This window comes from Trachemys scripta, chromosome 7, assembly GCF_013100865.1.
Source record: "Trachemys scripta elegans isolate TJP31775 chromosome 7, CAS_Tse_1.0, whole genome shotgun sequence".
In the NCBI taxonomy this organism is placed as follows: domain Eukaryota; kingdom Metazoa; phylum Chordata; order Testudines; family Emydidae; genus Trachemys; species Trachemys scripta.
The window spans coordinates 110195370-110267458 of record NC_048304.1 but is presented as its reverse complement, the minus strand read 5'-3'; the positions used below and the strand labels follow the sequence as shown (position 1 = coordinate 110267458).

At 44.1% G+C, this 72089-nt stretch overlaps 1 protein-coding gene across 2 annotated transcripts; it reads right to left on the bottom strand.

Moving 5' to 3' along the window:
• Positions 1–42754: 42754 nt before the first annotated feature.
• RGS10 (regulator of G protein signaling 10) lies at positions 42755–69068 on the bottom strand. Of its 2 annotated transcripts, none has more exons than XM_034776934.1 (5): positions 68412–69068; positions 60221–60339; positions 58641–58727; positions 48087–48230; positions 42755–43392 (listed from the first exon to the last, which is right to left on the bottom strand). In XM_034776934.1, the coding sequence occupies exons 1-5, from the start codon at positions 68458–68460 to the stop codon at positions 43246–43248; spliced, it is 546 nt and encodes a 181-aa protein (XP_034632825.1). In that variant the 5' UTR covers positions 68461–69068; the 3' UTR covers positions 42755–43245. The 2 variants fall into 2 exon arrangements, with proteins under 2 accessions (XP_034632825.1, XP_034632827.1); XM_034776936.1 differs by lacking the exon at positions 68412–69068 and adding an exon at positions 66235–66389.
• Between the last annotated feature and the right edge of the window lie 3021 nt (positions 69069–72089).

The following is a 72089-nucleotide window of genomic DNA, read 5'->3' as shown; positions in this document are numbered from 1 at the left end:
TTGTATGTGCTGAGTGCAATCTCCTTTGATTGCACTTCTTTTAAATACTGGACACTCGTCTAAAAGACTCAACTTTTTGCCTTTACTTTGAAGGTGGAGGATGTAAAAACTTCATTTTGCATTTCCAAGCAATGTAGATAGATCTAAAAATTTCATGAACCATCTTGTATTTCCCATATCTGACTAATGATTAAATTGTAAAACTGCAGAGTTTCATATTAAGACTAGTCTTTTCACCTGCTTTGAAAATTAAAATTCACATTTGGTATTAACACATGCACAGTATTCTTCTGATCTAATTTGAAAAGCGTATCCAGGAGTAAATGTTTTTAAGCACTGCTAATACTGTAGTCTCTGTAAGAGGAACAGACACTTCTAAAGAAATGTTGAAGTTGTCTTTCATAATTCAGTCAACAAATCAGTTTTGTAATAAATTAAAGCAAATGTTCTCAGTTAGAAGAACTAGTGGCTGTTGGCATTGTACACACACAAAAAATCATCCTAGTATCCAAAGGGTTTTTTGTTGTTGTTTTATTACAGGGAGATTCTAACATTGTTTTATGGAACTAGTTTCATTTTGAGGTTGTTACTGAAGATAATGGCTTCTGTGTTCTATGGCTGCTTGAATTCTTCGTACATAATGTCTAATAATGTCACAGTGCTGCTGTATCTAGAGATCAAACCACTGTTTTGTTTTGGTTTTGTTTGGGGATTTTTTTAGAAAAATAAATTCTTTAATTTAAATACATTAAAATTACTCATTCTGATCCATTTTCCCTCTATTTTTTTATTGGACATAAGCCCATATTGCGCCAGATAATGCTTCAGCTGAAGTCCATGGGAGTGTTACCATTGCTTTCAATGGGAGCAGGATCAAGTTCAGACATTGCTGGGATATCTGCTGCCTTTATATGTTTTATTATCATATTTTTCTGTCACATCACCTCTCCAGCCAGTAGGTCTACCATAGGTCAGAATCTTAGGCCTTGTCTACACTGAGGTTATTAGCCATGGGCAGCTGCATCAGGGTGACCATGGAGTACGGATTGAACCATGACTTGCACTAGTTCAACTGACCCCATCGTGTAAACCAGGACTTGAACAAGTGGGGCATGTCTATACTAGAGGTTTGCATTGGTATGGCAAGGCCAGTGTTGCTACCCAGTGACTAACAACTCCTCAGTCGTGCTCGTATTCACAAAGCCTCCAAACAATTACGTGACATGGTCAGCGTGCAACAAGGCAGAATGGCTTAATAAACTGGGCAGGAGACTAGATACAAAGACTTTAAAGAAAGCATCATGACCGTCATCAAGAGCTTTTCTTCACCGCAGTGTTAGCTCAGGGTATCAACACTTGAGTTAACTCCTCTCGAGTAGCTTAAGCATCAGCAGCACTTGAGCACGGGCATCAGGTTAGGGCCAAAACTCAAGCTGTCCCTCCAGCTACACTGCAGTGAAGAAAAGGCTGCCCTCCACATGAATCTCCCTCTGGATGGAACCAGGATTCTTAAATTAGATCAGGAGCCAGGAATTCTTAAATTCCCCTATCAGATCTGCCACTGACTCACTGTGTGGCCATGGACAAGTCATTTAACCTCTCGACCGTGGGTTCACTATATTTGTGAGATGGGCACGATGCTATTCACATATCTCATAGGAATATTGTGAGAATTAATGTGCTTTGGAGCTGCAAAGAGTTGTGTGAGTGCTTATTATTTTATATTATTAAGCACCCTGAAAAGCTGTTACCTTGACAACCTTTGCTGCAAGTGCCTTTTCAAGAGAATTTTCGGGACTTGATTGTACTCTCACTTCTGATTTACTCTTTTGTGAGTGAGAAAAGATTCAGACCCTCTTGTGCTGATTCACCACTACTTTTACACCTTGTGTAGTCAATTGCAACTGTCCCAACTGACTGCAAAGTGGGTGGAACACACTATCAGAATGGTCTGCAATTAATATCAACTTTGCACTGGTGTAACCTACACCAGGTGGAAAAACTGGCCCTTTATCTTCTACTTTTTATTTCACCTCAGAAAGTGTGTATGAGATGTACTGTGGGGAGAATGAGGTCAAATAAAAACTACCAGATGCTCTATGGTACTAAAATCTTTAAAAGGAATAGGATCGTGGAATAGGGCGACCAGACAGCAAGTGTGAAAAATCGGGACGGGGTGGCGGGTAATAGGAGCCTATATAAGAAAAAGACCCAAAAATCAGGACATCTGGTCACCCTATTGTGGAACAAGATCCCACATTAAATTGCATGACTGGCCAAAGATACAAAGGACAGTGGTCGCATTCAAGAATGAAGGGACATTCTGATTTGTGTCATGAAATTTCACACTCTCACAAAGAGAGCTGGCCAAATTTGTTTCCTACTTCCTTTTCATAGGATATGAGGGTTGGAAGGGACCTCAGGAGATCATCTAGTCCAACCCCCTGCTCAAAGCAGGACCAATCTCCAAACAGATGTTTTGCCCTGATCCCTAAATGGCCCCCTCAAGGATTGAACTCACAACCCTGGGTTTAGCAGACCAGTGCCCAAACCACTGAGCTATCCCTCCTGATGCACAATATAAACTCCCAGCAAACACCACTGCTGCAACCTCACAAGTTTAGGGGACCTTAAAATGGGCATGGTAGTTCCCAGAGGAGGGGACAGTGTGGGTGATAAAGAGGATCACAGAGAAAGATTTTATTTAAACTTCATCATGATGTGTTTTATGAGCCCTACAAATCTCTGGCCTTGCTTAAATGTCCATTGATTGGGGAGGGACTGTTTGTAGACAGAAAAATCAAAATACACTTTTCACTGGCATGCACTTCGTGCATCTAAAGTGGAATTTTGCATTCAGCTGCAACTTTACCAGTAAACTTTGCAAACAAGTTGCCACCCAGCAGAGTGAATATTTTTTTTGTATTTTCCAGCTTCTTTTCTTTAAAAAAAAAATTGTAAAAAGGTGTAAAGAAAAACCGAGAGCCTGCTGATGGCAAACAGTGTTTGCACCAAGTACCAGGAAAAAACTCCTCAAGAGCAGTTTATCTAGCAGAGAAAAGTATAACATGCTCCAATGGCCAGACGGTGAAGCTAGATACATTCAGATTGGAAATAAGGCATATGAACAGTGAGAATAAGTAACCATTGAAACAATTTACCAGGGGCGTGGTGGAGTCTCCATCACAGATAAAGTTTTAATCAAGATTGGAAGCTTTTTAAAAAAGGCCCTGCTCTAGGAATGATTTTGGAGAAGTTCTGTGGCCGGGTTGTACAAGAGGTCACACTAGACTAGAGGATCACAGTGGTCCCTGCTGGCCTGGGAGTCTATAAAACTGAGTAAAAGTAGCAGCCTTGTCAAACTGCCAAGCTCAGTAAAATTTAAGGTGCTCATCTGGGTAAATTCAGGTCCTGCAGATTTACATTGGCACTGACCTGCTCACATACATTCAACCAATTGTCCTGCAATTATAAAAAGTTTAGAGGCCATGTGTCATTTGATCGTTTCAGTAAATTCCTTGGGTTGTTTTATGTTTTCCCACTGTTAACCTTTCCTGGAATTTTCCTAATATACCAGGCAAGTTTCTCTCCAGCTACGTATAGACCATTGGCAGAATACCCTCATCACTCACATGATTTAAAAAGAAAGAAATTAAATTAAATTGTAATTGTTAATGCCCAGAAAGAGCTTTGGCAGTGGAAAGTATTACATAAGGCCCAGATCACAAGGGGCTGCCCAGATGGAGTCAGTCACAAGCTTGGGGACTAAATTATTCTGCTTATTTTTTTATAGGTGGCACATGATTAAGTTCAAAATAATGTTTAATGGCCTAAGGGTTTTAACTCATTTTCCCCTCACGAGAATAAGTAGAATAATATTTATTAGTAACATTCACCACTGTACTATGCTTTACCTGACAAACTCGAGAGAGAAATGCTACAAGTCTTAGCTTGGAAGCATTAAATAGGCTATAGATCAGGGGTCTCAAACTCAAATGACCACAAGAGCCACATGAGGACTAGTGCATTGGCCCGAGGGCCGCACCACTGACACTCTCCCTCGCTGGCCCCGGCTCCACCCCTACTCCGCCCCTTCCATGAGGTCCCGCCCCTGCCCCATCTCTTCTCCCCCTCCCTTGAGCGTGCTCCTCCCCCCTCCCTCCTGGAACGTGCTAAGCATTATACAGAGCATACAGATCACTGCTGCTCCTACAACAAGTCATTTCCAAGCGGTTTTAATAAAATATATACACTCAGTAATGCACCTCACTCAAAGGACAAAACATGCACTTAGTTAGATTTACTTCTGTTAACCCCCCCCCCACACACACACACACACTGCACTGGGCTGCACCACCACTCCACCACTGCTCTGCCTCTTCCAGGGGTGGCAGGTTTGTAGAAATTTTGGTGGTGCCCAGATCCTGCCCCCCCAAACTCCACCCCCACCTGCCTAAGGCTCTGGGCTGGAGTTTGGGTGCTGGGTGTAGGCTCCGGGCTGGGGCAGGGGTTGGGGGTGCAGACTCTGGGATGGAGTTTGGGTGCTGGGTGAAGGCTTCGAGCTGGGGCAGGGGGTGGGAGTGCAGGCTCTGGGATGGAGTTTGGGTGCTGGGTGTAGGCTCCGGGCTGGGGCAGGGGTTGGGGGTGCAGACTGTGGGATGGAGTTTGGGTGCTGGGTGAAGGCTCCGGGCTCTGGGCTGGGGCAGGGGATGGGCGTGCAGGCTCTGGGATGGAGTTTGGGGTTAGGAGGGGGTGCAGAGGTGAGGCCAGGGACCCGGCCTCAAACATTGGGGAGCAGTGAGCAGGAAACTTAGCTGCCACATAAAATAATTCGAGGGGGGGGGGGGGGGGGGGTTGGGTGGGGCCGGGAAAAACTGGGGGGGGGGGGGCGCACGGGGAGCTTAGCGGGCCGCAGGGAAGAGCTCAGCGGGCCGCATGCGGCCTCCGGACCGCGTGTTTGAGACCCCTGCTATAGATGGTAAAGTAAGCATGCAGAATTGCTCCAATCCTCAAAATAACAGTGCTTCCTTGCAAATTATGGGGTTTTTTTAAAACTTTTTTTAGTCTTTTGACCTTTGCAGAATTTCTGCTTTTTAATTCAAGCAAAACACTAGGAAACTACATTTCAAATTCAAGAGAAGTAGTGGTATTCAGTGCCTGCTGCAAAGGTATGCTAGTGTTCAGCTCACTCGGCGAATCATTCAGTGAAAGAAATGGCCAATAAATTTAGAACAAAGAAAAGGAAACATATCTTCACACTATATGTAGTCACTGGTGCAGGTGGCCCTTTAAATACTGGATTTAAGAAGGAGACGGGCAAATAGTTTCCCCGTGTGTAAAATGGGGATGATGATACTGCACCCCTTTGTAAAGCACTCTGAGAGCTACTGATGAAGAGCACAATAAAGACCTGCGTATTATAGACAGGGCTGGTAGTACTGTATGCTATTAAGGTTGCCTGACACACCCCATATATAAGTCTGAAAATAGTGTCTAAACTTGGCCAATCGTTAACCTTTCAGGCTGAAGTTTGCCATGCCAGATGCTGGCAGAGTAGGAGTGCTGTGGAGTCCCTTCGCCAACCCCAGCTGGGCATGATATCATATTATCTCAGGGCTTCCAGTAGTCCATAACCCGTTCTCAGAGTCTTCATGCCCCTTTAATAGTGACTAGTAAAGGAACCCATGCCCAGCCACTACATTGGGTTCCAGTCCAGAGATCCTCGGAGATGTTACCAAGATTCGCTTCACTAGATGCCTTATTGATACCTCTCTGGACTTCTTCCTATGCAGCCCTTCCCTGGGCTATCACCTCACCCAGCAAGAGCCCATTTGTTCCTTACAAGGCTTGTCGCTACCACAAGAGTGATTGCAGAACCACCTCCTTTTGCTTCAAATGTCCTCTGTTTGTAACACCACCAAGCCCCTTCCCAGCCCAGTTGCATCATTACTTGGGCCTGATCCTCCCAGCAGGTGCAGCCAGGTATGCTAATTGAGCTCCCTAATGCCTGTTACCCCCTTTGCTCATCGGTGAAGGGTAGAAACCACATCACATGCTGGGAAATTTCAGTCCAAAATGGTTCAGTTGTTTCTGAGACTGAGGCTAGGGCAAAATAATGTAATTGGTCCCATGTTAAAAAATTCTGGGGACTTTTTCTTTGAACAGGTCTAGTCCCTCTATGCTTTGGCACAGGGACTTGAAATTTGGTGGGGGGGCAGGCTTTGTGTCAGGCATGTGCTCTTTGCTTCTCCCATGAAAATCCACCTAAAATTTGCCAAGTTATACACTTTTGAATAATCATAGTTGGCACATTAGCAGCAGAGCCTTCTTTGCTTTTAATAGCTAAAATTATCAGTATCCATCCACATGGAGCATATTCCAGCCATCATCACTCCTAAAGCTGACCAGGCTGCAAATGTACCATCCTCACAGAGTGACTGAGCACGTGCCCACTCAAGACAATGGGTGCAAAGCTTTCCCTGTCATGGCTGGTCTAGAGCCCTATGCTAGCATCCACGGTGCATGGAGGAGGAGGAGATCTCAGTCAAATGCAGAAGGGAGACGAGCCAGACAAAGGGAAGGAAAAGGAGTAGACTTGGAAAAAAGGAGACTGATGAGACTCGGACTTCAGGGGTGGGAAAGGGGGGAAAGAAGCTGTAACCTTCTGTGCAAGGAGACTTTGAGCTTGAGGGGAGGCTGGGACTGCTTGGCAAAGAAACTGGGAGTGGGAAGTAGGCGGGGGTTAGGGGACTATTTGGGCAAGGATACTAGGAGCCAGTAAAGGGAAAGGAGTGGAAGTCACTTGACAATGAGGGGGGACAGTGAAATCAAACAAGGAGCCAGGGGAAACTGGGGACTGGCTGGACCACGGTGAGGGAGAGGGGCCTTGGAGTCAACCTGGACGTGGGGTGCAAGGGCCAAAGTGAGACCGGCTGAGTAAAGAGATTTGGACAAGAAACCAGGGAGCGGTTGAGGGAGACTGAGGTTAGATGAGAAGCCTGCAAGGGAGACCAGGACTGGACACTAGTGGTTGGGGAGGGGAAATTTAGATAGAAGAAGGAGTTGGGTGGGAAGAACTGGGACTGGTTGGCCAAAGAGACTGGAGACAAGGACTTGGCGTGGAACTGGGATTGGTTGGGCAACAAGCCTGTGACTGGGCAGGACGAGGAAGTCGGAGGAGCCTTGAAATGGGATAGTAAGCATGGAGGGGAAGCTTAGCACTGACTGGGCAGCGCTTCTCCCAGCTTTGCAATGGGATGAGGTGAGACTTTCGGGCTACTGCCCCTCCACAAGCCTGAGCTGTAGGGGAAGAATAGCCTCTGGTTGTCCCCATGCTGCGCTGGCAGGAGGAAGGTGACTAACCTCCTGCACCATCCCTTACCCCCTCTGACCTCAGTCAGCCTCAGCAGCAGTGTGAGGGAGCAGAGCAGCCGCAGATGGATCACCAAGGCCCAGTGCCTGGAGAGCAACAGGACTGGGGCAGCAACTCGACAGACGGGCATGTGGCTGGGAGCGGGGAAGCCTAGACTGGGGCAGGGGTCACTGGGCTATGAAAGGTGGGCTTCAGTGGGGAGTGCGGGGTGGGGCAGGCTTCACTGGAGTATGAAGAGTGGGATTCATTGGGGGATATGAGGGGGGTGGGCTTGGGGCAGAGGCAGGGCAGGAATCATCAGGGGTGCAGGGGAGGGGGCAGGATTACTGTTTGGTGCAGCAGAATTAAGCAGTGCTTTTGGGGGGTCAGGGTTGATGGAGGGAGAAGGCGAGAGAGAGATGGGAGCGTGATAAAGAGAGAAGAAATTGCTCCTTCCTCCTCCCCCACAATCTCTCTCACCTAGAACTCTCTCACCATTTCCCACTCCAGCTTCTCTTTCTGCTTCTAGACTGCCCCCTGTCTTTTCACCAGGCCAATTTCCCTCCTTTTTCTCCCCCATGTTATAATATGAAAACCATCAGCAAATGCTCATATTCCAGTTGATGTAAATACATGCACACTTCTGTGCAGGGGTTTTGTCAGAAGATGTAGGCTAGGCTAACTACTGATCTTTTCTCAAAGGTAAATTTTCATTTTGGTCCTGTCGTTATTTAATTCCACCAGCTCCACTTACTTGTAAATTCACTACAACATTCAAGAGATAAAGGCAAACAGAGAAACACTGAACCAAATCAAAATTGTAGTAAGAAATTTATTGCCAGAGTCACCAAAATCAGAAATACTTATTGTAGGTCTGCAATAATTACTTTGCTTTGGATGTGATACTTGTTCAGTGCATCATAGAAAAAGTTATTGAAGTTTTGCATAACCAAAAAATTTGACTGTTGCTGGTTTTATACAGTTAAGTGACTAATATAAACAATATGCTACAGTAACGGGGCTCAGCCCAATTTGCTGAGGCCTGCGGCCAGGGACAGCGCTGGGGCAGGTCCCTGCAGCCTGATGGCCTTGTGGGGAGCAAGAGACAGGAGGAAAGGGCCCACCAGCTGGGCACTGGGCATGGGTTGGCCAGGCCTCTCCTCAGGGTTTCCCTAGGAAGCCTGAACCCCCTGGATTCCCTCCCCCACTTTCTCCTTTAGTGACAAGGGAGCACACTGGGAAGGGCAGGCCTGGTGGAGCTGCACCCTGCTGGATGCAGTGACCCTGCCCTGCCCTGCCCCTACTGGGCCCCATCCATGGGCAGCAATATGGCAGTCGCTCTATCCAGCCCCCTTTGGCGCAGGCCTGGGCCTCAACCCTGTGCTCCTCCTTGGGAGCTGGGCCACGACCTCCTGGGCCAGCAGGGAGTGGTGCAGGAGACCCACTCTCTGCTCCCTGGCGCCAGGGACCCTCCCAAGTTTGGTTAGCTCTGGGGAGCTGTCCAAGTGGGGCTGGTGCTAATAGACCCAGCAGGACATGGCCCTCTTGCCAGCACTCTCCCAGGTCCATGTAGAGGATGTGGACAGCCCCGTAGCCTGGGACACTGGATCCCTGGCCCCCCAGATGGGGCGTGAGTCTGACTTGTGCATGGTTGGCCTGAGGGTCCCTGGCTCCCTCCGCCAAGGTACTCTGGTTACCAAGGGGGCATCACTGGGGGGGGGGGGAGGGAGGCAGAAGCAGCCCCGGTGCATGGGGCTGGGCCTGGCAGACTCCTCACTCTGGCTCATTGGCTCTTGTGGGAGCCCACCACAGTGTAACATTACATCCACATCCACACACAGGTGGGACCCTCCCACTGCTCCCTTCCTGGTCCTGGCACTGCCTAATGTGGGGCCTGGCCTGCTGAGCGGGACTGATAGATCGGGGAAAGGGGGGGTGCTGAGCCCCTTTTAGTCCTAGCCAGCTGCCGCCAGTAACGACATACAGGATCGAGCAAAAACACAATACAGTATAACACTTTTATCTACAAACAAACATATTCAAGGTACTGATTGGTACAAGAAAGCTACATTGATCAGAGTAGTGATGAACAATAGTAATTCTTTTCGCTTTTCACTGTTGCAGTAGTAGTTGCTATCAGCTCCAATGTCACTTCCTCCGCACAAACATTTCTAGTGGAGCATTAATATTCATAGTCAAAATATCCAAGTAGTCACTCTTGTCGAAATCCAGGACATTCTGGGTTTCCCCCTGGTCCTCACACTCTATCACTGGTTCATTGGCTTGATTTGCCAAATTGCAGGATTCTTCAATCTCCTTCATGTGACTGGTCAGTATTACCGCACTGCAGCTACTTCTGCGCCTTAATCCCCTGTTGATGATGTTGGGTTGCTCATTCTCATCAGGATATCCTTTTGCCAGTCTATTAGACCTCTTAGTTTCATAGTTCCTGAGCTCCACGAGCCTCTCATTGAAGTACTCTTGCAACGTCTTGTCATAGGAACTGCTGCTGGTTTTGCGGTGACCTTTGATGAAGTAGTTTCCCGAGGAGTTGCCCATGCTGTGGACCTGGAAGCTGTTTTGGCCCAAGGATTTTATATTGGTAGGGTTTTCAACCCTTAGCACTGGGCTATTTCTCTTTCTTAGATCCTGGAAAGCCATGCTGAAGTCCGAAGTTCTAGAATAGCTCCTTGATAACTATTGAAAACATGGGCAAATAAAATCTGAATTAAAACCTGCCTTTTGTTCAGTTTCATGCCAGTAAAAGCAATACGCATTTCAAAATGTCAGCAACATAAATACTTGGGAACAGTCTTTTTGTGGCAGGGTCTATGGCTTCATATTTCTACAACAACTGGCACAATGGGGCCGTGATTCTGACTGGGACCTCTGGATGCTATTGAAATACAAATATGAAATAATATAGCACAGGTGGGCCTCATCCAAACTACTCTGAGGACTCCAAAGTTGCAAGGATGCTTGGATCTGGGGTTTTGGTTCAGCCTACAACAGAAATGGTGGTTTCCCTAAAGATCGGGGTTGTTCGGCTCTAGGCTTTTTGGTCAGGTCCACACCTAGAACATGTCTATTTGTCTGAAGTTCGGAGTACTGAGTATCTGCGCCTCCCACTGATTGTGATTTAGATGCACAATTCCCCTTTAATAGGATTTGAGCATCTAAATCTCCTAAGTGAGATTGGAAATCACAGTCATTGGCTTCCTTTGAAAAGCAGGCCACTACGGATCAAAAGCTATTTATATCTAGGTACACCTGTTCTACATGAATCCTTTAAATATCACATTGTAGAATGGGAAAGGGTGAAGGGATTCTGAATAGAATTGGGGTATCTGTAATACTTTTACTTAGTCATTGTCATCCTCTTCCCTCCCCTATCTCTCTAACAGTTGGTTGACTATTTGTAAGTTAGATATTTTATAAAGTAGTACAAGATATGAAAAGAATCACAAAAGATGCTTTAGTTTTGTCAATGATTCTTTATCCATCAATGATATTCATTACATCCATTCCTAATTTTTTTATATATTTTTTTTACCCTTTTCCTTCTTGTACCAATCTAGCTCCAACAGTTTTATCTTGTTCACATGTCCATAGCTTATAGCTGCTGCAGTTTTCCATGACTGCAGTAAAATGGATGCCTCGTCTAATAACTTTTTTTTATTATTTTTCACAAAGTACCTTAGCTATGAATTGAGGTTTATTATAACAAGAATTATGGTTTGCACGTTGCAATTTAATTACATGATCCAAAACTACCATGCTAATTATTATTATCTTATATAGCCTCATAGTTGTGCATGGAGCTTTTTCTTCCTTCCCTATCATAGGTATTTCTAAGATGCCTATCACCTTGGTAACTAAACAATTTGCTATCTGAGCTGCTGAATAGACAAACAAAGGGCCTGATCCAACCCCCGTTGACTTTAGTGGGAGTCTTTCTATTGATTTAGAGGGAACTGGATTAGGGCCAAAGAGTATTAGCTGAGATTTCACCAACGTTTAATGTGTCATTTACTTATTTATTGTATTGTGGGTTCCCAAAGTTACTGCTCTGCAATTGCTAACTTCCTGCCATCAGCCCCAAGACATCCTAGCATGCACCAGCCCAGCATAGAGCACTAGCTCCTTTAATTGATCAAATTAGCATTTGGTTGAGCTTTTTCTGGTAAATATCTTTGCCGTTTGGCTTGAACAGAGAACTTTATTTTTCTTCAGTTTCTTTATTGAGTTTTGCTTTTGTGATGGAATGAACCCTGCATTCATACCCATGCACTATTGTAATAATCTTTGTACAAAACATGCCTCGTAAGGTATCATTTGAAAAATAATAACTTGCTGGTCATAATGTCATAGTAAAATGTACGTAGCAACATTATATGTAAAGTTATGAATTCCACCCCACCCGGATGATGTGGGTGACACATGTTCAAACTAATGTAGCCCCATTTAGGCAAAACTGGTCAAGCAGCTGGTAACCAAAGGACAAGTTGACACATCTAGCTAGGTGTCATCAAAGCTGATGGGCCATCACCGATCAAATGGCCACTCTTTGTCAAGAAAGGGGGACAGAAACAAACAGATCTGCATCTCAGCAAGCAACATCATAAAACCTCTCCTGCACCAGACTCCATGCCTCTTTGCTCTCAGCTGCAAAGAACTTTATCTAGGGATCACTCTCAGAAAAATGAGCGAGGAGTACTTGTGGCACCTTAGAGACTAACAGATTTATTTGGGTATAAGCTTTCGTGAGCTAAAACCCACTTCATCGCAACTAGAAAACCCCCCAAGTTCTCTCTCCTTTTCCATTTCTCTTTTCCACCCAAGAAGCCAAAAGAAACAGTATATGGGCTTTGGAAGCAGACCGTGGCCTGAGATTTTGGTCAGCAATGTATTGAAAACCGGTGGTAAAAACTTCACCTTGAACCAACTCTAGTTCATTAAGTTTAGAAAGTGTTTTATCTTTATTTTTCTTGTAACCAGTTCTGATTGTAATGCCTCATTACTTGTACTCNGCAAAAAAGTTAGAGCCGGCCCTGTCTAGGGGGAAATACTTGCAGTCTATGCAAGTCAGACAGTTTTTGACAGCTAATAATTCATCATTTTTTTTCTGGAAGAGGGCAATCAAAATAATGATGCCTGCATGAATCACATTAGGTTGCAAATGAGAATGTTTAAAAGCACATGACATCTTTCCCCCTCATTCTCACTTTTTAAAAATGGCTAACTGGAGTATGTGATGTCGGGGGGAAACCTTGCAGGTTCAGCACTTCCATATCAAGATTCATCCCAGATCACAATATAATATCAACTCCCCAGGATGTGCAAAAGCAATTGTAATAGAACCATAGCTGGCTTCTTAACAATAGTTACTGCATATTGCAAAAAGACTTGTTGCATACAGACCTTAGTGTCCTGGAAGCCCGGGTACTCTGGAATACTGGGTAAGGTGCACATGCTGATACTATTAGACCGTCTCCGTGCCATCATCCTTCGAGAGCGGCTCCTGGACAGATGGAATTGTCCTGGATCGGTTGGCTTTTCACTGAAATGTAATACTCGACAGTCTTTAACTGGACAAGATCTCAGGCATGTTCTTGAGTCAGACAGCTCCATTTCAGCTTAGACGTGGTTTGTATTCTGAAATAAATTATTTCCCTACCTTTCACCTAACTCGTAATCATTTAAAAGCACTGATAAGTCCCTGACAAGCTGTAATGCTGAGCGCCAGTGAATGGCTAAAGTGAAGTAGTAGAGCATTCGCTGGACTGAACTTAGAGGTCACAGACAAGCAGTGTCTTTGGTGCTCTCTGAGCTTTGAAACCCACCCCAGCCGAAGATGCTGTATTTATCAGCTGAAAGCTGTCCATGGTAGGTCAGTAAAGCCAAGCCACCAATGCAGGAGGGGTTTAGCTGTTGGGGAATTTGCAGGGATTATGAAAGCTCTGCCTTCTGGCATTAAAGTCCCCTTGCTGTCACATCATATAACCTAATGTGGCTGCCGACGTGAGAGCAATTAGAGGGACTCAACAGACAGCACGCGCAAGGAGGGTGCTGATGCACTTGCATGACATCAGTGCAGACAGATCGCTGCCTTTTGGACTCTTTACCTCCAGATTAGCAAAACATTAAGAGCTTTTGTTAAGAGAGATAATGCGAGAATGTGAGTCCTATTAACCAAGAGGTCAAGAAGTACAGTATAAATAGTTGTAATGTAAAGTTCCTCCCATGAAATCAAGGGCCATTGGGGCTCCTCATTAAGGGTAGACGTAGGTCCTAGAATTCTGATCTGAATCCAAACTTCCCCATTGTTTGTGGGGCTGGATCACTGTGTGTGCATGGAGGGAAAGAGTGCCAATAAATTAGCATTATTACGCTAGTAGCTAGAGCCCTCAAGCAAGATGGAGGCCCGTTAAGCCAGGCACTGTCCATACTCATAGTAAGCGATAGTCCTTTCCCTGAAGAACTTACAATCTTAATAGACAAAAAGCAGGAGGGGAAACAGATCTGGGGTTTCGGTGTGATTAAACCCCCAACAAGTTTGCATGTTAATAGCCTCCTGTGGAACTGTGCCTATATACGTGTGTGTGTGTGTGTGTGTGTGTGTGTGTGTGTGTGTGTGTGTGTGCGCGCATGTTCGACTCAAGGTATTGATATTGCTCTATAATAAACCCACTGAAAGACCTTCTTTCTCCCATGGCACAGGCGCTAGTTGAGTTTGGTAACTAGAGGCACAGCGGTCTCCTTGGAGAGCCCTGAACAATGAAATTCAATCTCACTGTCGGTCAGAGCCCATGACGGACCTTCCAGTCTCCTCTGAACACTTGTGGCCAGCACCTCAATGTCAAAAGTCAGTGAAGTGACACCATTTTACACCAGCTAAGGTTCTAGCTCTCGGGTTTTTGCTTTGGGGGAATGTGATTATCTAGCTACCTCAGGTTGGGTGTGTATTTAGGTTTGGTATTTTAAATAAGTTCATGTACTTAAGGCTTGTCAGAAATGTGCATTTAATATAGAGAAAAATTATGGGATAGGGCCTCAGCTGGGGTAAATCAGCACGGTCTGGTTTACTCCAGCTGAGGGGCTGGCTCTGTATCTTTGTATGAGGCACACAGGAAATCATTGGCAAAGACTATATGAATTAACAATTTACATTTACAGAAGTCGGGGGGTACATCTACACTGTGATTAAAAAGACCAGCAGCACTGAGTCGCAGAGCGTGTGCTTACTCGGGTTCCCAGGGCTTGGGTTCTGGGGCTAAAAACTGCAGATAGACGTTCGGGCTCGGGTTGGAGCCTGGGATCGGAGACCCGCCCCCCTTGTGGGGTGTCAAAGTGGGGCTCCAGCCCAAGCCTGAACAGCTACATTGCAATTGTATAGCCCTGCAGCCCGAGCCTGAGTCAGCTGACCTGGGCCAGCCGCGGCCAGGCAAGGGGTCTTTTATCACTGTGCCGACGTCCCCAGGATGTTCAAAGATATAATATAATCATGACTCATCTCTGGTGCATACCTAGTATTCTGTATTATTGCTGTGCGCTACGTGGTGGGCCTTCATATCTAAATACACTGTGGCCTAATTAGAATTACAGTCGGAACCTTAAGAGTGCATTAATGAAGGCCTCCTCGCACTGAATTTCTTGGACTACTAGCCTTGCAAAAGCCTCTCCTAGTTCAACTCAGTTACGAAACGTTTCCTTCTTTTTCTCCTCGCCTCCCTATGTATAAAGCTTACTCTAAGCTTTGTATTTATACATTTTCAGAGCCTATGTAATTCTCTGACTACGTTCCAGCCAGAGCAGGATTGACCATATCTATGTGGGTGGGCAGGAGGCTTCGTGCTGGGTCACAACAGACACATCTGAATTGCGTCAGCCAGTAGGGACAAGTCGAGTGAAATCTCTTTTGTGACAGAAGGTGCTTTACACAGCAAAGGCGAAGAAAAGGGCAGCAGCAGGAGCTACTTTCACATGTGACACGGGAAGTTGTTATTTCTCCACCGTAAAGCAGGAGATTGTGGTACTAATGATACTGCTCACAGTTGTCATCTGTTTCACAGGAGTAATTAATTGCTATACAAAATAGCAGTAGTTGACAGAGATGCTTTATGAGTGGTGTCCTATTGTAAGCCTAGAGGCTTCAAAGGTGCCTCCACAAATCTAGCAGTTACTGTAGACATAGAAAAGAGATTTCAACCTGCAGCCTGAAAGCCTCTTATTAGCAAAATTCATTCCCCATCCTCCACCAAAAGCATTTGCCTGGCTGTTAGTGAGACACCAGCGGCTTTTCTCTGTAATTGCTCACTGTACTTAATGAATATGATAGAGCCACACACACTGTGTCACTCGCATGGGGCTTTAAAAAAATTACAAGTTCCCCTTTTAATCTGAGGTTCTGATTCTGCTCCCTGTAGATTAAAACCCGAGCCCATACTGACTGGTCTCCTTTCATCTCATGCTCTTTCCTGTACCATATCATTACTGCATACAGAGAGGCCAATGTACGTCTCTCTACAGTAGCCCTCAATCCTATTTAATATGAAGTTTTCTATTATTCTTTTAGCGTCAGGTGAAAAGAAACATGGATTTCTGCAATGTGTAGGCCTCATTAGTTACTTTACTTATATTTCAACTTCTGCACTTTATTAACAAGAAAGTTTTCTTTTTCCAAATAGAGCACCATGGTCTTATTTCCTTACTTGTATGAGTTGCACTTAATTGTCAATAGCCCTACTACCATGAACGAGGCAAGCAAGATTTGACCTGTCTCCTTATTTTTGCCTTTTAAACGCCAGTAAAAAGCAATATAAACAAATAAACAAAACATTTCAGGCTCCCATCTCTTTAAAAGTCTGTGTTACCTCTGCTATCCTTCTGATCAATAAGAACTGGATAAATTCATGTTGGAGCTTTTTGACATCACCACTTAGTCAGAGAGAAGGATTGTAATAACAGGGATTATAATTAATAATAGATCATACTCTGCGCTAGAGCAGTAATTTATTTATTTTTTATGGAATCACTGGATGTCAAATACATTAATAAAAATGTTTCAATACCAAACCTGAAACAGGTAAACCATGTCACATCATTTGTATAAAAGATAAGATTATTGATGAGAAAAGCAAACTCAAAGCAATATTGATTTAACAGCCCATTGCACAGTATAGCTGTGATAAACATTTACTGGTTAGATATTTTCATACAGTATTATGAAGGTACCATTTCATTTTTAAAATGCCAGCAGGGTTAAGCTATCAAGACTAATTATTTTAGTCTAGTAGTGCAATAAACCAGGAAAATCTGATTCTTTTATCATTTACACCATAACTCCCATGACTTCAGCAGAATTATTCCTGATTTACACCAGTGTAGGTGTGAGCAGAATCAGGCTCTCAGGGCACAGCAGACAGCCCATTTTTGACATGGAGGCAGATTCGTGTACAAGTCAAATCCAGTTCAGGTGTTTGTCACATCGCTAAGTAGCATGTGCTTAGTTTATACCGCATTTTTCATCTTCAAAGCACTGAAAACAAAGGGCCAGATTAACTCCCACACATGCAGGGGGTTGTAATTTGTTAGCTGCACCAGCCAGCTCTAGGTCTGGAAAAGCAGGGATTGAAGGCACTTTACCCAGCTTCTGGCACACTTTCTGCCATTTGGCTTCCACCATCAGCAACCCAGAGGTGACTTTCTTTCTCAGGTGCTTTCCCATCCACCATTACCACAATATCTGAGTACCTCAGCACAACCTCTAATGTATTTATCTTCCCAATAGGCCTGCAAAGTAAGGGCTATTATCCTCATTTTACAGAGGGAGAACTAAGGCTCAGAGAGACTAAGTGACTTGCCCAAGGTCACACAGGAAGTCTGTGGCCGAAGAGAGACTTGAGCTGAGTTTCCTAGGACCCTGGATAGCTTCCTAACCACTGGACCACCCTACCACTCATCTAGCCCATTAGGTAACGTTTGCAACTCTCCTATTTTGAAGATCGGGAAACTGGTGTCCAGAACTGGCAAATGACTTGCCTAAAACCCACAGGGGTCTATGGCAGAACCAGCATGAGAACGTAGAGAGGAGTTCCTGGATGCCAGGTTTGCTATCACACCTCTAGAATGTACCACGCTGAGCAGAATAAGGCATCTCTCCCTTTACAGGCTGAATGCACCTGGGCTAGGAACTAGATTCAGAGCAGACCTACATCAAATACAGGTCAATATTTATGCAGTTTTCACACAAAATCAGCAAAACGTGGCCATCCTAGTCAATGTGGCATCACTGGTGTTCACCACCCTATTGTAGATGCAATGAACCATGCCGCCAGGGCACGGGGGACAGGAAATGGTGCAAGTCTAAAAAAGGGGCATAAATGAGCAATTTGTATCTAAAGCTGGATCAGCATTTAAAAAACATATTTCACAAAGACAGCACACAGCACTCAGCTCCTAGTGTACAGAGAGGGCCTCATGTCGTCCAAGGGCAAGTGTTCCCAATAGTCGCGGGGGTAACAATGACTGCCTACAAAGAGATTCCCATACTATTCTGCCAGCATGGAAGATAGGGGGACTTGGAAATGAAGCATGACCAATTTCATATGTTGAATTCTGGGGCAACAGGGCCTGGGGAGGAGAGGGAAGTCTGAGGGCAACCCCTTTCCGCCTTCCCCAACCTTTTATTCCTGTCTTTGGGTTTCCCGTTGCACTTGTTTTTCTGTTTCTAGCTGTTGGATTGTAAGAGTGAGCAGAGCCTGCATCTTGTCCTTTTGCATCTTGTGCAGCACCAAGCACCTCCCTTGTGCTTAACAAAGCACAGTATAGTAATAATTTGGGCCCTGATGTGTGGATCTGAGATGCTTCAATGCACCTTTTGTCTGTACAGCCAACATTAATGCAGCCAGTATCCTGACATGACATTGTCCTTGGCAGCACCAGAGGGATGAGCTTCCTGTAAGACTGAACTGTTCCTGCATGCTTTCTCCAGTGTATTAGGCTGAAACCATCAGTCACCACCACTATCTGCTTAGCCTGGATGTTTGTTTCTCAAACCAGATGTTGCAATGCTGGGGTGAATTAATTCATCAGGAGCCTATAATGGCAGAACCTAGTCTTGGGGAGCATAGAGAATGGTAAGGCAGTACTGAAGCAAGGAAATCCAAATAGTTCCCAATGTCAGGCACAATGTGACATTGAGAAAACCTTGTATATCAGGCTATCCTGCTGTTCCTAGACATTTGTGTTACAGTGCTGGGAAAGTAGGGGTCTTTTGGGGGTGTTTTAAATTCTTTAAGTTAATTTAGTGGTTGTGAAAGATGCTGAACTGACAGCGTGGGAGAGTCAAGTCTATGTAACAGGCGAGGACACAACACTCAACAGCACACAACATTCAACACCTGGCTTAGATCTCTGCTCCTCTTTGCATGTCACAGAGCAGGGAGGACAAGGTTGTTGCCATATCATTCACTTTGCCATACCTGAATGTGGGCTGTGTAGTGTGACAAAAACCCAGAATAAGGGGCAGCAAAATATTTTTCATGCAGCAGTGTTAAAGACTATGGGCTTCCTTCCTTAACATCTTTCTGTAATCTTCATTTCATGATTCTGTACGTCAAATGTAAATCATTTCCAACAACAAAAGCAAAGGGACAACAGGGAGTGTGGAACACAGGGAGTTTGGGGCCCAAAATGTCTCTTAAAATGAAGGACAGTTGTGTGTTGCCAATCCCCAAAGGTTTCAAAAATCATGTCAGGTCCTAAAACATCTTGAGATTTTAAAATGAATATATTTTGGTGTTGTAGCCCTTATGGTTCATATTTTCCTGCTTCTCTCCGCAACCATGAGGACCAGCAATATACTTTTTTTTTTAATGAAAGCTGAGAGTCTCACCTAATCCTGTGAATCCTGGACTTGGGGCTTTAAGAAAAAACACCAAATACTGCTAGACTTGCAATGAAATCATGAGCGTTATCAATACTGTTGTTGCTCTGCAGCGAATTTGTGAGCACAAGTTAACTTAACAAGTGGGCACAAGCAACATGACTGAGTGGTACTAAGTGTCGAGCACCTTCCTTGTCAGTTCTCTTACTTTCAAAATAACAGTGGTAGGTGCCTCTGGGGAAAAAATTAGAGACAGACTAGCTAGAAAAGAGGCTAGGGTTTGATGTGGGCAGACAAAGTGCAAGTCTGAGGAAATAGCAGCTTAATTGCAATCATCATCATGACAATGAAATGCACAGCTATGCCTCTTCCTCTGGCCTTATTTCTGTTACTAGGCAGGAGTAATCTATAGGCTGGGTAATGGCACTCATTAATGCCAAGTCACAGTCCCCTGTGGTCCCCTCACTATTTCATACTTTGCCCTTCAGACTGAACCCTTCTTCCCTGCCTAGGATCAAGCCCGTGATCAATGTGACAGAAGCTTTTCAAGCCTATAGTGAAGGCCCTTTATATCTCTGAGCATTTGAGTGCTTCTCTCTTTTTCATGTCCAGAAGAAATAGCCCTGTAGAGGTAAGGAGCCCAAACCAGTACTCCAGTTAGGGCTTTGCCATATCCTTGTACAATGGTATAGTATTTTCCTTTAGCTCACTTGTGGCTAGGAAACTGACACCGCTTCTGTTTGCTGCAGAACAGTGGAACATGCCTTGAGACAAAGGTGCCCTGGCCTCAGTAGTGCTGAAGGATGTCCTGCTGTTTCCTTTTGTCATTGCACCTTGAAAGGAATCTGTTATTGAGGGGGAAGGGAAGTGTACTGAGAGGGCAAGATAAAGCTTGAGAAGAAGTATATGTCCTTTGGCTTTTTTTAGGCCAAAATGTTCAAACTTGGATGCTTCAGGTTAGGCCTCTACATCCACCTAAATAGGTGGCCTGATTTTCAGTGATTTGGAGCTGCCACAGGTGTCAATGATTTCGGTGGGCGGTTCAGGGGGAGAGGCTGCCCATCACCTGGGAAAATCAGGCTGCTTGTATTTTTAAGCTAGCTCATGCTGAACCCAGGTGATGCTGGTGGAAAGAGGAAATGCTCTGAAGAACTGTATAAGACATCCCTACTTTCTATCAAACGCATACAGCCTGCATTCAGAAGTGATAAAAAGCCTTGGGGGTCCTGTTTGATCCTTCACTAAGCTTGGCTGACCGGGTAGCATCAGTATCTAAAAATACCTTGTTTTACCTCCAGCTTGCTAGGAAGTGTTGTCCTTTCCTCCCTGATGAGGACTGAGGCACACTGATCCATTGCCTCTGGACTGGATTTCTGTAAGTTGCTGTATCTGAATCTGATGCACAGGCTCCACCTGGTACAGAATGTGGCTGCCTGCCTTCTCCATGACTTAGGCCACCCTGAGCACACCAAGTCTGCGCTCAAGTCTCTCTTCCGGCTCCAGTCAGCTGCTGATGCCCGTTTAAACCCTTGGTCCTAATTTTCAAAGCAATTAACAGATCAAGCCTCAGCTACATCAAGGACCGAATTTCAAGCTATGAACCCCCATGACAGCTGCGCCCCCCGGGACAGTGCAGAGCGCAAAGCTCGGGTGACGCATGGGAGAGGTGGGCACAAAGCATTCGCTGTCGAGGGGTTCTGACTATGGCACAAACTCCCAGAGGAGAGCGGGCAAAGCCAGAGGCTGATCATCTGTAGGAAACGCTGCAAAACCTCTCTCTCTTTGGAAAAGCCTGTCCATGCTCAGACACTGGTACCCCCTGCTACCCAATAAACCCCAACTAACCAAAAAGGGGGGGAGGGGAAATTAATAAAATATAAACATCAAAACCAAACAACTTACCCTGAACAGTTTTTGCCCTGAAAAGGGAGAAATCCCAGATACTCCAAGAAGCCTACTGGGGCCTCTGCTATTGCTACATGGAAGGAGATCAAACACCTTGGTGACAGGCGGCCATATAAAACCCTTCGCTTGGACAGATAGCTTTTTAAGTTGGATGTTTTCTTCTTTCCAAGGAGAAGTGAGATATTGATTTAGAATCTTTAACAACAAGCAGTGGGAAAACCATAATCGGGCTTTGAATGCTATATCACGGAGCTAAGCTCCAGTCGTTTGGGAGTGCAGGAAGAGTGACAAAGTATCAAGAACTGGCTGAGCTTTTCTCTGACACAGCTGTTACTGTCACAGCTTGCTTGGCCATGAAAGGAAGCAAGGCTCCCCCCTCACTTCCCTGCTGGGCCTTGCTTTGGCTGCAACAGGATGATGAAGTGCTACTCACCTGAAAACTTCCCTTGCAAGCAAGTGGCCACACCGGTGAAGAGAGGCTGGGAGTAATAAGACCCATGGGTCCAGTTCCCCCGTCCCCCTTACCAGCCACAGTAACGGAACAGGAACTCAAAGTGGTGCCGTAATTTATTTCCTATCCAAAGCAATGAGGGAAGCATGGGAGGAATTGTGACTCTGAGTCAAAAGTCATCCTCTGGTCTGCTCCTGGTCCAGTGTAGCTTTGTGCTGCCCCTCATTCAGGGCAGATTGTGAGGTTTTAATCAGTGGGATCTGTGTCTAAACTTGCCAAAAGTCTGGGGCAGTTTTGCTTCATTCCTCTCTCCAGTGGAATTGTCCTTTCTCCTGTGCATGAGATGTGCGCTTTTAGGGAAAGGGATTTACTTTTTCACACACACACACACACACACACACACACACACACACACACACACACTCCCCAGCATCTCACTTTGCAATCAAACCTTTAATCTCCGACTCTTTTTCACCTCATACCAACTGTCATGCATCGCTTCGCCTTTATTAGACTGCTAATAGTCTTATGGGGAGAAACAGATGGCACTTATTTGCCAATGTCGAGAACACATCTCACGTGGCATGTTTACTATTGGATTTCCACCGCAGAGTCTGAGCCCAGATGGTTATACCTCTGTTGTAATCACCTGCTTAAAAACTGAAGCAAACATTCACTGATCACGATGAGCCTCACTATCACTTATATTTCTCAGTGTTTGTGTGTTTCAAAAAGCTCGTATACTGGAGGACAGGAAAGGGATTAGAGACGCTTACAGTCCAGTAAGTGATGTATTCGTCTAGGATGTTAAATAAAGCACAGCAAGGAAGAGGAACGTGGGGTGGGAACCACAAAGGGACTTAGGCATTGCAATGCTGAGCGTCACGGCGCCTAACATTTTTAGGATCCTAGAAAATCATAGGAACAACACTGCAATCCCCAAAGCCTGAGTTTGGTGCTCAGGCTCCCTATACAACACATGGGGAGAAATAGGTACCTAAGATTCTGATTCACAAAAGCCAGCACTCTTGATGGGGCGCTGCCTAAACTAGCCAACGAGAGATGTCGGGGGGGGGGGGGGGAGGAGGCTAAGCCACCCACCACACAGTTAGGTGTCTGCCTTGCTCCCTACAAAACAGGGGAGAGTGAGTCCCCCACCTTATAACTTTCAGCTAAAGTTCAATTCTCCCCTTGCTGCCAGAGGGGGAGAAAGTATTTGAACAGGGCCCCACCCCCACCTCTCAGGAGCATGCTCAAACCACTGAGCTAGGGACATTCTGGTGTGGGGCTCCCTCAAGCCTCTCCTGGGGAAGCTGTTCCAAGGTGGAAACATCACTAAATAGTCATTGGGCAAGAGAGAGAGAGAGAATAGGAATGACTCTGTAGTCCAGTGGCTAAAGCACCTCCTGAGAGGCAGGATATCCCCACCCTCCACACACCCACCCACAGGCAGAGAAGGGGGAATTGAAGCTGCATCTCCTACATCCCAGATAAGTGCGCTAACCAATGAGCCAAAAGTTATAAGGCAGAAATCACTACCATCACCACTTCCTCCTTCTTCAGCCACATTTTGAATGTCACCCGATCTGGAGGGCATGCGCAGAGGTCACCTTCAGCAGTGGGTCCCACCCGCAAGATAAGCATCCAGATGCCTGTCTTGTCCCAGGTTGTGAATCATTCTGGGGCTTAGGGCAGGGAGATAAGCAGCGAAGCCTGATTCCTAGAGGCAGAAATTTAGGCATAGAGGGAACTTTTACCCTGACATCTTAGAAGCCGAGTGAGTTTAGGTACCTACAGCTGGAGTTTTGTGGCTCGCAGAGGAGCCATAATTGGGATTTAGGTGCCTAGGTACTTTCGTGGATCCCACCCTTAATCTCTGCTTTCCTGGAAAAGGAGCTATACCACAGGAGCACTAGCATTACAAGGGGAAAAGAAATGCATCTCTTGGTACAGATAGTACTTGCCTTTGCTGCCTTTAAAAACAGGACCCATAGCAGGTTTATACTTTTATATGGAATTTCTTTACACTAGGAGAAGCATCTTCAAGCCACAGTCCTCTGTACTCAAAGGTGCTGTGAGTGATACAATCCCTGTAGCGATACAGGTGACATTTTCACCATGGTGAGACTGTTTGTCTCTAGTCTATGAATATTAGTTATTAATACATCTATAGAACCTGCCCTCTGAGCATGTCAAATGAGGAGGTGAGTAGGTTTAGCTGGGCCCTAGCTATCCTGGGATCCCACAGCTGTGACATTTGCCACAGAATCCGCCCTTTGTGCCAGAATGATGTTCGGATTTGTTTTTTGTTTTTTAATGTATGTTTTTAGGCCTCCTGACTGGGAAGAGGCCCCTGAAAAACATGACGCGAGCGTGCGCTGACATGTGTTTCATCTTTTCTATTCTGCATAAAATTACCCCTTGCTGACAACAGGTGCAGCTGGACTGTGGCTTCTGCAATGGTGCTGAACATGGGTTGTCCTTATCTGTGTTTGCTGCTAACCTGCGTTCAGAACTAGTTCAGCTGCACCTGTCCATAGCAGCGGGTGTTTTGCTGCTGGCCCCTGACTCAGCAGGCAAATGGCACTGAAAGGTACAAATGGCCCCGTTCACTCAAGTGGGTTTTAACTCTGAAAACGAAAAGGTGACAATTTAAATGTCAATGCTTTGACTGCTGATCAGTTTAACAGAAGCAGCCAGGTAATATGCTTATCCCACAATCCCAAGTTGCCTCCCACCCATCGCCAGCTGCCCCCAACTCTTCCAACAACTTCTAGGATGAAGTTAGGTGTTGGAAACTCTGTGGCATATTAAAAATGAAAATGTAGAGACCGAGTCAAATTAAATTCATTTTCTCTCAAAATAGCTAACATGGGGCTACTGTACTGACTGTAGGATTCATGTCTATATTTAATTAAATTACATTAATTAAAACCTCTAGGAGCTAATTGAAATGAAGCCACCACAGCATTTCCCTCCTGTTCCACCAGAGTAATTGCAGCATAGAGCTGCAAAGTGACTTTCCCACAACGATACAAGAAGCAGTAGCAGAGTCAAGTCCCCTGACTTCCAATCCCTGGCACTCACCCATAGACTATGCTGCGTCCCAGGGACAAATGAAGCTGACGGTAACATCGAAAAGCAATGATGACAAACTTATCAGCCCTTCAGAGAGCAGCTGTCAGCCGTATACAATCAAGGTGGGGGCAGGGGGGAAAACAGTGTATATATAAACTGAGCCAAGTGAACTATAAAAGGGACAAGCAAAATCTACTTGCAAGTATCTATGTATTCTTAGCTGTATTTTTTCTCTTGAAACCAGAAACCCGTGATCACACAGCTCTTTGGTTTTTCTCCTCTCACATCAGTTCTGTTGCTCTCTCTGCCTTTTCTTTTGGTGTCACCTAGTTCCCTTCTCACCTGTTGCCCTGCACCTGTTCCCCTGGTGATAGGATCTCTTCTCCCCTGCTAGGTGAGACATTCTCTTCCCACTTGCAGTTCTGCTGCTCCTGGCTCCTCCCCTGCTGGTCCTTGCAGGTGGCCCTTTTTTCCTCTCCTGTTATGCAGTAACAGCCCCTAGTGGACGCAGAGGGACTGGCTGCTCCTTCCTTGTTTCCAGCTGCTTTTGCAAGCATCCAGGCTTTTCTTTGCACTGAGGAGCCCAGACGCCTGTAGAAGTAGTTCCCAGTAAAAAGGAGGCAACACCATGGGGCTGGCCAGCTCCCCGTGGCCACAACTTGTGAACTGCTGCTTGAGTGACTTTTACCAGAAGTTGCTTGTAGAAAGGGGAAACTAATGGAACCACGTGTGGATTCTTGGTTATCTCCATGATAATAGACTGTTCTCTCCTCCAACACCCAGGCCCACTGACAGGAGAGGGGAGCAAAGGAGGCAATTGCCCAGGGGCCCTGGTGATTTAAAAGGGCCCGGGGGCCCCCGGACGCTGCCACCATCACCGGCAGCGTAGCAGGGCTAAGGCAGGCTTCCTGCCTACCCTTGCTCTGCGCCACTCCTGGGAGTGGCCGACATGTGGCATGCAGCCCCTGGGGAGGGGGTCTTCGCATGCTGGCCCCACCCCAAGCACCAACTCCGCAGCTCCCATTGGCCAGCAACTGCGGCCAATGGGTCCTCCACCTAGGAGCTGCTGCCAGAGGGGTGTGCTGGTTGCTTTTGGGAGCTGCCCGAGGTAAGCACCACACCCCCCACACACACCTTCCTGCATCCCCCCCCCCCCGCCCCCCCCCTGGAGTCGCCCCCCACCCTCCCCCCCGGAGCCCCCCCCCCCCCCCTGCATCCAAACGCCCTCCCAGAGCCCACACCCCGCACCCCCTCCCGCATCCAAACTCCCACCCAGAGCCCACACCCTGCACCCTTCCACCCAAACTCCCTCCCAGAGCCCGCACCCCGATCCCCTCCCACATCCAAACTCCCACCCAGAGCCTGAACCCCGCACCCCCTCCTGCATCCAAACTCCCACCCAGAGCCCGCACCCTGCACTCCCTCCACCCAAACTCCCTCCCAGAGCCTGATCCCTTACCCCCCACACCCAAACTCCCTCCCAGAGCTGCACCCTGCCAGCACAGGCACAGAACCCCCCAAATGTCAGGCAGACCGTGTCTGCGTGGGCTCAGCTTGTGTGTGCGTGGGGGCCCACTGACTGTTCTGCCCTGGGGCCCGGAATTGCTGTCAGCAGGCCTGCCAATGCCAAGCCCAGTGGGTGCCTGCGATTCCAATGATCTTCACACCACAGTGATGGTTCAGTCCCCAGACCTATTTTTCCCTAGATAGAAACCAACACACGGTGATCTACAGTATCAAAGCAGTTTTTGAAAGACCCCCTCAATGATGGCACCTTTATGAGTGCTACTGAAAATCTCATTGGCAGAGATACCGGAGCAAGAGAGGATTAGCAGAGAGGTAAAGCCCAAGTTCTTGTTCCCTGGGACGTTGTTCTCTGAATTCAGAACAATTCCATCACTGGCCTTATAGAACTAGATCTAGTAGCCTCACAATCATCCTGAAAGGCCATTAAAAAAGTTTGCTTCCTCCAGCTGGTGTGGCTCAGAAGAGGTAGGAGGAAAGGCAACCGAATTGTTAGCTCTCTCCCTTTTCATGATGGGTGCAGTCCTCCATGACTACTGCAGGCAAATTCCTATTGTCTTCAATGCCACCAGTAGTACTGAGCATGCTGAGTTGAAGTTTGTAAGGGAGCTCCCATTGAAGTCAAGTGGCTTTACAGGGCCGCACATCTCTACTGTGAAGCCTGTGAGGCTGTGTTAGTAGCATTTTAACACAGAGGAGCCATCAAAAATAGTCTGTTTTAGCACCTCGCTCCAGGGACGTGGGTACAATTTTTATAGTGGAGGTAGGGTGACCAGATGACCAAGATGAAATATCGGGATGGGGTGGGGGGTGGGGTGTGGAGGAGGGGGGGGAAAAAAGCCGGCGGTGGAGCCCTCCGTCCCGCCGCCAGGTGGCACAGCCCCATCTCCACCCGACTCTATGGTGGCCGCAACAGCTGAGCGCGCCCCAGCCCGGAGCTGCTGGACTGGAGCAGTTCACAGGGTGAGTGCTGGGGGCCATCCCCTCCCTCCAGGCTTGCGCTGCCATACACCTGATCAGCGCAAGCCTGGGAGGGAGGAGGAATGCGGCGTGCTTGGGGAAGAGGCGGGGCCAGGGCGGGGATTTGGGGAGGGATCCAATGGGGAAGGAGTGGGCGGGGCTGGGAGTGGAGGGGGGCAAGAGCCCCTCCGGGCTCTGCCTGTGCGCTGGAGCAGAGGGCAAAATTGCTTGTTTGTCCAGTGTCCCGACCGAACACCGGTCGGGACTCAGGACAAACAAGCAAATATTGGGACAGTCCCGATAAAATTGGGATGTCTGGTCACGCTAAGTGGAGGTGCTGAGAGCCATTGAACTGAACTGTAAACCCTGTATATAATGGAAACCACTTCAAGCCAGGGGGTGCAGCAGCATCCCCACCACCCCTAGTTCCAGCACCTCTGCCTCGCTTTTCCTCCAGGCAGGCAGTCATCCACCATACTCTCCACTGCACTAGGCATCTGCTTTCTTGTTTTGCCCCATCCAGCCATGCCCTGGTTCCCACAGTCAGTTCCCAGGGAACAGCTGGAGGTGGGGAGCAAGTGACATGCTTCTCTGCTTCTGGTGGCAATGGAGCTACTAAATTCATACCGTTCTGCTCCTGTCCTGACCAACAGCCTGCGTAGCCCCCCCTCACCACAGGACAGCCAGAGGCAGGGGTGGCCACTGGCTGGAGACTCAGTTAGTTCTATTTCGCACTGCTAGCCAATGGTTCCTTCTGGACTCTTTGGTCCCCAAGCACTGCGGCATTGCAGGCACTAATTTATGATCACTGGGCCCAGTTTTCAGAGGTACTGAGTGAGCACTTGCCATGCCCATTAACTTCAGCTGGAGTCATGGGTGTCCAGCACGTCTGAAACATCAGGCCTCTGGTGTCTATGACAAAAATGCATGGCAGACCTACAAAACAGAATTAATGGGTGACCTGCAGTATGGCTCTGCTTCTGGTTGTACAGGGGGTTTTCTGGTCAGGTGGTTCAGGAATCTTGTGGGACTGAACGTGATGGATAGTGCACTGGGATTTCAGGACACTCCAAATGAGAGGCAAAGTAAGTAATACATCTGTGACAGAGCGCTGGGCAACACCAGCTGAGCCAGCACTCTGGTTACTGCAGCTCCAATTCAACACTGCAGAACAGACCTGGTTAAGAAGAGCTGTGCCTAATTGGTGAATGGAGGCGAATTGGAAGGCTAAGTAAGCCATTAGGCAGAGAATATTAAAAGGCACAGGAAGGAGGTTGGGGGAGGAAGTAGGGGAAGAGCGAGCAAGCAAGCAAACTAGCTAGCTCGCTCGATTGCTCTTCTCTGTTTGCCTCAGGCGCTGAGAGCTCCCCAAGACTATAGGAGTCAGGCTGTATTGGTAGCAACCAACATTGTAAATAAACTGCATTGGGTGTTCTACCAACATAAAGGTCTCTGAGCTGTTTGTGAACTTGAGCAGAGGTAGGAGCAAGTGGGCCCTGCCACAACATCATAGAATAAATAGCACGTTTATTACATGAGGTCTATATGAAGGATATGTATCTCTGAATATATGTGTAAGTTGATAGATAACAAAGATCATCTGCTGCCTTATACAAATATGTAGCACTGCTCATAAGTTTGTAGGTTTGATCCAGCTGTTATGCACTGCAACTGGCTTGCTGAGCGCCAGTCTGAACAGGTCTGAGCCACTAAAATGCTCTGACCCTTCCCCTGGCTGAGCTGCTAACATCAGATGCTAGCAAATGAGCTACTCTCTGATACTAGACATGGCATCAATGTTGGGGCAGATGCTGGCAATGAGACTGCATGATGGGTGCACAAGGTCAAGCGGCTCTCACATGATGTTTATCCCTCCCTCCCCTTTGAATTGCACAGTACACTGTCCTATCTGGATAATTGTTCCCAGGGCGTGTGTTAGTTATCTAATGCTGGAAACACTCCTAGCCCCTAATGTTAGTTATTAGTAGAGCTTCTTGCGTCTAATGCTAGTTACCTAACGTTGGGCTCTGGACGTGTTACCAGCCACAGTTTATTATTATTTATTATTTTGACTAGAGTATCATCTAAAGGCCCCAGCTAAGGCTAACTCATTTGTGGTAGGCACTGTGCAAAAGTATTGTCTGAGGCAGTGCCTGACTTAAAAAGCTTACCATTGAAAGCCACAATACAGACAAGGGAAGAACAATTATCCCCGTTTTACAGAGGAGGAAGTGAAGCACATTAAATGACTTGTCCAAGGTCACAAAGAGAGTTTGTAGCAGGAATTCAAGCCAGGTCTTCCTCTAGGCAGGCAGGCAGGCAGTCATCCACCATTCTGCCCAGGAATTGAAACTTAGCGCAGTGCCTTAATCAGGACGCCACCCTGCTACGAGTAGCATGTAGGGCTAGCCGTGATCCAGCTGACACCAGGCTATGCAATTTTGAGTGCAGGGAAGGATAACTAACGTGATATTTGACTCGACATGTGTGCCTACGATGTAGTCCCCTTGAAATAAATCCAGGACTGCCCTGAAAAAAAAAAATCCAAGAACTTTCAGCTGCTAAAAAATGCACTTACAATTCTCAGCGTGAATTTAATACACAACTAATAGCCAAACAGCTCTATATCACACTCTGCATCGAATATTGACTAAGAACACGTCAAGGCAACAGAAGTTGCAGAGAGCCAAATATAGTCAAGTACCCCCTTTTTCCAAGGTCAGTTGACAGCACATCACGAATAGTACTGCAAATCTTTGCTGACTGTACGGGGCTAGAGTGCCACCTGCTGACTGCAGTGCCGCCTCTGCTAAAGTATGGCATTGATAGCTTTGAGAGATGCAATCCAAATTCTTGTTTGTGTATTATCATTACCTAGTGCCTGGCCCCTACCAAGACCAAGACCCTGTTGTGCTAGGCACTGTATAAACACATAGTAACAGACAGACCCACCTGGGAAAAGGTCCAGTATTAGACAAGAGAGATAAAGGGGAAAAGAATCCCGGAGTGGTGAAATTATTTGCCCCTGGTTACGTGGCAGATCAGTGGAAGAGACCAGGACATAATTCAGGTCTCCTGACCCCAGTCCAGTTGGTTACATCTGTTGGACCATGCTGCCATCCTATGTATGCTTGGGGTATTGGGGTTTTTAGATCTATATAATAGCATAAGTCTATTATTTTATTTGTATGGCAGTAACTGCCTAGGAGCCCAAGTTGTGGACCAGGACCCCGTTCTGCTCAGCATGGTACAAACACAAAACAAAAAGACAGCCCCTGCCCTAAAAGGTTACAGTCTAAGACAAGAGACAGCAGGTAAGTATGTGTAAAAGTCTGAGCTGATAGTGAAGCTCTTTGTGCTAAATGTATTTATAGGAGCTTGGAGGAGGATTTCGTAAAAATGGCCAAACTAGTTCATGTTTGTCAGGGAAGTAAAAGAGCCAAGGAAATGGTTCCAATTGCACTTTAGAGAGCACCTGAAACTCCTGGCTGTCCAGCTCCCAGCAAATCCTCACCTCAGTCCTTTGCTAACTTTTGCTACTGGCTAGCTGCCTTTCCAATCAAATGCCCTCAGGGCGATGCAGGGAGCAACTTGGAGGCAAGAGCACTTGCATAAGAAAAAGGAACCAAGATAACACCTCAGTGTTACCAAGTGCTGCTATAGCCTGCGGGTGAGAACTGGGGAGGCTCGGGGAGGGGAGCAGGAGCCTGAACTTGTGAGGCAGGATCAGGAGACTCATCCCTCTGAGGTGCTGAGTAATAGAACAGGAGGAAAACAAAGCAGATGGAGGAAAAACTAGACGAGGTGCCAAGAGACTGCCACGAATAAACCTTTTCTGTGCTGGAGGTTGAATCAGAGGCAGTGATTAAGGCTTGTGCAAAACTACTTCATTTTGCTTAACAGGAATCTCACAATCCATCTGGCATCTTTAACAAAAATGGTACCTGTGCTTCCCCTACCCATGGCCCTGCATCTCCTTTTAAACCTTTCATCTGCCCAAGCCCAGCATTTTATCATCAGTCCTCATGCAACAGAAACTGCATAAGATCCAAGATAGAGTAAATTCATTTAGCCCAGTTAAATGAATAAACTTTACCGCCTGCCTTGGACATTACTGGTGACTAATGGCTTTTTCAACACTCCTTCCTTGACTAGCGGACCAGCCGGAAACCAATATCTATTGCTATTACCCATCCTAAACGCCCTCTATTAATGCAGTTTGTGCTGTAGTATAAAACTACAAGTTTTGCTTATGAGAGCTCAGTCTCACACACACAGCTGCTCTACCCTAGACACTGGCCAGGCATGTTGCTATTTGCATTACAGTGATGTCTACAGGTGCCAGCAAAGATTGGGGCCACATTTTATTAAGTGTTATACAGGGCTGGCTCTGGCTTTTTTGCTGCCCCAAGCAAAAAAATAAAAAAAATAAAAACAACAATTGGGGCGGCCAGAACGGCAAAGCAAAAAACAAACAAACCTGCGGCGCGGCTGGAGCAGCAAAGAAGGAAAAAAAAAAAAACCCTGCAGCGCGGCCGGAGCCAGGGGGCAGGAGGGCCCCGGCTAGCAGAGGGGGGGGGAGGGAGCAGGGGGGAGAGAGAGAAGCGGGGGCGGCCAAGGCTTCAGCGGGGCGCTCGCCACGCGGCCCCGACCACTGCGCCGCCTGCCGGGAGGGTTCCGCGCCGCTCCGGTTGGCGGGGAGGGAAGGACGCGGGCTGCCCTGCCGGGCTTGCTACAGACCTGGCACCGGCTAGGGCAGACAGACTGAGCAGCCTGCTCCTATCCTCCGCGCCGTCGCCCCCTACAGGGTGGCCAGATCGGCAAACAAACAAAAAAACAAAAAATAAAGCGGCCATGCTGCCCTAGGATTGAGTGGAATGCCGCCGCATAGAATCTGCCACCCCAAGCACGAGCTTGCTTGGCTGGTGCCTGGAGCCAGGCCTGGGGTTATACAAACAAATACTGATAGACAGCCCCTGCCTTGAAGAGCTCACAGTCTAAATAGACATGACAGACCAGGCTGGCAGGAAGTATTATTATCCCCATTTTACAGATGAGGAATTGAGGCACAAAGATACTAAGTCTGGTATTTCCAAAGAGATGTAAAGGAGTTTGACATCCAACTCCCATTTAATATCATTAAGATTTGGGTACTTAGTTTCCTTAAGCTCTGAAACTTCCAGCCCAAGTGACTTGCCAAAGGTCACACAGTAAATTGGCAGAGCCAAAAATAGAACTCAATTCTCCTGAGTGCTAGACTTAAACCCAAGATCATCCTTCGTCTCACGTGTTAGATATTCCACTCCATACTGAAAAGATTAGACATTCAAACTAGTGTTTAACCTAAGTAGAGAAGTTTTATTTAGTTACTTATCAGTTAAAAATCGGATGGTACTTGTAAAATGTAGTTTCACTTGTCTTTTTGACTAGACTTTTTAGGTGTGAAGATTTTCTCCTACAGGTCACTTTCGGACAGTTTAACCAAATCCCACTCATAATCTCAGTTGCATGACGGGATTTCTTATGATGGCGGGGGGTGGGGCAGGGCCCCATAGACCTGGACTCACTTCTAGTTTATATCTGATGTTCTGAAAGCTCATGCTTCAGGATTTCAGTCAGCCACCTGCAGGGCTCAGGAAGAGATTCCCCTCCTCCTACCCCACTGTATTCTGAGATGGGGTTTTTTCCCCCTCTCCTTCTTCGGAAGCATAAGCAAAGGCCAGAGCTGAAGACTGAGCAGTGCACCAACATTGAGTGGGCTCTGAGGTGGCACTGAGCATTCTCTCTCCCGGGTGCTTGGCTGGCTGGTTCTTCCTCAGGGTCTAACAGTTTGCCATATGTGGGGTCAGAAAGGAATTTTCCCCCAATTTCAGATTGGCAGTGACCTTGGGGGCTTTTTACCTTCTTCTGCAGCATGTGGGTATAGGTCACTTGCCAGGATTATCTGGATATTTCTCACTTAATCATTCCCCTGTCATCGGACGTTGGTGCACCTCAGACCTTCCTATTCTCTGCCTGTGGCACATAATGGTCTAGTCTCCTGTAGGCTGTGACACTTCAGTCTAATTTCAGTTGCTGGGTTTAGTGTGGGGATGCTGGGTGGTGGTGGAGGCCTGTGATACACAGGAAGTCAGACTAGATGTTCTGGTGAACCCTTCTGGCTTTAAAGTCTATGAGTCTACTCCAGCTTTTTAATCTCCTTTCAGTGGCTGCTTTCAGCCTTGAACTTTGTTGCAGTTATCAATAGGTTAAGCAGGATTCACTGAAGAAACAGCAGCAAGGAAATCCAATACTCCACTGATTTCATCTGTCAGCCCTAGGGACCTGTACGAAGGACATTAAAAAGTGAGTGATTTGTTACTTTCTTTCATTGCCTGTCAACCAGGTTGGATTGTCAAAGGAGCTGAAGGGAGTTAGGCACCCAGCTCCCATTGAATTTGGATGAGATGAGGGCACCTACATTCCTTAGAACCAGATTTTCAAAGATGTTTAGGCACCTATAGATACAGATAGGCACCTCGTGTGATTTTTGAAAAGCACTGCAGTGCCTAACTCCCACCAAAGTTAATGGAGTTAGGAACCTAAGGGCTTTTGAAAATCTTACTAGGAGCCTATCTGAAACATTAGGCTCCTAAATACCTTTGAAAATCTGTTCCTTAGACACCTCTGAAAATCCCAGCTTCAGTGTAATGATGGAAGTTGTATACCTGGGCCCTGGAAATTCAAACCCATTGCATCATGAAAAGGGATTCTCGAGCCACTGAAATCAGGGGCGGCTCCGGGCACCAGCACAGCAAGCGCGTGCCTGGAGCGGCAAGCTGCGGGGGGCAGCATGCCAGCCGCCATGAGGGCGGCAGGCAGGCAACCTCCGGCGGCACGCCTGTGGGAGGTCTGCCGGTCCCACGGCTTCGGCGGCAATTCGGCGGCAGGTACGCTGAAGCGCGGGACCAGCAGATCACTTGCAGAAATGCCGCCAAATCCGCATGACCAGTGGACCGCCCGCAGGCATGCCGCCGAAGGCCGCCTGACTGCCGTGCTTGGGGCCGCAAAAAACATAGAGTCGCCCCTGACTGGAATGTAAATCTGGATTCTTTTGTTTCCATAGGGCAATGGCTGGTAGAAGTGTTAATGTAATAAAACTGAAAAACACAACAACTGAAAAAAGCCCATTAACCACTCAAAAATCAAATTAAAATCCAGGCAGTTGTTTATGGGACTAAATATAGTACTCACCTCAGTAGAGAAGGTATTTAGAATCCATTCATAGTGAAATTAGTAATGGCAGTGTTTATCAGTGTGCAGATCAGTTTTCTGCATGCATGATTCGCAGCAGGATAACTGACATGCAAGCTAAGGGAAAATGTATCTCTGCTGTAATTCCATCAAAGTCAACACAGTTATGCCAGGAGTAAATTCAACCTTCAGTCTCCAACCGCCCTAGAAAATAAAAAATAAGCACAAGCAAAGGCCTCTCTTGTTCAGAGAAACTCTCTTCTCAGAGGCAAGTCACTTTATCAGTCCCCAGCGTCTGTTCCGTCCTCATTCCCTTAATGTTCCAGAGAAGCTCACCAAGACAAATAATGAATCACACATACTCTGTAAAACCTCCCTTGTTGTTGAAACTGTGACTAGTGTCTTCCGCTCTGTGGAACAGACAGTGTTCCTCTTGTGTTGTGATGTGAAAGCTGGAGATTGACCAGAAGCCTGTTTAATGGTGCCTCTATCTCCAAGAGGTGGGCTCAGCCAGGAGGCAGCCTGGTGCCCTCCCTCTGTTTCAGTGTGTCTCTCAGGGATGACTAAGGTTCAGCATGGCTCCCTTTGATGGAACATGGTCTCAGTGAGGCAAGGAAGGAAGGAGTTACTACTAGGGAAAAAAATTGGCCCTGAAATTATGGGGAAGGGGGACACCAAGTCCTCAGGCTTGATCACACCTTATCCTCCTCTCATGTCTTTGAAGAGCACAGAAAAGCAGCCTTCTAAATATAGCATTTTTTCATGACTCTACTGCTCATGAATGGTATCTTCTTGACAGCCCTGGAGACCAAAGTCCTCTCGCCACAGAACAGGAACAGCATGGGATCCAGCAGTACACATACCTCTCAACCATCTGGCAGCACCTCACTCATTCTAATCACAAAGTTCCCTGTGATCCACATGTATGTGGTATCCCAGCACTTTGACTGAGGAAAATTATTTACCTCCAAATTGCACTCATATAACGAGTGTACTGAGTTGTTTACACTAAAGGAATGAAGCCCACAGCATTAGTCTCTTACCTGAATCAGTTTTGAGCCTCCTCACTGTGTGTCTCTGTCACACATTGCAATCGGTTCCCAGGCCTTGGCAAGTTGTGAGGTATAGTGGTGCAAGCCTCCTCCATGCGGCCTTGCTGACATGCGTCAAGCCTGGCTTGGGCAGGCCAGCTCTAGGATTAGGTGCAGTCTCCATGCCTATTCAGTCCTTGGCCTCAGAGCTAAGAATGAGAGCCATGGTCCCTACTGGGCTGAGGACACTAGCTAGAAAGCGTCTCTTATTTTATTTTAAAGCTCCCCTTTGCAATGAGGCTTCAGTTCCCGAATCACCTGCATCATCAGCCAAAGCCACCAACAATGCCCAGTTGAGTAGCGGCTTTTACATTGAAGTCACAGATACCAGTGGAATCCCACCAATTTTTATTTCACTCGTGACATTTGAACTCAGATCTGCAGGAAGTACAAGACCAACTTTTTGAGTCACATACCCCACTGCAATAGCTGTCTCAGTACCGTGTGATGGATCTTGAAACTTTTTATATATAGGCTGATTTTTTCCACTCCCTACCCCATGAAGCAGTGCAAAGGCAATTGAGTGCTTAACAGTATAACACTTTAAAGAAACTCTATTGTTGGCAGGGTTCAGCTGTGGTCATTCACTCAGAATCCCCTTCCCTGGCTTTCCACTTCTGCATGATGGGATGCAAGTATGCCACAGGCATCCCTGTTCTAGAACGTTGAGACTTTAAAAAAGCTCACCACTTCCAATTTCCATTTTTCCAGCTATTTGCTTCCCTTCCGAGCTGGAAAAAAAGACTGATTTAGTCATAAGCATCTCTCCTCTCACAGAATAGCATTCCTCGCCTTCACATTAAAGGGATTTTTAGCAATCCAGAGCAGAGTCAAAATAACAAACACAAACAATAAAAAATTATGGCATACTCAGTAGTTTCTGTGACTCGTGTGTATGGCCTAGTGAGATCTTGGTTCATTGCCTAATCTTGGACTCAGAGAAAGACATCTTTAAGTTTAAAGCATTATTGGCCCAACTACAAAGGATAAACTTTCCCTTAAGCATTTGCCCAGGGCCTAACGCTGACTCCAAAAATAACAAAACTCCCTGAGGTTGGAAACTTCAGTTCAGAGGGATTTTGTTCGTGTTTTTGTAAATGATACACAAATATTCATCCAAGTGAATGGAAAATGCTTAAAAGGTTTAAACATGATGTAGTGAACAAGACCAACACTAAGATGGAACTAATTTACTTAATTCTTTGCAGTGCTGCTGTCATTTCCAGGCAGTTCTTTGCTGAGACTTCACTGATAATTTATTACTAACTTGGGAGCTGGAATTCTATGAAAGCACAGATCACAGACAGTTCATTGATTTCTCTCTAGTAGAATAGGAAGTGGGAAGGGGGATGGGGAAGAGAAAGAAAGGAAGAAAGAAACATACAATTCATGCTTCTTCAGTTTCAGGGGTGAAAGAATTGCACTTCCTTTCAGAGTGAGACAGCTGCTGATTGCCTTCATAGGTAAAAAGTGACTTTAGAGATAAGAATGTAGGATTTGCCATTTTTGATCAGACCAGTGGTCTAGCTAGTCCAGTATGCTGTTTTTTGACAGTGGTCAGTAACGAAATGTTTCAGAGAAGGGCGCAAGAAATGCTGTAGTGGACCATTATGGAATGACTTGCCCATGGGGGAAGTTTCTTCCTAACCCTGTCACTAAATGGATTGTTCATACTTTGAGGCATAAGGGTTTATCCTGCTGAACTCTTGGTCTCAATGCTATCTTGTGGCAATGAGTTCCACAGTTAATGTATGCTGTGTACAAACCATTTCCTTTTGCACTTTTAAATATGCTGCTTTTCGATTCCATTTAATGTCCCCTTGTTTGTGTATTATGTGAGAGGGGAAATAGGAGCACCCAATTTCCCTTCTCAGTTACCCCATTTATTATCTTGCATACCTCGATAGCATTTCAGAAATACACAAAACTAATTCTTCGAATTTTGCTGACCAAAAATAGCTGGTATATGTAACACTGACCATTGTCTGTTGATTGTCTAAACACAGTATCCATACCTTGCAAAAAGTAAAAGTTCAAAGCATAGAAAGTGAACAGTGAAAAACCTTGTTCATCAGAATTTCCCTACATTCCATGAATTGCATAGCACACTCCTACAGTCTATAGGCTGGTAATTCACTCCAGCCGCACCCATACTGAAAAGTGGGGATTACATTTGCTATTGTAGAAACATATTTAGACTGTGGTCTTAACGCTGGGTCACACGTGCAGAGTGATTGGTACAGTTCTGCAAGTAATGCTGGAGTAAATGACCATCCTAATGCTGCAGGAAGTTTATTCCAGAAATGAACAGGTGCCTTTTTTTAAAATAAAGGGGCATCTGATCTTATGACATTCCATTTACACCTTAACGTATAGAGCATCAGGATCATTCATATTCATTAGAGAAGAGCAGAAGTTTTGTGGCCCTGGTACATCCCTGTTGGTCACATACATTTCCATAATAGAGTCTCTTTGAAATGGATTCAATTCAGGACACATTACTGGGTAATACTTCCCTATTTCTAACCAACATGGAGTTACATTTCTCAGCTAGATTTTTGTAACACAAAATTCTGATTATCATGATTAGACAGCCAATTAAAAAAGCTTCCGGAGACCAGATTGGATCACAAACATGCAGATAGCTATATTTTTGCTCTTAATTATTTTACATCCCAAACAGGGAAAGCAATGGAAAAGTGCAGCTAGGAGAAATAAGTATTTAACAGCATTTAATGGGTTAATTTTATAATGTGTATAATTTTTGTGGTTAACAGAAATCAGCATGCCAGTCACTCTTTACTTTAGGAAATGTACTGTTATTCATAGATAATGTCAAATATAAACACACACAAACACAGGCAAGGAGAGAACAACAGTGGAAAAACAAATGCCAATCCAAGTCTAGCCTTAGACTTGGGTTGGCATTTGTTCTATAGTATTCGATGTGGGTCTAAATTATACACGTTAGCCTGTCAGCTTCAAAAAAGAGTTTTTATTTCAGTTTTCATGTATTAGGAGATACACTGGAAATAGCAAAGTACAGAAAAATGTCAACCCAATGTACATTTTATTATTATTATTATTATCCATTACCTTTCAATAATGAACTGAGCAGCCTTATTGTACCTGGACAAGGTGAATTCTAACTAAGCAATAAATATATTGATATTTCCACCACCTTTAAGAAACAAACAAAACACAGCTATGATCTCTCTTCATTTGCTGCCTTACTATATAACCTTATCAATATTTCCCAAAAGTTATCTATTTGATTCTTTCAGCAGCCAGTAGAGGGTGGTGTTAAATTTGGCAATGATTTCCTTTCCCAGAGGCCAAACAAACCCTGCAATATACCTCTCTTTATTTCTTCCCTCATACCCTAAAGGGCATGAGATTTGAGCTAATCTGCAACTTCTAGCTTTGACATGGCAACTGCTCATCTGCTAGGTCAGCTAAAACAAAAGTATTATCTACTATTGATTTAAAGCAAGGGTGGGCAAACTTTTTGGCCTGAAGGCTACATCGGGTTTCGTAAATTGTATGGTGGGCTGGTTAGGGGAGGGGGTCGTGGCCTGGCCCCTACCCCCCATCGCCCCCCTCCCCCCCCGGACTCCTGCCCCATCCAACCCCTCTGTTCCCTGACGGCCTCCCCGGGACCCCTGCCCTATCCACACAACCCGCTCCCTGTCCCCTGACCGCCCCCAGACTCTCGCCGGCCCATCCAACCTCTCCTCTCATTCCTGATGCCCCCCCCCCGGGGCCCCTGCCCCCATTCAACCCCCTGTCCCCACCCCGACTGCCCTGACCCCTATCCACACCCCCACCCCCTACCACCACCCCAAACTTCCCTGCCCTCTATCCAACCCCTCCGCCCCCTTAACGCACTGCCTGGAGCACCAGTGGCTGGCAGCGCTACAGCCGTACTGCCCGGCTGGAGCCAGCCACGCCGCTGCCGCCACCATGCAGCTCAGAGCACGGGGTCAGGCCGGGCTCTGCAGCTGCGCTGCCCCAGGAGCTCACAGCCCCGCCGTCCACAGCATTGCGCCGGTGACGGAGCGAGCGAGCTGAGGCTGGGGGGGAGGAGGGACAGCAGGGGAGGGGCCAGGGGCTAGGCTCCCGGGCCAGGAGCTTGGGGCCCGTCAGGACGGTCCCATGGGCCGGATGTGGCCCACAGGCCGTAGTTTGCCCACCTCTGATTTAAAGGCTCTTAGACTTTATCTTAATAAAATAGTTATAGTTTCTATGCTGCAGCAATGAAAATTCCTGAACCTGCTGTCAAGACATTGCATTAATTATTAGTAGTATTACTGTAGCACAGAGGCATCCCAGTTATGGACAAGATCCCATCATGCTAGTTGCTTTACAAGCACATAAACAAAATGATCCCTGCCTCTCACCCCCAATTCCCCAGTTTAATGTGGTAGCCAGGTACTGTGTTTGAAACAAAAGGATGCAGGAGGAATGCAGTGGAATCAAGGAAAGGAACAGAGACAAAGAAGGTGAAGTGCCTCGTGGGGTTCATCAGTGACCCCTACTGCTATTTAATGAAAAGTATTCACTACCTCTGAAGGGAGTCCCAATCTAGCTATCTGCAAATCTAAAATGTCCCCATCACAGTAGTATCTAGGCACCAGTCCTCCTCCATCACAGAAATGTTGGTGATGGGAAAGTGAGAGGACACAGGCTCCGAAGGCCTGAATCTAGAAAATGGGCAGAGGGGCACATCTTACACTGCAGCATCCTCCTACCCAACTGGTATTTAAAACATCAAACAAGTATCAACACACAGCTCTTGCTTATTTGTAAATGAGTCTCATATTAGTGCAGAAACATATGTGAGGGTAGCCACTGGGGGGTTTGGAAAGAGTTAGCTCTTATGATTCCCATGTATTTCAGACTATGTCACTTAGAGAATTGGGATGGAGATGTGAAGCTTGCAGTCACTGTTTGAATTAAGGTTTTATGCAAATGGAAAATTTACATTGTTTTAGATCCATGCAATTTGTATCAGCCTCTTACTGTATAGAAGGGATCTGTACATGTTACAAAATTAATATGGTAAGGGATATGCAGCACTAACCCAATGTTTTGCATGTTTGTTGTCTATTATTACTTATCTGTCTTGTCTTTCAGACTGCAAGCTCTTGGGGCAGGGACTGTGTACCACTTAGCATGATGGGAGGGGTTCCCCCCAACCTGGGACCTTTTAGCACTACTCTAATGTAAATAATAATAATAACGAGAATTATAAACCAAAGTCTAAACTCTAAATGTTGGCAGATTTCATCTTTCCTGAGTTCCAGGGGCTTGGTTTGGGCCCATCACTCAAAAGATTTGATAGGCAAACATTTGGACAAAAGCTAAATTTCATCTAATGCCACCCTTCCTCTAAAAGATTAAGAATAAAATGCACTTTCTAATCATGAACATGCTGAATCTGGCCAACGCTTTCAGGATGGGAAGCCCAGCTCATTCCATCCAAGTTTAAAAAATATTTTTGCATAAACTGAAAAGTTTAAGTAAGTCCTGTCAAACAAAAATAAATTGATATATATGACCTTAAAGTAGATTATGGGTGACATCTTGGCTCTTTGGGGGTAGGATGTAGTGGTTACATAACCAAAATTATTTTAATTAGAAGATCTAGTATGATAACAACTGGCTGCAGAGGGGGATTATAACTACTCACTCAGTCCCCAATGCAGCCAAGCATTTAAGCATGTGCTTAAGTACATTCTTATTCAACAAAGCATTTAAATACGTGCTTTACTTTCAGCATGTGCCCACGTCCCACTGAAAACTGATGAATCATGGTCCTAAACCTTTGGTTCTGCCATTTACTCCTTTGTAAATATGATGGGAAAATGTACTCAGTGCATCTGACCTACAGCTCAGAAAGTGCAAATTGAAAGACTTGCCCTCCTACTCAATTCCCTAAAAACTAACAAATCTCTTTATCCCTTGATCAGTTTTCAGAACTCCCACTATCATTATATGAATGGATTAAGTGGGAGATTAAGCAGCCATTTTCTTTAGACATAGGCTGTAAAGGTGGCTTAGAGAAAGACAGTGTCATATGTCAGAAGGCTATCTAGAGAGTTTTCCTCCTAGAAAATTACAACCTAGCCCTGGCTTTTAAGATGTTGATAGCAACAGTAATATATAATATATAATTGACCTTCCTGAGAAAGAGAATTTTAAAATAATCAAAAGCTAATTGTGCAATCTGACTAAACAGCCCATAAATACAAGCTCAAGAAAAGCCTGCACTAACACACAAAAAGAGTAAATAGTGAGTCAATGTGAGTCAGAGCTAGACTACACATGGCAAAGCTTGTAAATAAAACATGCCAGTCAATATGTTCTCCCAGTTCTACATGACAATTTAGTACCGTAGTTTGGCATTGAATTAATGAATTCAAAAAATATAAACACATTAAACATTTATGCCAAAATGCTTTTCAGTTCCAAAACTGTTCCAGGCAGACAAAGAGAACTCTTTGGTGGAGATTTCCACCAGCATTTTCCTTTATTATCCTAACATTTCATCATTGCACATTGATCTTCTCAGGGCAGACATAAACTGCCCTTCATCTCAAGCATGGAGTGGGAATGGCTAAAATCACAATGCGAATTCACAGTTCTGTTGGACTTCCCAACATCTGTGCATAGGAAACTCTGAAACACTTCTTGGGGGAAAACAAAATCAGGTAGTATGTGACCAATCGATTTTGGCAAAGCCAGACTGAAAATGAAAACTGTTGTTTTGTGCCTCTGCAGAAGGACTCCTGGCAGCCAGGGCACAAGTCCTCAGGAAGACTGGGGAAGACCTAATGCTTACTAGTACTTGCATGTGACTTCAGAATAAGTGTGCTAGCGGCTGAAGCGCTGAGCCCACCTGAAGATGTGATGCCCAGAAGTGGGCAATGGGTATCAGTTCTCCTATAGCTTTTTGAGTGCTTTGAAGGGATCCTTCCCATTTTGGTGCTTTTGTTCCATTATAGTTTAGGTGCTATGAAACACAAGAGGTTTTATTGTGTTTTTAAAGTTGACATGTTGTTTCTGTCAAAGCTGGCAATTAGCCTCTCTCATCTGAAGAAGCTGATTGGCTGTTGTGGGAAACATTGTGAAATCAAAGAAATACGGTAAGGAAAATCCTGAGTAAAAAAAACCAAGCCTTCTGCTTCAATAATAAAGGCAAACCCACACTTCCCAAAGTCAACATTGAAATTGCCTTTCAAAGTCTCATAGTTTCAAAGAAGAGATTTACGTTTGGGAGGACTGAAACTGGGTTTTATTAGGAGCAACCCTAAATGATACTGCCCCCTAATGATAATCATTGTATGACTCATCCACAGAGTTATCGGAAATGCTACTTTGCATTGGCTCACAACAATTCACAAACGTACATACAGGATAGCTATAAAATCAGAAGGCAAAAGCAACCCTATTTTCCATTTCTCACGTTCGTGATGCCTCACAAAACACAGTGATTGGAAAACATTTTAATTTGTGAAATATGGGATGTAATTCATGCTACATACGGATACCTCAGCATTTTAGCCTAGGATGTGGTCTTTTCAAGAGTGTTTGGTATTAGCCATCATGCAAAAACAATTAGTTGTTCAAGCAATTAAGAAGGTAAATATCCCCTAAAAGGGTTTTGTGCTTTTCAAGCCTTAAATGCAACAGTTATAGACCCAAAGGCTGTTCCTGAGAGTTAGGTTATTTTTTGTTGCTTGTCTGAATGGGTTTCTTTGGATCATGTGTTGTAAATCCTTGAAGCTCTTTTAGCTACGGATTGAGCTTCCGATGAATTCTCTTCTTGTTCCTCGGCCCTCTTATGTTTTAAAAATATGTCTGACTTTAAGAAGCGGCTGTAGCTGTCATACTTCATGAGATTGAATATCTGGGGGAGGGAAACGAAACAAAAACAATGACTCAAATAAAATAGATCCTAAACCAGAAAGATAATAGGAAAGTTCTAAAATGTTGTTGCCAGCAAATGCATACACTAAAATGTATTGGCCAGAAAGCATGACATTAAAATAAATCTTATATACTCTAAAAGTGATTGTGTATAACAAACAGTATTATGGGGTTCCATGTTCATTAATGTAGATATCAAATTTGATCAGCTTATGGGCCAAATAATGGTTTTCCTGCCTGAGAACACGGCAAATGCAACCTGACGTTTGAAAGCTGGACTCTCACATCACCACCTGTAGTAAAGGGTCTGCAGCTGGCACTTAGTTACTAATTGTATATGATGTACAAGTGAGGACATAACCCAGCTCCCACCCATAGCAAGGTCGATTCTGCAGGGCGACCAGGAGAAAAAACGTAATGAAGATGGCATTCGGTCGGTGCAGTAAAAAGATGCGACTCAGAGCTGGATACATTCACTTTTCTAATCATAACCACACTTGACTATCACAGTAGAGCCTGAGCGCACACACACAGCACTGAGATATTAACAAAAGAGCCTCTAAATAATTTAAGCAGACAAACGGTTGCAGGTGCAAATGTGTCACTGATTGAAATAGCTGGCTTGTCCAACACTCCTGTAGCTTAGCTCACACTTACAACTGGCTTAGCCAACACTTGTTACTCACACGAGGGTGATACCCTGGTTCCATTCAAGACAATGGAATTTTGCCATTGACTTCAGGGAGACCAAGATTTGACCCACAGTGTGTACAGGGGCACAAGGCACTATATAATAATAAATATTTCACCTGAAAATTCTTCATGCTTTTTGTTTCAAAATAAATATTTTCTCTCCATTTCCTTTTTTAAGGTATTTTTGGGAGCTAGTTACATTGTCTTTTCTCTTCCAGGACTTCTAGTTCCCTGCCATTCTTGGACTCAGCTTCATCCTCCAACTCAGTTGTTTTCTCCCTTCCTACTTCCATCTATTTCTAAGCAAACTCCTACAACTTACTTGGATTTGTACTACCACCACCAAAAAGTCTCTAGTGTTCTCAATTGTCTAGGTCGTGACTATTTTGCTTGGGCTAGAAAAGCTAGGGGAGAAAAAAAATACTGCAAACCATAACTGCAAACCATAATTGAAACAAAACAAAAGCATACATCACCCTCTGGCAATGAATGCACCAGAGTAGCCTCTCTGAGTCACGCTTCGTGACTGATTACATTTTACGGTGCCCAAAGTCACTAAGCTAAGCTTCCAAGCGGAATTTTTGGATTCTCAGCTGCTTCAATAAGTAGGGTTACAAATTCCATGTGTGGATAATTGCAACTGTAGCTTTATGGGTCTCATTTCTAAAATGTTTCAAACTGTTAGTGCAACTGTAGCTTACTGCCTTGTAGAGAAAAAGCTTGTTCTTTTCACCTCTGCAGTAATCTTAGCTACTAAAAACCCTCAATCACATAAAACATGTGCGTGTATGAGCTGTAATATCCTGCTTGTAAAATAAATGACACAGGGGCTTTCATACTAACTGTTGTTCATTTTTATATGTAAACCATATGAAACCTCTCTGCTTTAATTTAAATGCTAAATGGATTTAAATGAATTTTAACTCAAGTTAGCTACCTCAAGGTAGAATGCTAGCAGTGACAAGGTGCAGGTACTCTTTACTTTGATGGGGCTAGTTGAGGTTAACCCTATACCTCCCACCTGCAGTTGACCTTGACTAGCTACATCAAGATAAAAATTACCTGTGCCGTGTGTCCACTAGCATTCTACATTGAGAGAGCGATCTCAATGTAAAATACACCTTTTTTTTTTCCGGTGAAGACATAGCCCATCAGAGGTTCATGAGCCAGAGTTTGGGACTTACATTAACAGACCCTCCTTTTCATGGTGACAACAGGGCACCTCTCATGGTGGGCAAATACTGTAAAGATCAAAACCAAGTTGGTAACAGTCCTGGAGTGTGACAACTACATAGATTGCTGATTTTTTTTATAGCCATGCACAAAGGGAGTTTTCTCTCTCTTTAAACTGAATGGATGAGATTCGTTGGCATCTCTGCACAGTACAGGTGAATGTACCTGGGCAAAGAGTTTGAAATTCACAAGGGTTCTATGAAGTCCCACTTCCCCATACCGAATAGCAGCCTTTGTTCTGAAGTTGCATCCAAATAACTATATACACAGGGCCAAATCCTGATTCTTTTACTAATATTTAATAGAACCTTACCCCCACAAGAAGTCCCAGTGAAATCAATCCATCTTCTCAAGAAGTAAATTGCTACTCGCCATGAATAAGGTCAGAGTCTGGCCTTCAAGCTATGCCCTTGTATACTTTATAAACACAGTCAGATCGTCCTCGTGGGAGCAAATTATACCACTCCTTGTAACTTAATAAGGATTCAAGCCAGAGAAGAGCATAATTGCTGCTGGAGTACTATGTAGCAGAATCAGACAAAAGCTGCATTCCATACAGTGGAAATCTGCAGCAATCCCTAGATGTCCTGTGTTTAGTTTTAAAACATTTACAGACATTCTTGAGTAGCACATTAACAGGACTCCCCTCGAACCTGGTTTAGTATATGTCTCTAATTCATGCTTCTTTGGCTGTTCCCATCTATGCATGGATCCCTCTGGTGAAATGGAGAACAGTTAAAGTCTTTTGTACTCTCTCCAATTTCATTGTTACAGTCATGTAATCACTTACTATGTATAGTAACATCAGGATTTACAAGGACACTTTCTTTCCCATCTCCCCCAAGTCAAACAGATTCTTCCATGAAAGATTTTGCTTTGTCACATTGAAATTGGGCTTTAGACATTTCCATTGTTAATCATTTGGAATCCACTTCAAGGGGAGCTGAACCTTTGCTCATCAGCCCACTTCAATACCTGACAGATGCATTCAGCATGTGATGTCAACTCTGTTAAATATGCTGTTTAAATCAAAGAACTGCTTTGCTGTAAAAGACATGAGCCAAGGGGAAAATACAAATACTCAAAAGTCTAGAAGAGGGTGCAACTGGAAGTGGCAATGGCCATTCATCTGCAGCTTCCAAAGAGTAAGTCAGTGAAGCCACAGTCTATGGCAAAGTAGGTTAAAAAAAATGAAGAAAACCTGTCTCCAAAGTGGACATCTACAAAATTCTGCCCGAAGTTTTGCATTGCCAGATGGGCTGGGACTGGAATCGTAGGAACGAGCCCTCTCAAGCTCTGAGGAAGTTCAGATCTGCACTAGCAGATCCAAACCCTTCCTCGAGCTATAGAGATTTTTGGATTGGGATATAGAGGCTCACTTCCCAGCTCAGCACCCCTTTCTAAAGCACAAGGAGATGAGAGGGGGTATTCCAGGACATCTGTCTCATTTTGAGTCAATAAACAGCTGAAATCAACCAAGGAGAAAAGTCCTGAAGCAGACTCCAGCGACCACAAGGCAGCCAGTAACAGAATTCAGTGTTACTGAAATCAGCATCACTGGTGTCTCAGTCCAAGTGAGTGCACAGCAAAACATAGGCATGAAATCAGTCAGCTGATGGGTTCTCCAGCTGCTGACAGAAAACACAGAGGCAAATCCTACCAAGCTTCCACTGAAAGCCCCTTCAGCGGAACAGGTGCAAAGGTGGGGGCAGCACATTAGGGGTCTGTGGCAGAGGTGGAGAGAAAGGATGTGACACTTCACACATCCTCAGATACTCACTCCTGCGTGCGAAGAAGTGAGGTTTTTACTCACGAAAGCTTATGCCCAAATAAATCTGTTAGTCTTTAAGGTGCCACCAGACTCCTTGTTGTTTTTGTAGATACAGACTAACACGGCTACCCCCTGATACTTGACTCCTGCGTGATAATTATTTCAGCAGAAGTAACCTCCACGGAAGGGCTGCAGCACCTCTCCATGCCTGATGGGGATGGGACTCCTCTAATTCCACCTTCCATGCATCTGCTAAGTGCCCAGCCCAGGAGCTGGACTGAGGATCTGATCCATAACAAATGCAGAGTGGCATGCAGTCACCAGCTCCCAACTTTATTAAGGAACCTTATGCTATCACAGATGGCTTATGAGTTTTCCCTGAGCGAGGGCTGCAGCAGCAGGCACTCTGTAGAGAGTTCACAATGTATAATGTTCCCTTTAGGGTACGGAGCGCAGTTGAGAAGAACAAAGAATTTACCAGGCTGTTTTATTCTTAGCAGCTTTTCACTGTCATTTTTTAAAAGCTAACTAGGCCAGAATAGACTGAACTGGAGCCCGGGCTCTTCTGTGCTAGCCAGTATGTGGGCAGTGTCCTCTCCACACACACAGAGCAGGACTCCTCTGCCCCCTTTTGCCTAATTCACCTTCCCTCAGATTCAATTCTGTCCTTTGAAGCGCCCAACTCAGCAAGCCACCACAGAGTACAGCACACGGCATCCAACCCTTCATTCTGCCCTGAGTCCAGTGAGCGTGCATCACAGTGTATCTTGTAAGATCATTTGCTTTCATACATACATGGGAGCTCATTTTACTAGTTACTGGCAATGTGCATGCTCTGGCAGAACCGATGCTATATACAGCAACAGCCCAGGCCCTATGGTCCTGCCACCTCCCTATCCCTGCCACCTTCATTGCATCCTTCCACACCAACCATAAAATATGTCCTCAAGTGAGCAGGGTAAATGTAATAACTTTACCTGGTCCTGCAGCTTTTGAAACATTAGTGGGTGAGGTTCTTCCAATATTGTCTCATTCAAACGGGATTGCCCTTCAACATTGACTTGGCAGGAAGCTTTACTGGACAGGAAAGTCATGTAAATTTCTTTAGCTTTTTCTTGCATCTGTGAAAGGTCAAATATTTACAATGGGAACATGTAATTTTTCCAGAGTCCTCCTTCAAGACATGCTAACAACATGGGAGATGCCTCTATCAGGGGCAACATCTTAGAAATAAGATACTTAGTCAAAAGAAAGAAAGTGTGCAGTAAGTCAGTTTTTTCATGTACATTCTGGCTGGGATTTCCAAAGGATCACAAGGGAGTTAGTTACCCAGATCGTATTTGGGGACCTAACTCCTTTAGGTTCCTTTGACTATCCCAGCTCCTGACTTCTGTTCTGAAACGTTTATGATTAAATACAAAGGACTTGATTCTCCTCTCACTTACACAGGTGTGAATCAGAAATAAAACAAGCAGGAGAGGAGAATCAGGCCCCAGAATGCCACATCATGCAGTAAATTCACTTTCCTCTTTTGTATTGTAGAAACAAACAGGCAAAGAGAGAAACCAGACAGAAATCATATACTTGTGGCCACACTATATCTAATAGTGACATATACATCATTTCATTCATCATTTAGGAAAGAGATACTCAAAGAAAGGCCCAATCCTGCAACATGCTGAGTGTTCACTGACTTTAATGGGAGTGGACAGAGCTTGGCACTTCATTCAAGAAGTCAGTACCTTGTAATGATCTGGCCCTGATCGTGCAATTATGTAACTGCACAGAGAGGGCTTGTCACTGTAGCTGAAGAGGTTGGGTGTGTCTTATTTGAGGTAATTTATTTTTCACTGTTTGCTCTGACAGCAACCTATGTTCTGTTTCAGTGGCCTTCTCTTCATAAAGCAGGAATAATAATGATAATGCTTAGACTCATACAGCACTCTTCAACTTCAAAGCACTTTATTAAGGACCCCAATCCTGCTCCCACTGAAATCAATTACAAAACGCTCCTTGCTTAGGAAGTTCATGGAAGCAGATAAAAGAATGAGCACAGTGGGAGAGTATATTTATTTTAAAGCCACCTGAGATGTAAATCTCAAACTGGTGTTCTAAATTTTTCATGCTCGGAGCTGCATACCAGCAGACACTAGAAGATAATTAGCAATGGGTAACCATAAATATTCTGTATTGTATATTTAATGAGGAACAGTATTCATAGAGCAGCACAAGCCAGAAGACTGCATCTGTGATGGGAAGTGAGGCTGAAGAGGAAAGCACTTAATCCGTTGGCCAGGAACAAATCACAGGAATACTTTTATGTTTTACAGTTCAGAATAGGCATGTGGGGATAATTAAAAACAAACAAATACCTATACACGTCTGACTATCTTAGTGTATTCCTAAGGTCTAAAGAATTAACCCTCTCACAGCTGATAGCATGCACATGTTGTGCGGCAGCATTTCTTTTTAAAAGAGAATATTCATTCAGGAGCATGAAACATCAGGATATAACAGATCCAGTAGCTCATACTGAAGGAGTATTTTGGGGTGCCATACTGCCTAGGGCTGTGATCTTTGTCAATTTCACACTAAAGAGGGTAGGGTCACTCAGGCCTGCTCTCCATGTATCTGAAGAAGTGGGTTTTTTACCCACGAAAGCTTATGCCCAAATAAATCTGTTAGTTTTTAAGGTGCCACCGGACTCCTTGTTGCTTTTACTGATATAACTATGTCCATTAGATGTGTTTTTTTAACCAATACAATTATATTGATATAAACACTACTCGAAATGCAGTTATACTGGTATAAAGGTGCCTTTTATGAGGATAACTTATTTCACTTCCTCAACCAGAATAAGCTATACCAATATAAGCACTTTTAGATCAGTAAAACTTCATCCACACTGGGGCAGAGAGGGTAGGTAACTTTAATTATATCGGTATAGTTAAAGCAGCAACATTTTCTAATGTAGAGGAGCCTTCCAGCCAGGGGTAGTCAATTATTTTTTATCAAAGTCCAAATTTCTTAGTCAAGGTTCAGACTCCGGAGAAAATAATAATAAAAAATAACAATAATGGTGATAATAAGTAAATAAAAAGATTGCAGAGTCCATTGAAAAGGGTCTGGTGATCCAGATTTGACCCAGGGTCCACCTATTGACGACCCCCTGCTTCAGGGTATACCTACACTGCAGCTGGGAGGTGTGATTCCCAGCGCGAGTAGACAGATTCATGCTACCTTCACTTGAGCTAGTGCACTAAAATGGCAGTGTGGATGTTGTAGCACAGGCAGCAATCCAGGCTAGCCACCCAAGTCCAAGCTCACCTGACTCCCTGGATCCCAGCGTAGGTGGCTAGCCCAACTGCAACACCTACACTGCTATTTTTAGCATGCCAGCTCGAGTGAAGCTACTGTGAGTCTGTCTATCCGGGCTGAGAATCACAGCGCCCAGCTGCAGACATGCCCTCAGAGACCTTCCAGAAAAACCCACTGCTGAGCAGGAAGTAAGAAAGTGATGTCAGTGATTCAGTAGATGGCACTCTTCCTTCCTTCTGTGTCAGCTGGGTGACAAAAAAGGACTGTGTTTTCTTATAAATAAGATTTAAAACTGAGATCTTACTCATGTGTGGTCATTAAAGATCCCTTGGAACTTTTCATTAGTATACATGTGCTCGCCCCACTGTCCTGGCCAAATTCCAATTTAGACAATAAGGTTCTGTCTACAGAAATCCCCCTTGCTGTTTCAAATGGATAATATTCCTCTTTACTTCCTTTCCCAGAGTCAAGTTCTGCTCTCAGACACATGAACGGTTCCCAGAAGAAATAACTGGGGAACCCCAGATGTTCATCAGAAGCTAGACTCTGGTATTTAAACTGTTATTTAGCATTGCTGAGCTCTGTTTAAACATTGGCACATTCCAGCCTAGAAGTGGCAGCAGAGATTCCTGAACATACGAAGGTTGCAAGGTGCTTTGAGATCCTTTGAAATGAAAGGTGCTATATTGAAATTAAAGGTGCTATATATATTTCTGCTACCATATGCAACAGGAGAATCTTCACTGTAGCATTTTGCTAAATTTTCCCTATGATTGAAAAGTAAAAAAGATTCCATATGATTGGATGGTTCTTAGTCCCTATCTGTGTTTAGTTTTAAAGTGCATTTGAAAAGGAAGAAATATTTTAACAGGGTGAGCAGATACAAAAGGTCTTGATGTTTGTTTGTTTTTAAATCATGAACACACACAGCATCTGCAAACAACTGATTCTAATGAAATGCTCACCATTATTTTTAATAAAAAAAACATGTTGTTAATTAAACAAGAATCACTTTTGCTCTATAAAATAATAGTGTCCAGGTGCTAGAAGAAGTGTACCAGGCACTAGTGATGGGGCTTTTTGTTATTGTTTTTAACATATTTTTAAACCTGTTGAGTTGTTTGAAAGCTGGCCACTGAACATAACAATACTTAAGAACACTAATCAGCATTTATATAGCACGTCCAGTGATCAGCTTTACTGACATTAGCTAATTAACAGAGGGTGACTATAAAAAAAAAAGAGTTAATGTGGAAGAGATACTGAAAATGACACTGTATGAGTCATCAGCCCAGTTGTGGAGGGCACTGATTAGTGACAAGCTGGGGAGAGGTAGCATGACCCTCAATTAATGAATAAAAGCAGTAAAGGTATTTCAAAAACTTTTTACCAGCACATTTATGTAATCATTCATCATCCTGACATTATTCAGACTTGTGCAAAGCCAAATTATGCTACAGATTGACACAAGAGGTCACAATAATATTGTGCCATAGAGAGCTGCTCTTTTAAGCCATTTAGGCTACTAGGGGGGTCTGAAGTCACCTGGAGGGTGTCTGTGCATGAATTTGCAACGGTTTGGTTAACCAGCTTGTGTGTGTGAACTCTTTTTTTTTTGTTAAAGAGTAATTTATTCCACTTTAGCTTAATTTAATAAAGAATAGGTTTAAGCTAAATTGAAATAAGTCTGGTTTAAACCAAAATAAGAGTGTCCACACAGCCTGTTTAAACTGGTTTAAAAATGACACCATAAGTTAAATCAGTACAGGTGTGTGTAGAGAAGCCGTCAGAGGAGACAAATATGTAAAATGTGGTGGGAGATGACTTTAATAAATTTTGAATACACAGACGTAGAAAAATAGGGACAAAAGACTTTGGCGGCTAAGGAAGGAAAGAGCAGGAAAGTCTCATTCTTTGAATTTTTTGAACAGATGTGTGACTGGTCCGAAGCCCATGAGAGCCTTTCCCCTTCTCACTAATGGGCTTTGGATCCGGCCCTATAAGAGTGTGAACCGGACTTCTGAATTTATAGTGAAAACTACTGCCGCAGGGGTAGAGAATGCAAGGTACCATCCTGCCACATCAGGCATTTTAATCTACATGAAGGAGCAGAGCAGGCTAGCAGTTAAAGCCCTAGGCTGAGTGCCAGGAGTCCTGTTCCTGGTTCTGCCACCAGCTTGTTGTGTTCTCGTCGAACTTTAACGTTGTAACCAAGTGGCACTTATTTGCAACTCTAATTCTGTCCTAAACGTTTTTGCCTGTGTATAGCATTTGTTGAGAGAGAAAACACTGCAAATTATACAGGGCCAAATTATGGCTGCTCCAGTGTGTGTGGCGGGGCACTAGAAGAGGAAGGCAAAAGACACTGTTGTGCACTAATTTAGCAGCTGGCATCCTTCAGGTAGAGGGTAGAAGGCTGCAGTGTTGCCAGCTAGACACACTGTCCTCGCCCACTAGACATACTGAAAAGAGTAGGCAAGGTGACGATGCAGGAGCATACATAGTATTTGTCATAGACGGTAGTAACTGTTGCTCGTGAGCATACTTTCCACAGTACGCCTGGAGGTACCATGCCGGCTCCTGGTCTCTGCAGGCATAATGTCTCCAGTAGCTGTTGCTAGTAAGGCAATACAGCTCCTCAAACCTGCCTCTGACTCCTAGTACCGCAAGACAGGCCCCATTTGACAAGAAAATAGGCCCAAAAGGCTAGGACTCAGGGCTACCTCAATCAGCATATAGAATAATGGACATCCATGGAAACTGGGTGTTTACACTGTATGGGCCAGGATTTACAAAGGAAAAAGAAACCCAAAATAATTCTGTGAAGAGGAGACCTCCTTGGGTAAGAGACAATAGTCTGCAAGTGTGTTTAAAAAAAACCAAAAAAAACAGCAGGAAGGACAAGATTTTATCCTCCACTGAAGAAGCAAGCTGATGGTGTGGCTGTCTCGTGAAAAAAGAGTCACAGCCCGACAGTAAAGCACTGATCTGCAATATTTTATTAGACGTGAGAGTATCTTGTTAATTAAACCTAAGCTCTAGAATGCATGTTATGATTTTATTTCATATGGAACAATTTATTTCCAATAGTTCTACTTACTGTTACTTGAATCTGTGTGCCTTGTTAAATAACCCTATGTTTGATTTCACTGTAAACACACCACAGCCTATGGCTAGCCTACAGCCTATGTCGGCATAACTTATGTCACACAGGGGTGTGAATAAACCACCCCTGAGTGACATATGTTACACTGACATAAGTGCTTGTGTGCACAGTGCTATGTCAGCGAGAGCGCTTATCCCACCAACATAGCTTCTGCCCTCTCTCCCATCAGCTTAGAGCGTCTTCACCAGACACGCTGTAACGGCGCAGCTGTGGCCCTACAGCACTGTATGTGTACACATACCCTAAGTGTTGTGTGTTAAGCGGAGTGGTGATCTGAGGGGAACTGGTAAGCTGGGTGTACTGCTTCTTGGAAGCAGCAAATCTGTGAATATTGTGATTGTCCACTGGACCAAGGCCTTGACACTCCAGGGAGGCACTCGGAGGGCTCAGGGTTGGAGTGGGTGGGCCTATTGCTAACTGCAGAGTGACAGTGAGGGACCCAGCAGACACAGACAAGGCCTCTTCACACTAAGGGCACATTGTTGCAAGGTGCCTCACAACCCTGGGTATCTCTGGGAAGCATCACATTAGCATAATATACAAATTAACTCCCTCATTGATGTAGTATTACAGTGATTGCTACAGAAATCACTTTCAGGAGACAAATTAGTGTTTCATGCTAGAATAAATACTGTACAGAATGATTTCTATCTTTAAAGTTTCTGTTTAATTCTGTAAAGGAGATAGATAGATTGATTGATCTGCAATAACTTTTAAACCCTACTGCAAATCCATAATGTATTATAATTCTTCTAGCCTCCAGAAGCTTTGTTAGTGTTAGACTGCTGACTGCATATATTGCATAAAGACTGGTACTGAATAATTGAAGGTAAATGGGAACTAGTTAATCATTGTCCATTCAATATGGCAATTAATCTGAGGATTCATTGCACTATTATCTCTGTATGTCTGTTTACCATTTCCTGTGTCTGTGTGCACAATCCTAAAATAGAAACAATGAAAAAACTATGCAGATTATTTTATAAAGAAAAAAAGTGTCATCGTCCCACTGCAAAATCCTACAGAAGGACTTTTCATGCAGTATCCATCTTAGAATACAATTTGGTACCTGTTTAAGCAACAATGGAGGCTACCTAACTCCTGAGCAGGGCCTGGGCCACCGTGCATCATACAGACAGAAAATAGCTAGCCTGTATGAAGAAAAAGATACTCCCTATTTGCGAACCAGCTGCAATGCCAGATCCACATCCACCAGTGAAGAAAGTAAGTTCTCTTGGCAGAAGAGAGAAGGGAACAGGCATATCTAGACACCAGGCCTTACATACTGCACATACCATACCAAGGTGATACTGTGCACAGTGGGTTACTTTCAGCACTGATTTGTAATAACAAAGACCAAACAGGTGCTATGTGTAATGGCTTTTGTGCCAAAGCTAAATTAGGCCCCGTGAGTCTTGTCTTGCAATTAGCATGTTGAGGTGAAGACAGGGCACAGACAGCTTCTCAACCATCTGGACAACAGCCAGGCAGAATGCTGTGACTTGTGTCAGGAGGGCTTGAAGTGAGAGCTAATGAATGTACCCAGTGCCAGTCTATCTAACTTAAAACAGCTGCCATCATGGTGGTATCTGAGCAGCTCCCACATATTCATAGCTTTCAAGCCCTGAGGGGACCATTGTGATCATCTAGTCTGGTCTCCTGTATAACACAGAGAACTTCCCCAAAATAATTCCTAGAGCAGATCTGTTAGAAACACAACCAATCGTTATTTCAAAATTGTCAGTAATGGAGACTCCACCACGACCCCTGCTAAATTGTTCCAATGGTTAATTATTCTCACTATCAAAAATGTACACCTTATTTCCAGTCTGAATTTGTCTAGTTTCAATGTACAGCCATTGTATGGTGTTATATCTTTCCGAAAGACTGAAGAGTCCATTTTTCAATATTTGTTCCCCATGTAAGTACTTATAACCTGTAATCAAATCACTCCTTAACCTTCTCTTTGTTAAGCTAAATAGATGGAGCTCTTTGAGTCTATGGCTAGGTATGTTTTCTTATCCTTTAATCATTCTGACTGCCCTTCTCTGAACCTTCTCCAATTTATCAACTTCCTTCTTGAATTGTGGACCCTAGAACTGGACATGGTAAAACAGCAGCAGTTGTACCAGTGCCAGATGAAGAGGTAAAATAACCTGTCTACTCCTTCTTGAGATTCTCCTGTTTATGCATCCTTCCTGGGTCAGCATTAGCTCTTTTCATCATGGCGTCACATTGAGAGCTCATGTTCAGCTCATTATCCACCACCACCTCCAAATCTTTCTCAGAGTCACTGCTTCCCAGGATAGTGTCCCCCATCCTGTAAGTCTGACCTACATTCTTTGTTCCTAGATGTATACATTTAGCCATATTAAACTGCATATTGTTTGGTTGCAACCAGTTTGCTAAGTGATCCAGATCACGCTGAATCAGTGACCTGTCCTCTTCATTATTTGCCTCTCCCCCTATTTTTGTATTATCTGCAAACTTTATCAGTGATTATTTTATGTTTTCTTCCAGGTCATTGATAAAAATGTTAAATAGCGTAGGGCCAAAAACTAATACCCATGGAACCCACTGGAAACACACCTACGTGATGAAAAGTCTTTTTACAGTTAAATTTTTAGTCCTATCAGTCAGTTTTTAATCCATTTAACATGTACCATGTTAATTTTATATTAGTCTAGTTTTTTAATCAAAATGTTGTGCAGTACTAAGTCAAATTCTTTGCAGAAGTCTAAATATAACATCAACACTATTACTTTAACAAACTTATAATCTCAAAGAAAGATATCAAGTTAGTTTGATAGGATCTATTTTCCATAAACCCATGTTGATTTGCATTAATTACATTGCCCTCCTTTAATTCTTTATTAATCCAGTCCCATATCAACCACTCCATTATCTTGGCCAGGCTAACAGGCATATAATTACCATAGTCATCCCACTGACTCTTTTAAAAAATTAGCACAACATTAGTTTTTTCCCAGTCTTCTGGAACTTCCCCAGTGCTCCAAGACTTATTGAAGATCAACATTAATGATCCAGAAAGCTCTTGGATGCAAGTTTTTGGGATTTTCTGATTTTAAAAATGTCAAACTTTAGTAGCTTGTTTCACATCCTCCAGAGATACTAGCAGAATGGAAAGAGTGTTATCATCACCATATGATGAGACGATATCATCTGTTTTTCCCCAAATACAGAACAGAAATATTTAAAATAGAAACAACAATCATTCCCCCCTCGTCCCAATCTCTCTCCTTTCCAGACTGTAGGAAAAACAGCCTGATTAGTTGTTTCTGTTTTGAGTATGTCCATCTATATGTGTATGCATAGACCTTACTGAGAGAAAACCAAGCCCAAGACATTATTTCTGTGTAGTTCTAGGCACGGTGAGGTCTGTTGTTAAGTTGGTTGAAAAATTTGTTTCCTTTGCTGCAGAAATTTTTTTGGAAGAAATTTGAATACTGAAAAATATTTTGGTTTTCAATTGCTCATTTTTTCTTTTTATGACAAATCAAAATTTCCTGTGGAAAGCAGACATAAGAACAGGTCCATCTAGTACCCTGTCTTCCAACAGTGGCCAGTACCAGGTGCCCCAGAGGGAATGAACAAAACAGCTAATCATCAAGTGATCCATCCCCTGTCACCCATTCCCAGCTTCTGGCAAACAAACACTTTTCACAAAAAAATTAATTTTGCTGAAAACCCAATTTTCCACTAAAAAACAGTTCCAAGGGAAAATTTTCAACCAGACTTGATCTACAGTCATTCCTGTGTCTTGTGGGAGCAAACATCATAATCTAGATCCAACCTTGACTTACACCTGCAAGACTCCCTCTGAAGGCTAACAATTTCATGGTACCAAGGGGATGAGACCTGTGTCCCCATTCCCTCCTATTTCTGATGGTTCCCGGCACACTGGGGAGTGTACAATGCACCTTTCTAGAGCAGGTGTAAAGAGTTCTTCTCAGCAAACTCCCTAGCGCTATCTCCCTGCAGAGTACCATCACATGGACTATCAAGCTGCAAAGTGCTCTTCCAGCAACAAAGGCCATAATTTAGCCCTTGATGTCCACATAGAAAGTCTAAAGCTGGGATTCTCAAAGAGGTCTAGGGGAATTAGTCACCCAGATCCCACTGACATTCAATAGGATTTTGGCATCTAACTTCCTTTGGACATCTCAGCCTAAAACATTAATCAAATGACATGTTTTAATTGTCGAAACATAAACATTCTCCAATATTTACAGGAGCAAACAAACAGAAACCCAGTACACATTTCAGGCCTGATTCCACATAACATGGTTCTGATCCCACAATCAGAAAATGCAATTAGACCCCTATGCTCATGTGAATCCAATTGCAGGACTGTCACCCATGCAGCAGAAAGAGGTCATGATTAGAGCTGACCAAAAAATATTCAACAGAACAGTTTTCTGTTGAAAATGCAATTCAGTCAAAATCTAAACAAATCACGGGAATAGGCTGATTTTGAAGAAATTTTTCAGGGGGAAAAGTCTAAATAAATGATTTCCACTGTTTTAGTTCCATAATGTCAAAACATTTCATTTTGATACAGTAAAAATGTTTCAACTTTCTTGTTTTGATTCATTTTATTTAAATTTATGGTAAAATAATTAATTACATGTATTATATATAAAATATTAAATATATTATAATACAGTATATATTGTAAAGTTACACCATTATTGAAACAAAACATGTTTAGCTTTATCAAAGAACAATGATTAGACATTATCAAAACAAAACATTTCAGTGGTTCCAAACTGAATTTTTTTAGAATTTTGGTTTCACAGGAAATATCAATTTTGGCTTTTCATTCTGATGCAGAATAAAATTTGTTTTTACTAGCTAGCTACAACTATCTCTAGTTTTGATGATTTCTGATACATTCCTTCAATATATTTGTTTGCACGTACATGAAATACAGCTGAATAACTACGTAAGTAGGAGACAGGTTATATCCCCTAATGCTACCATGGAATCTTTGTTGACAGGTAAAGTTTAATTTTGAAGGAAATACCTGTTTCTTGTCTTGCATTTTCTTAAATTCTTCACATGCTAACCAGAACAAAACATTTTCTTCACTAAATTCTTTCTTTAAAAATTCCTGGGGGAAAAAAAAGAAGTAAAATGTTAGGATCTGATTTTTCAGATGTTTGTTTCCCCTCCCACTATTAGTCTGTAGAAACTAGATGCTCTTCGGGCCCAGGATTGTCTTTTATTATTTTTTGTACAGCACAAAGTGAGGCCACCACTTGGGAAGCAACAGGTGCTACTGGACTATAAATAAACAACATATTCAATGCTTTCAAAAATACAATCCATAAGAACTAGCCTAGCTAAATTCTAGTCTTAAATTCTGTCAGCCAGCTAATGAGAGGAATATATCTATCATCATTAAATAACTTGAGCAATTTAAATTTGTTACTCAGAAAGAACACAGGAAATACACAAACTCATTAGTAATAAGTATAAAGATCTGTTTTAATGAGCTCCATAGATCACTTGGGATTCTAGTCTACTTTCATTTGACATTCTTTACCGGCAAAAACTGCAAATGAAAGTGCTTCTAAACATGATCATCAGTAACTATAAATTATCTTAAAGTAAATTAAATCAAAAGATGTATCTGCACTCTCCAGACAGTGTTTAAACAAACCACATTCCTCCTAAAGCAAAGCATTTTTTAAAATGGAAAAAATATATATATTTAACATGTGTATAAAAACGACGACTGAAATATTTATAGTTCTGGGATGTTCAGTTTTCACTGTCAAATGTGAAAAAAGAAAGATTAAATTATTTGCTGGTACCAGGAATTCTAAAAGCATTGGGATCAGTCTAGTAATGGTAGTAGCACTTTCCAGAGTGGTCTCGTATAAAATCACTTCACCCCAGCCTCTGGGTTTGATTGTGCAAATCATTACTCAAGCAAATCGTTTTTATTTATGCAAATAGTTACACTGATTACTAGCAAGAAAAAAGGGTTGCAAGACTGAGGGCTGATAGGTCACCCCCCAACATACTTGAGTCACAATCCTGCATTGTGATCTGTGTGGGCAGACTGCTGCTCCCACATGGAGCCCTACTGAAATTAAAGGAGCTCTGCTCAGTTCACCTGCCTGGGTCACAATGCAGGATCGGGCGGTTACTCTTGCTCAGTTGCAGTCATTGGAATAATTTATATGGATAAGGGTTACAGGATCAGGCCCCAGTAGTGGATATTACATGACCAGAGACAGTAATATTTCAGAAAAGACCAAGTTTCCTTCTGCTCCATTATTTAGCCCACTGTGGCTTTCTAACCCTTACTCCTGTCGTACCCATGACATTGCCTGTCATCTGTTCTCTGGTTAGAAAGGTGCAACCAAGCTTTTCCCCTGTACCCAAGGATAGGCTGTTGGCAGAGGATACCATCTGAGAAACATAGCAAATGCCCCAACTCAACTGTTCTGTCACCAATGCTTAATTCAGACATCTAGTTATATACAAATGTATACCCTTATGCCATTGGTACACCACCATTATTTAATGCGGATACATATTAAGCTTCAAATGCTGTTTAAAGTCTATGCAAACATTAATAGTTAAGATAGCAACCCTAAATCGCTTCACTCCTTCTGGATCTTCTAGGAGGTTCTCTAGTGACGTCGTCCATCTTGAGGTTCCTTTTAGGGTTTGTTGGCTGCTGCCTGGTTTGCCATCGCTGTCATTTATCTCTGAAAAATAAATACACCAGCTTTAAAATACTGAATAGTCTCACATGCATTTCTCTGATCCCATCACTACCCTCCTCAACACCTTCAAGTCATAGCTGCTTTCTTAAAAGGAGATGTGATCGCACTGAAAAGAAACATGTATTTTTCCATTCTGCATCATCTCTAAGAGCTTGTCTTCGCTGCTACAGTTTGCTCAGAGTACACTCATAGAATCATAAAAATCATAAGAATCAAGGAACAGAGGGTCCTGTGGCACCTTTAAGACTGACAGAAGTATTGGAGCATAAGCTTTCGTGGGTAAAAACCTCACTTCTTGCATCTGAAGAAGTGAGGTTTTTACACCCACGAAAGCTTATGCTCCAATACTTCTGTTAGTCTTAAAGGTGCCCTCTGTTGCTTTTTTACAGATTCAGACTAACCCCTCTGATCATAGAATCATAGAATATCAGGGTTGGAAGGGACCTTAGGAGGTCATCTAGTCCAACCCCCAAACAGATTTTTGCCCCAAGATCCCTAAATAGTCCCCTCAAGGATTAAACTCACAACCCTGGGTTTAGCAGACCAATGCTCAAACCAGTTACTCCACTTAAACTAACCTAGTTCAAGTGGAGCGACCACACTGCAAAACAACACTCAGGCTACAAAGAGCAATTTGATTAGCAGCTGATGCGCTCTTGTAACTCCTGGTGCTGCATCCCCACAGCATTACAAGTTCAAGCATCAGCAGCACTCAAGCTTCAACTCACCCTGACAGCCCAGTTAATGAGCTAGAATAGAAATTGTTGTGTGCGGATAGGGGTGGGGTTGGGTTGGGTGTAAAACCTCAAGCTAACCCTGCAGTGAAGGCAAAGCCTAAGAAATGTAAAAGCTGCTTTACAGTCAGGGAACTCAAGAGCGGATAATGTCATTGTCTTATCTGAGTAAATTTGCCTTATGGACATGGAACATTACTACCAGAGCATCAGCTGTAAAAGGGCTGCGAGCTTGTTTCTGGCACTGTCAGTGCTATTGGCTGCTTTAGATCACCCACACCGAAGTTATGAGACAAATCTTGGTAAGCTGCCTAGATGAGATTTCTTTTAGAAATTAACACTCTGAGGACAGAGTGGGGGCCACAGATGGAGAAAGAAAAGCGATGCTTTGTTTAGGGGGAAGATGAGGCCTACAAATCAAACCATTTTACTGGAAGGGCAGCTAGACAGGTAGTGGAATGGTCTCGTGCAGTCTTGGAGTACACATACTGTTGGGCAGTTTACTTTTGATTTAAGTCAACTGGAGTTTTGCCTGAATAAAGAGTGCAGGGTTGTATCTGACTAATACACCAGCCAGCATTCTCACAAATGTTCCGAAGTCTGAGGAGAAGGAAGAGATGGTCTAACTGCTGAATCTACATCTGACTGACTAACAAGAGATGGGTTTATTAAACCGCAGGCTGCTGAGGCCAGATAGAAACAGATTCTTCACTGGCTACCATTCTGCAGTCCTTCTTCTTGGAAGGGCTCCATGTATTTTACTGCTGAATTGAAAAGCTTTAAAATAAACACAGAGAGAGTGTGATCTTCCATTCGCTGCATGCCCAAAACTTCCAATAAAGACAGTGGGAGTCTTGGCCATTCAGGCCTAAAACCCTACCCAAGATTGCTAGACATTATAAGACTGGGAGTCTAATTACACATTCCTTGCACACTCAAAACCCCACTGTAATCAATAACGCTCTTACTTAGGTCACCTTATTAATAATAAATACAAAAGGGCATTTGTAATTGAAAGCTATGCAAGTAGCGACCAATCCTGCTCATTTTTCTCACCAGAGTAGTCCATTGAAGTCAATGGGACTATTCATGTAAGGAATTTGAACAGGATCAGACTCCTATTCTGTTAACAGTTTGGTATCTTATTTCTATTTATTGGCATGTTTATTTTTATAAGTCCTTCATTTCACCTTAACAAAGCCACTGTTCAAAAATATGGATCTTCTCAATACATATTTGGACCCAGGTTAGGGCTCCTCCTCAAGTGTGGAGCTAAAACTATTATAGCAGTTGTCCAAAAAGAAAAGAAGAAGAATAAAATGAAAAAGCAAGATGTATACAGAGTAGAGATTCAAACATCAGCAGATAGCTAGAATGATAAATGCCAAGACTGAAAACCTATGGAAAACTGGCATTCCAGAAAAGCCTATTGTGCTAAGTGGCTTTTGGTTGTTGGAGGCTTTTTTGAGGTCTTTTGACGAGTTCTCTCGGATAACAGTCAGATGGACATCTTTCATAGGCGTTTCCCTTTCCATGGGGAATAAAACTCTGCAAGAGGGTCAAGGCATCTAAAGTTGCACAGAGTCCATTCACGTATTGCTGCGTGAGGAGAGACCTACCCTCATGCACCAAATCAATCAAATTTAAAGAGAATAAAAGAGGATATTTTAAATTAACGAAGCAAGTGGGACACATACGAAGAGTATACTATAATATACAAGCCATGTCATTAGCATGTCCCTCCTTCACCGGTTGTGATCTCTCTTTTTATCATCTCTAAGTAAGCCCCCAATCCTGCATTTCTTTCATAGAGATGCAGAAGTCCATGCATCAGAAGGATCTGGACCTTGTGACTTCTTCAGACCAGGACTGTAACTTATTTGTCTGTAAAGCACCAGGAACATCTATGATGTTGTACATATAAATAAAAAGAAAAAAAGGTTTCCCCTGAGATGAACTGTGGTCTAGTGGTGAAAGCACAGGACTGAGAATCAGAACATTTAGATTGTTTCCTGGCAGCTGCCACTGACTTGATGTGTGAACTTGAACAAGGCACTTTAACTTCTCCATGCCTCAGTTTCCCCTTCTGGGAAATGGAAATAATAATACTTCCCTCCTCAAAAGGGAGTTGTGAGGTTTAATTAATGTCTACAAGGCATGTCGGGATCCTGGGGTAGAATGTACAAAATATTGTTACTTGTATAGAGTCAGATTCTCATGTTCTGCAAATATCCACTGTCTGTACACAGTGACCAAATCCGAATGGCAGTGTTTCCCACCCACAAGTGTAAATAACTACACAATGGGCAGAGCAGTGGTGAACCAGACCTATTAGATATACTCTTTACGGGAGTTGGATTTTATGTCTAGTCTTCTTTTGCTCTACCAAGCAAAATGCACTGTAATGGTTATTCATCCGTTGTTTTTTAAAAAGCATGGCAGAAGCATATAACTTGAGAGATGAGTGGCAATATGGATATTCACTTCTAAGAGGACTCTGAAGCAGACTGACTTTAGAATCCCAAGATAGACCTGTGCTTCTGTTTTTCCATGATATCTCTAGAACACTAGATGACAGACCACATTGTGGCCTGCCTTGGGGATGAGGAAGGGCAAAGAGCTTCCTCCCCACCTGATGCCTCTCTGCAAGGACAGGGCATTCACTCCAATCCCCTCCTTCACAGTCTCTTCATTTCAGCCTTATTCTACTTCCCCTCTAAGTTCCTGGGCTTCCTACCCTCCTCCTTTTCCCCTGCCCTAGCCTTCCATGTCCCCTCTCCCTTCTCTTGTCTTTTCATTTAGTTATTCTCCTCCTCCTCAAACCATACCCAAAGAATTTTTAAAATGTAAATGAGATATACCCACTCCTCCATTCCCCCCACTCTTCCCAAAAATACTGTGGCACTAACATGATGTTTGCAGACCACCACTGTTCACTCTGCTTGCATGTTACTTCCCTTTCCCCCTTCCCTTTGTCCTTCCTGCCTATTTTCACAGAAGCTCTTCGGGGCAGGAGCGATCCAATACTGTGGTGCACAGAGTTTAGCATAATGGGGCCCCATTTTCAGATGGTCACTTCCATAATACACATAATAAATAATAGGCCCTTTCCCTTTCTACACAAGTGTAAACATCTACTCAAGGTACAAGGCCGTGGGGAAACAGGCCCCAAATACTTCTGATAATATTAGAATCATTGTAGTTCTGTATTTTCACTATATACAGTTCTAAGGCACCCCTCATCTCAGTTACTGAGCACTCACATACATTTTTCTAGTATAAGAATTGTCCCCAATAGGATCATAGCTCTCCACTCTATGCACAATTGCTTAAATCCGTCTGATTCAACAGGTTCATGTGTATCATACAGAGAATATTTCTTTAGGTCTTAAAATAGGCAAAAGGTTTGCCTGGACCTTACTCAAGGAACTAATCTCTACATTTCTATCTATTAAAGTTCTACTGAACAGTCTTGAAAAATCACACTTGTAATGGAATTTATATACAATTCTTCACAACTAATTTATTTTTAGAATGTAACAGTGAAATATATTTTAGTATATGAAATATGCTCTCTGATCCTTAGTTATCCCTCTTCTTGTCATTAATAAGATCATCTTATTCCATCAGAAGCCCTGCAATTATGCCGACCTGTAGTTTATACACAAACTGCATGCTTGCCAGTGCCACCAATACCTAATATCCAAATGATAGAGTAATTCACTTATTTTTTAAACAGCAAATAGTTATGTGCACCAGTAAGAAGAGTGCAAAGGAACTACAGAAAAAGGGAACTTTTCTATTTGAACTTTTGTAGACGATAAAAATGTACAGTAGTAGATAAAGATGTAAAATAACTCTGATCTTTCTTGTTTTGGTGGAAAAAAACTTATCTTTTCAACAGACAAGGAAACCAGTAAGTGGAGAAAATACTATTATAAACATTCACAACATAGTTGTACACGGGACCCCACCATACAGTCTTTACTTGAACAAAACTTCCACTGACTGACTACAGGATCACAGTGCATTTTCTTATATTATGTGCAGTGGCCAGCTGCTTGTACAAACAAAGCTAATGTTTGGCAGTTACACTAGTTGCAGCATTATTTTAGGGAACAATCCTATATTATCTGTTTTTGACCATCACAAAATACTATTACACAAGACGCAAAAACACCTTGCAAATAAATATTTTTATAAGTGATAAATGAAAAGGCAAATGTAATTTTTTAAAATGTTCTAACTACCACACTTGACACTATCAGTATCTGAAACAGCAACTATTTGTATTATACAAACAAGAAGTTCCATGCTAACATTAATTAGCAAATCAGAACTCCGGGCTCTGGACCTTGCTTTGAAAGAATAGTGTTAAAAAACAGAAGAAACCACCAAACATTAGCATTACATGCTTACTGTTTCAAATAATAAGATGATTCAGTACCTGAGGTGAGATGTTCACATATTCCTAAGTGATTTAGCAGCACAAGTCCGCTTTGAATTTCAGTGGAAACTTGTGCACCTGTTAGATAGGCACTTTGGAAAACCCTACCCATAATTCTGAAGTGTTGCAACTACAAACATATAACAAATCTTTAATAAACTGTGCCTAGCGGCAACATATCACACAGCAAAAATTAATGCATCTTACAAAACTTTGTTACATCAGCCATTTAATGCCTGTTCTTTGCTTATTCTTTTCCATATATGTTTTCTGCAAAGTTATTAACAAAAGACAGCAGACATGACCAGCTAATCAGCCAAGTATGTACCCATATAGCACCTTATAAATAGCATTTTTTCCTTTGTTCCCAGTAATTTAAACAAATAGCATCAATTCACAGAACAGTTAACAAAATTCTTCCCATTCTCCTATAAACCTGTCTTGAGAGAACTTTGATTGTACCACATGCATTTGCTCCTTCTTCACACAGAATCAGGCCTGGGTCCTTTGGAAAGCTGTGAATACTGACAGATGGGCTTTTTATTTTTAAAAGTCCACTTAGCCCACTGCATTTCTCTGTGATCATCAGAATGTCATTCCACTCACAAGCAACAGTCCTCAATTAATAAACCAAGGTTATGAAACAATGAGACATTGTTCTTAACTGTTCCGCTTAACAAGGGAAAATCCCCTTACTTTCCATGTATCCAAGTGCCACTTGATGAGTCCAATAGATCAACTTTTTCTAGTAGCTGCTGTATTTTAAAGCACCTATGGGCTACAAAGAGTTGTCCTTTGCCGTTTTGGTTTGTTCAAAGTATAAGCCTTAACATCCTCTTTTGAGTGTCTCCAACAACAGATGGCACCGGGATTCTAGTTTTAACTATACGGAAGGAAATTAAAAGTATGTTCTGCATTTGTAGCATCTCTGGAAGCATTCACCAAGCACATAACTTTAAAAAAAAAAAAAAAAAAAAAAACCTAGACTAAAAGCCACACTCAATTTTTCTTTGGAAGACTTTAATGAGGAACTTGCAAGTTCGTAATCTTATTGTACAGTCCAGAATTAATGCTGCTACCGAGGATTCTTAGTTTGTTATTTTTATCCAAATTATTTCACAAAGAATAACATAGGTTATGTTAGTTTCCTTGAGCCACTGAACCTTCTGGGTCAGTGAAATTCAGTTGTAAAATGTTCTGTATTAAAGTGCTGTAATATTCTGAAACTGTGTCTGTAAAAATGACATTCTGGGGTTCCATGTCAATGACTTCCATATCAAATGTAAGAAGTTGGTCTTTCTAGATGACAGCTCTCCAAAGTCAACTTGGGATCTGAAAGTCAAACTAGGTTCTTTCTGGTTAGGACGTCACCACCAGTAACACAGATTATCTAATCTGAATTTAATTAAAATTTTGGTTGATGTATGAGCTACAACAGAATCCAACTCCCTCTTGTAGAGCCTCTACAATGGAAAAGACTATGCTACACCTAAATTATACTTTCTGAATCTTGTGCTTAAAACATAACCTATCAGTTTTATGTTATAGCCCCAGAAGCATACAAAGCATTAAAGGTGCATAAAACAGAAAAAGCTACATGGGCTGTGTCCATCTGCATCAGTGAGGGCAACTACAAATGTCAGAAGTATGTATGCCCTTCCCCCCCCCCCGACAGGTCTACAGCCATATGAATCATCAATAATGCCCTGTACTCCGTTAGTTTAAGTCTAATTAACATCATTATATCTGAATATTGTAAAAATCCAGATACACTGCCATGTTTCAGATATGAAACTTGCCACCACTGCTTTTGGCCACTGCATATTTTGATTCGCTTTATAAGTATTACCAAGTCCATTACATGAGAAATAGAAGCTAAAGCTATGTATTTGCTATTTTAGAACTGCACAATTGCATACTTTGAGAAATTATAGTGGACTTTTACAGTCATACTAAACCTCATAAAAAGCTGTCATTGTTCATGCCTAACTCAGAGGAAAGGCAGTAAACATTCTGGTTGATACAATGACACCATACATTCATACCTTCTTTCTATTCATCTGTATCATCCAGCTAGTTAAAGCACCTGAATGAGACTTTATCTACTTGATTTGTAGAGGTGCTGAGCACCCACAACTCCAGTTAAACTCAGTGGAGCTGTGGAGGTTCAGCACTTCTGAAACTCAGGCCCTATTTGAACCTAATGTCATTTGGCACTGTTACTTTCGCTGGTGGTTGTTACCGTCTCTGATAATGTAGCCTTCCCTCTGTCACACAGCAGCTATGACTCATGTGCAGAGGGGGAAAAAAAAAAAACAGTTAACAAACCAAAGCTGGGCTCCGGATTCCACTTCAGCGTGCTTTATTTTTCAGACACTCTAAAAAGAAAACTCCATCCTTCCTCTTTCAGCTAAACTTCCTCTTCGCCTTGAAGCAGCTTGCGGCCGCGAGCGAGAAGTGGTTGTGTCTTCTCAACACAAAGCCAAAGCTTCCTGGGCCGAAAGCAAAGGCGCCTGCAGACTAGAAGAGTCTGGAGAGGCACCAGCGCCTCTGGCTCCTGCTTTGGGTTAATCGTTGGTTTAAAAAAAACCCATCAGAGAGCAAATCCTATCATCTGGACCGAGACAAAGGTGCCGGGGGAGCTTCACCTCCAGTCTGGCCCCGGCGGGAGAAGGCTGGGGCTGGCCAGTCATGCCCTGCCTGCCTGGGGAGGTTGGGGCTGATTCTGGGGGTGTTGGTTCAGGTCCCGGGGTGAGCTCGCTCTGACGCACCCCGAGCGCTCTAAGCCTGGCGCCGGGATGAAGGTGCCCCCAGCACGCGGTCCCGCTCCGGACCCCGGCTCGCCCGAGTCCTCCGCGCAAAGTTCTCCTTACCTGACGGCGGCCGCTTCCTGCTGAGCCTGCTCACAGCCCGGGTGAACATCTCGGGGGCGGCTGCCCAGCTCCCGCCGGCCAGGAGCAGGAGGAGGTGCCCGCGACGGCAGCTCCCTGCGCCCCAGGAGGCGCCTCCAGTTGCGCGCCCTCTGGTCCCGCGGCGAGGGCCGGGCGCTTCCTTGCACTTCCCCAGCCAAATGAGCCGGGCCTGCGTGAGCGCCCTCCCTTCGCGGGGACACCCCTAGGAGGCGCCCCACGTGGGCGCTCCCCGCTGCTCCTAGGAGACCTCCGGCGGGGCGCTCTCCCTGTGCCCGGCCATCCCAGGGACGCGCCTGAGGTACGTTAGCTCTGCGCCCTCCGCCTCGGGCTGCCAGGCTCCGGCGCGCCCCAAGATGCGCCCCCTGTGCGCTCCCTCCAGCTGCCCTAGGAGGCGCCCTGGCGCGCGCGGCCCGGGCGCCCGCGCTCTGCAGCTGCCAGTCTGACTCTGGGCGCTGACTCAGGGGCTGGGCGCATCCTCCTTCCTCCACCCGCGCACAGCCGCTGCCGCCGGGCTCCCTGCGGTTAGGAGCCGCATGCGAAGCGCAGCTGCCGCCTTTTCCTCCTCCAGTTTAATTACAGCAAAGGGGCGAGCAAGGGCAGGAAAAGCACCAAGGAGCCGCCAGGGGCGTCTGCAAGCGGGGCCCCTTCCCGGCTTCCCAGCTGTGCAACGAGCACCCACCCCTCCAGACGCCTCCCCACTCCTCCTCCAAGGAGCCTGAGCTGGGTGATGGGGACCAATCAGGGATTTTTCTACACCCCTCCCAGTGGGGGTGTAAACCCCCCCCCCCGAATTTCCCCAACACCCTCGCCCCCACCCCAGTGGTCAACTAGTTACATCAGTGTTGCCAGTGTAGTCATTGGTTGGAAATCTGAATTGAAATTGCAACACTAATACACACTTTAAAAGCATATGCAGCGTATGATAAAATACTTGTACCTGGAAAAGTGTAATAGGTTTGAAAAGTATGAACACAGACTAGCAGCTTCCAACAGCTGTTGTTTTTTCTGACAATGTGGGCACATTTGTATCAGCAATCTTGGCCAACCTTAATAATTTATCATTATGATTGGTAAGCAAGGTGTGAATGAGCTCTCCCCTGCCAGCTAGTGATGAGCCCGGGGAGGGGAGAAGGCTTCAGGACCAGACGGTATTTACATGAACTCACCTACTCTGCCTAGGTATCCGGCAGACAGAGCTGTGCTGCCCAAGTGATCAGTTTTGGCTGGTGCTGGGTTACAAATCACTTTAGTATTGAATGTGTGGGTCATGAAATGTTGTTATTCTTATCATCTGAGTAAAGGGCAGCAGAACTGTGCTTAGCCTGCCTGAATGAGGGGGTCACCCTCAATTAGGGTGACCAGACAGCAAATGTGAAAAATCGGGACAGGAGGTGGGAGGCAATAGGTGCCTATGTAAGAAAAAGACCCCAAAACTAGGACTGTCCCTATAAAATCAGGACATCTGGTCACCCTACCCTCAATGCTTAATTTTTGCCAGGCCTTGGCAGTTCATAGCCCCAGGCTTGCAACATCAGTTATGAAAGTAAAAAACTTTCTTGAGCCCTGGCACCTCTTAATTACAAATTAAGCACTGGTCACCCTCAACTGAACTTCACTCGCTAAGCAAAGGGTTTGGAAGGCAGATCCCAGTGGAGGAGGGGATGGGACAGGGGTTTTGCTTGGTGGTGTGGGCTTTGCCTATGAATCACAGGCATTATTTGAATTGCCCCCTCCCCTATTTAAAGATAGAGCTTATTAGGCTCCATAGAGAGTCTTTTTTGTTTTGTTATGGGGTCACTAGAGCTGAAATCACTAATAATCAGGTCTAAGTGCTTAGACCTGCTGCAGGACAGCTTTTCTGTGGAAAAGACAGCCCAGCCTGCACTTGCTGTGAGGTTCCCCCACTGAGCACTGAAATCACCGAGAGCTGGGTGGAACCTCAAGAGACCAACTTGCAGAGGTCACAGTGGCAGGTGGCAGCAGAAGGTGATGGCACACGGCCATTGGCAATGGAGTGGTGGAATGAACGGTGCATGACAAACAACAGCGGCCAGAGTGAGTGGTGAGCAGCTAGAGGAACAACCTTCTCCCCCACACCCTCCCAGGGTGGGAGGTGAACTCATGTGAAAGCACCTCTGAACTCTGGGTCTTCACTGGCCAAGGACAACAACTATGAGTGGGGTGCAGTACAGGGAGAAGGAAGAGGCATGTTAAAAGAACATTTGTTTGTTGGACTACGTTTTTGTGACTTTGCTCCAGAATGCTAGATTTGTGACTAAGAAACTTATATAAATATACATTTCCTAGTAGGCCAAGATATTTTTTTAAATGTATTATTTACCAAGGTCATTATCTCACATTGTTGCTATCTTGAGAGGTCGTTGTCTTGGGGAGTTTCTGTACTAAACATTTTTATTATATTATAATTAATTTTTACATACGAACATAAGAATGGACATATTGGGTCAGACCAATGGTCCATCTAGCCCAGTACCCCATCTTCTGACAGGGGCCAGTGCCAGGTGCTTCAAAGCGAATTAACAGAACAGGGCAATTATTGAGTGATCCATCCTCTGTTGTTCACTCCCAGCTTCTGGAAAGCAGAGGCTCCCAGAGCATGGTGTTGCATCTCTGCCCGTCCTGGCTAATAACCACTGATGGACCTATCCTCCATGAATTTTTCTAGTTCTTTTTTGAACTGTGTTATAGGTTTGGCCTTCACAACATCCTCTGGCAAAAAGATCCACAGGTTGACTGTGTGTTGTGTGAAGAAGTACTTCCTTTTGTTTGTTTTAAACCTGCTGCCTATTATTTACTTTCTCCACACCAGTCAAGTCATATCCTGTCTTAGTCCTCTCTTTTCCAAGCTGAAAAGTCCCAGTTTTTTAAACTCTCCTCACATGGAAACTGTTCCATACCCTTAACCATTTTAGTTTCCCTTCTCTGTACCTTTTCCAATTCCAATATATCTTTTTTGAGATGGGGCAATCAGAGCTGCATGCAGTATTCAAGATGTGAGCATACTATGGATTTATATAATAAAAGTGGAGGAGCTTGGTTTGCCAGACTGATCTGCAAAGCCAATGCTGACAAACTTTGTGAAAAGGCTGCAAAACCCCAATCTTCTGGACTGCATCGACATGCAGAAAGCCTTATGAGCCAGTCATTGTCAAAGCCAATTTTAGAAGTACTAAACGAGGCTGTTAAAAATGCTGGAGCCACATTTTATTCAAACAAACATGGCTGTCACATCATACTTTCTCTTTAAGTAAGAGATACCACTACAACACTACAAACTGGAGGCCAATGTTAAGTGCATTGTCATTTGTTAATCCTGAAGTTGGACACTGGTTCCAACTAAGACCAGCAAATGCTCACTGTCTTTCTGCAAGAAACTCAACTGACTGGTTAGAAGCATGCAGTGCAACAGTGAACTCGGCAGTTGAAAAAGTGAAGAACTCTCTCACCACATTCAGAAAATGTGCATACATGGCTGATGAATGCAGCGATGAAAATAGGTGTCAAGTATTAAGTCCCTGCATACATTACCTTGATGTCAGTGGCAGGCCAGTAGATGCATTTCTAAATGTTCAGTTTATAGAAGACACATCGACTGCATCTTAGAAGAATTAAATGCTT

Excerpts from the sequence above, each read along its gene's own strand:
- RGS10 (XM_034776934.1), bottom strand. The coding sequence starts at position 68,460 with ATGTTCACCCGGGCTGTGAGCAGGCTCAGCAGGAAGCGGCCGCCGTCA. Across the intron at positions 58,728-60,220 it reads AAGGAGTGAAGCGATTTAGG|GAATTTTTAAAGAAAGAATT; the intron begins GTTGCTATCTTA and ends TTTTTCCCCCAG. Across the intron at positions 48,231-58,640 it reads AAATGCAAGACAAGAAACAG|ATGCAAGAAAAAGCTAAAGA; the intron begins GTATTTCCTTCA and ends GACCTTTCACAG.